The following is a 69,477-nucleotide window of genomic DNA, read 5'->3' as shown; positions in this document are numbered from 1 at the left end:
GACTACTTAAAAGGCCCAATATTGATAGCACGGTTTTAAAGACCAATCAGTTCAGTTCGTACTATCCGGTATTTATCAGTCTGACTGGGAATTGGCACTTGAACTAGGCAATTTCACCCAATCAAGTTCGAAACTGGGTTGAGATCCTTTTCTTTTTAACTTGACAACAATAGCTGTCTTTTTTTGTTATTTTCATCGCCTGAATCCTTGTTTGAGAGAGAATACTACTATAGAACCTACTCTTTATATATGAAGAAATAGCAGCGCTTGGAAACTATTCATTGCATAGGTTCACTAGTTCTTCTGAACTTTCTTCTCATACTTCTGCTTGGTAAAAGAGACTTCCAAGGTGACTTAGAGTCCTTGGAGCTCTCATGAGAATACCACTTTAATTTTTAAATAAACCAATATAAGTTACAGTCAACAGTTTTACACTCTACTGGATGCATTCTAGTAGATACAAATATAAAACTACAAGAATTTACAAATTATAAAGACTTACTAGACCAAGAAGTATTGCGCTAATCATTGAGAAAGACCGCCGATTTCGATCTACATATTCTGCCACACCTGAAAAACAAAATACCATGACATTTTTAAGTTTTGATAAACATTCCAGTCACCCATCTTAGGTGCAGAACATAGAAACAAATAGCTTCCACGAAGCTTAAATGATTAACTACTAGCTAATGTTTATCTACCTTAATGTTCAACATTCCTTTTCAAATATTTACTAAAGCAAAATCTTATGAAGCATAGATTTAAGCAAAACACCTTCCAGGTGGGCTCACATGACAAATGGATGCGATCAGAGTCATATTGCTGTTATTAGAAATAATGAACTTAGCATTGTTGGTTTTTTTCTTTACTATGCCCAAAATGTGATCATTCAAAAAGGGATATCTGATTTGCTGAGAAGATGAAAATCTTGATGATGCCAAACCTGTGCAAAGAGAATATTGCTGTGTAAGGGCAATTGTTCCAGATCTTTGTTTTTCATATTTTCTCTGTAGTTCTTGGTCTAAGTTAAAATGACTAAATGTTGAACGTGATTCAGAGTTAGTGGGGTTCTTTGTTTATTTTTGGTTTCCCCTTCCAAAGTTACTATATGTTTCTACATTTAATCTTCTGAGTTGGACTGATTCTTTTGTTTATTCTTATGTACATTAATAAATTAGTGTTTCTGCATATTATATTAAATAAAAAATATTATCAACAAAAAGCACACTCAAACAGAGCCATTAAGGATCAGTCAAGTTGATTTAATATTATATTAACTCAGTTAAAGAAAAAAATTATTAACTTAGTCAAGTTTGAAATGGTATATGATTTAAAGGAAAACCAACTCAAGTGGGTTTCCATGAGTCCCTTTGACTAGTCAAGTTTGCCAAATGGTTCTTCAAAGTTGATATTTTCTATATATTTCAATTAATTCGAGAACGATAAGATATTGAAAGGTTTTTAAGAGGGGAACTTTAAACAACAAATCAAAACTGGTGCAAGGAACACAGCCATAAATGTTGTACTCACTTTTTGATGAATCACGAATGACCTGCAAATATTGGAGTATATAAGTTTCTTTTTTTTCTTATCCACAACATTATAAGTAATCAAGCATCTAAAATTAACAAGCAACTGATCAAGTAAAAAAGTCCAGAAGAACAAATTCACAAAAGACAGAAGCTGTATAAGGTGATTATGCCATTTGGTGATATGATGTGAATGGGGCAATAGCTAGTTATCTTCACATGATATATGATAGACATATGTGGCATTTCTAATGGTACAGCACCAATAACAACAACAATAAGTCAATAACAACAAGCCTTTGTATTATAAATTGGCTGTCTTGATCATTTATGATCATCGATCTCTGATGAGGTTTCACTATATAATCGAGGGCTTCTTAGTTAAAATGGCTACTTCAAAATAAAATGTGTTACATGCTGCTGTAATGCAGATTGCTCTCCGGTGTGATAGGATTGGATATACATCTGCAGATGCTGGTGCAGAGATCACTCTGAAGCAATTTTATTTTAGCAGAGTAGCAGGCTCAAGATACATTCACAGACAGATTTCAATAAATTGGACAGTGAGCTTTTTAAATCAGACTGTGAACACCAGTCTATGAAGAACTGATAATTATTACGCATGACATTTTACCAAAAAGATGTTATTTTTTAAAAGGAAATAAGTTGCTGAACCCCAAATAATTCATATCTTCAGTTCCATGATGTCAAGCAACTTGTATATAGATGCCTCTTGCAGAAAGTCTTTTGAGTACGAAAGTAAGTTTTACTTGGTCTAAGTTTAGACGACAAGTTGTCATTTACAAGAGTAATACAAAGGACAAAAAGCAATTTTTCCTTCGAGATACTTTCACGATAAATATCAATATGAATTAAATCTAATCACTATTTTCCATTCATGATATATCATTTTACATACCTTCCCTATAACAAGAGGAACTAAGAGCATCATAATAAGGCTTTTAAATAATTGTGCAGTAGGCACAGATATCCCAGCTCCTGCTCCTATCAATTTTGAAAGTGAAAATGGAACCTAGGATGTTAATAAGTTGAAAGTCAGTCCATGAATATTTAGCTTCAAGGAAGCAGTTTATGAGCATATAACTCAAAGAAGATGCTAAAACAACAATAGTAAACTAAGTTCCATCTAAGGTTTATCTCATATTGACTAGTAAAAGATGCATAATGCACTCTAAAGGTCCCATTTCTCCATCTGCATGGATGAAGTAAAAGTTCATGAACTTTCTTCTCTCATCAATAATCAGTAAAAATGGGATCTATTACAATGCATAAAATATATGTTTGTGTGTGTATGTTATCTGTCTTAAGTTTGTGTAATCTTTGTGCAAAATGTATTTTCCTGTCATATATTGAATATGTTCATTGTTCTAATTTGCATCATGAGGTCTTTATAGAGGCAAATAATGTACATGCAATCAAACCATTTCCAGGTTATTGGAAAGTGAACTTACTGCCTCCCTTTCATTTTATTTGTTTTACAACAGGGTTAACCCCTCGCATATCTTGACATAAAAACATTAAGTATGTCGATTTAACCCACTCTGTTGTCTCTATGTCTAAAAAGTCAAAAACAATTATGCTTCTCCTTATTCATTGACGTAGATACCCAGTTATGTTTTTGAGGAATGATCAACCAAAACCAGCAGTTAGAAGTTAGTGTTCTGTAACCTGAATACCTCAGAAGTTCAACTCAGTTATGTATGGTAAGAAGATACTGGCTGAAGTGCCTGCTTTCATGTAAAAGGCTATCCTAGGCATGAGTATAAATTAGCATGGCCCCAAACTATATCATGATATGTAAAAAAGAGGAGCACTACTCACAATAAGAATGCCTAGCAAGTTAGAGAGCACTGTCATTGCAAGAGCAAGAGCAGAATTACCACCAACAAGCTGCATTAGGTACCATATTGTGACGCCATATCAAGACCTTTGTGATAATGGTCGAACAAAATTACTGCAGAGTTAAATTAGGGGAACTGACTTGTGTTAATGCAACTCCACTTGACAAGGTTGTTGGCATGCAGCAAAAGGCAGCCAATCCTGTAACATAACATATTAACTTAAGAAACCAGTACAAGAACTTAAGTAAAAAGTCAATGACCAGGAAGAGAATCTGACAACCGATATAAGGTTAACAAAAACTATAGTAGTAAACTCACATACCAGTGATTAGTTCATGAGGTGTGAGCTGAATTTGTAGAACAAGCCTTGAGAAAAAAGGAGTTATCAGCAAAATTGAACCCTACAACAACAAACCAGAAATGGAACAAAAGTTGCCAGTTAATAGCTGCAGACTAACAACTAGAAGCAAAAAGTAAGTGATAAATCATTCCAAAGATAAAAGTTTCCCATCAGAATCCTAAAGTAATTATTCACAATTTTAGTTTATTTGAATTATGGAGAAAAGAAAATAAAGACTATGTCGTCATGACTACAGAGTTGTGATGGTTCCTTTTTCGTCTTAAATTGGATGCAAGAAACAGTTTATCAGAATTATGGAAAAAAGAAAATAAAGATTATATAGGCATGACTACAGAGTTGTGATGGTTCCTTTTTTGTCTTAAATTGGATGCAAGAATCAGTTCATCAATTGAATAATTAACCCCGGAACTTCTGTGCTACTACTATGTTCATTTTACATGCAAGCCAATAAAAAAGAACTTACAGGAGGTAAAATGACGAAAAAAAAAACAGTCCACTAGACAAGAATATCAATCAGAAAAAGAAGTAACAAATCAAAGATGACCCTTTGAGCCAGACACCAGACTCAATAAACAATAGCATATTCATAGAGCAAAGATTGGTCACTCTGGATAAGTAATCTGTCATTTTATATGTGTATGTTTCTCCCACTGTAGAAATTAGTAATATATATCTCTTGTTTGAGAAGTTTGTTGCCTATCTATACAACATAAACAATAAATTTGCTTAACAAGGCAAATATTACTAACCATATGTCCATAGGCAATAACCAACATACAATATTTGTGCCAATGCCAAATGATCAATAGCTGATAATAAGACCCGGTTTAAAAGAAAGACCTTAGCTGAGGACTAGCATAAAGAGTATATCAGTGCAGACACAATAGGTAAGAACATTATGGAGCTTCATTGTAGCATACTCAGAAAAAAGAGATCATAGCTCCTAGAGTTTATGAAGAAATTCCTGGGATGAAACTCATCTTATTTGAGATATTCCTATCTTTGTATGTTGGTGATAATTAACTAAAAGGACAAACTTATAAGTTTTCACATCTTTAACTGTGCCTTGATTTGGGACTCTAAAAACCAATCACCTCTACTCTTTCATGTGGAAAGGTAATGTTAATATTTTCTGGTAGCACTGTCAGCACAAACCTTGATAATTGGATATTGGTTCAAAACCCTGCTGCCTAAGTCACGACATTATAGGTTAGGTCTATCGAGCAAGACATATGGGTAATACAAAGACAAGACAAACTAAATGACAACACAATATGTTATTCTAATTCGTCTTGAAAGATGGCAGAGATCCAAAAAATTACTGAAGTACCCTTGAGATTCAACTCATCTTATTTCAGATATTTCTATCTTTAAAAGTTGCTCCAAACCAGAAACACAAACTTTGCCTATATATATATATATATATATATATATATATATATATATATATATATATATATATATATATATATATATATATATATATATATATATATATATATATAGTGTTAGTTAGTTAGTTAGTAATGGTGGTTGATTAATTCTGTAGCACCACAAGCATAACAAAACCTCAATAATTGGATAGTGGTTCAAAATCCTGCTCCCTAAGAAACTATGCTGTCTAATGAAGGGTATCAAGCTAGATGCAGACCAGGTGAGTGCAGGGTTTAAATATCCAATGATATGATGATGATCATCATCATGATTATAGAAAGGGGCATTTTTCATATTTTTTAATGACTATTGTCTTGTCACATTTCTCATTCACATATTAAACATAAGTATCATCTGTTCCACTGAGATCATAAGGTGCAGATTTTGCTAGTAGTTGAAAATCAAAAGTCAAACTAAAATCAAGAAGTTTAATCCTTGGCAAGATGTAAAAGAAAATTGAGATCATACAAGCCCAAAAAGACCTGCAGGCCAAGCTTCTACAGCTGCACCAAGCTCTCTACTGTGCAACATGATCCCTATATTAGAACAAGACAATCAAGAAGCACAGTGCCTATATAGTTTAAAAAGAAAAGAACAAGGGTGGTCATTAAACTCACCTGAGATAAAGAATATCCCACAGGTACTAAATCTTGACAAAGAGAGTTTGTGGGCGAGACAACCAGGAGTTGGATTTACAAGTCCTAGAGCTATCCCAGAAAGAAGAGCTGACAGAAAGGAAAAAAGAAGAAAGAAATTAGAATGATCACTTTTGATAAAGATAGCAGATACAATTCAAAACGACACCTAATACCAACTTAAAAAGCCAAATCAACACAAGACACATAAAAAATGATACAAAGACCAAAAGTAGAATGATACTTATCTCGGACAGTCCAATAATTCTTTGATCCTTTGAATAAGTGCAATATGAGTCAAATTTTCTGTCCGTACTTTATGTAGATTAGTTCAAAGCAGAAAAAAATACTACTATTTCAAAATGAGAATTATCCTGATTTTCATTTGAATGCTCCCATTTGTTGAACCGCTGTCTTAATTTACAATGCTTTGAAGTAATAAACAAGTGGGCAAACTAATTCTACAGAAAATAAATCAGGGCCTTTATATTTCAAAGATAAAGAAAGGAAGTCCAACTGTAGCAATCGAGGAGCAGTATATCAACAACCAAGCATAGCTGGTAAAAGGATCTACCTAGAGGAAGGAAATTGGTTGCCACAAAGTCCAACAACGGCTCAGCCCAGGTAGATGCCTTCTGAGAAACTGAATCCTCGGAGCTTTGGTTTCCACTACCGCCTACCTGAAACGTGACTATTCCTTGTTTACTAAGATAGCGCAAGATATGCACATTTCAGACTTCTATTCCATTATTCAAGCGCATTCATATGCACATAAGATAAGACCTAAGCCCTAAAAAGAACACACATATCTCCACCGGATCACATAGAAACAGGAAATTTTAAGACTACCGATCGATGGGTTTTCATCCGAAATTAAATGTAAGTGGACTACCGCACTTAGAATCATCAATAGGAGAGTAGTAAACCTGATCGAATCCTCCGACGGCCTTCGCAAGCCGGAGAACAGGGCGGGGCTCGGCGAAAAGCGGCGGATAAACGATCGGAACGATAAAATTGGCGGAGAATCTGATGGTATTAGCAGAAAACGGGGAGGTCCGAGGACGAGGAGCGGCGGTCGATGCTACCGCCGAAGGCCAGCGAGCGAGGTTCCGTTGAGCAACTGCAACTGCCACTGCCATGTGCGGATAACTTCGGACCAGACGAGGACGAAGCGGCGAGCGAAGTCCAAAGGAATTGCCTCTGTCTTAGGCTCCGTCACTTATCTTTGTATTAAGACCATTCGGGCCCAGCACTCGATGTTATCTGTATTTAAAATTTTACCTTATCATAATAATTAAACAAATAATTATTTATGCAATATTAATGCAAATTACGTATATTTCTAAAAGTATATTTTTGAAATATTATAAGTTGTTAAAATAAGGCTTTAAATAGTGCAAAAAAGCGTTGTCAATATAAATATTCAATTATTTTTATTTTTTTATGCTATATATTAAAAGATTGAAATCATTTGAAGGGAATAAAAATAAAGAAAGAAAACATACAAAAGCGGAGGCTGCTTTTCCGCCTCCGTGTGGGAAGCTAGCGATGCCGTCCTCATTCCCATCCACGGCCATGGCTTCCTCCTCCTCCTCCACATCGGAAAATCCCCGGATCTCCGATCATTTAGCGCTGGCGACGGCTCCGATCTCGGGGAGGGTGGCGGTGACCGCGTGTGCGGCCATGGCATTCTTCTACGTCGCGATACTCTACTCTCCTACCCTAATCCTTCGCCTTCCTCCACCGGCCTCGCTCGAAAGCTTCATGATCCGGCGGTTCGCCTGCGCTGTCGTCTCCTCTGCAGTCTCTGTAATCTCCTGCCTCTTCCTCCTCGGAGTAAGCCGCCTATCTTTCCATCTCCTCCTCCCACCTCGTTTCAATAAACGCGAATCTGACTCCAATTCTTTTAGTAGCTTGGGAGACTCGACGATTTTCCAACTATTCTGGGTGTTCTTGGGATCAGGCGCGACCACTTGGTAAGTTATCGAGCTGCGGCGCTTGTAGGGTTTCTATGCGGATGAAATTTCCTAATGATGGGAGCGGATTGTGCAGTGGCAAGCTGCGGTCTTTCCTATCCTACTGACATCTTTGATATATGCCGGGTCATTCGTTTCAAAGTCATGGAAGCTTGTCAGTAGATGGAAAGATGAAGGTAGAGAAAATTCTTTCTGCAGTGTTGGAATTTATGGGCGTAGATGTAAAGATTGGGTCTGTGCATACGCGCGGAATGTTATGGCTTGGCGTAACTATGTGGTGGTAAGGGCTTTACTTCTGGATTTTAATGCTTCCTAGCATGTATCCATTGTTGCACCAGGGTTTTAGTTGACTGTCTCCACCTTTCTCTCGGTCTAAAATAGAAAATATGTGTTCTGGCTTTTACTTATGTGTGTGTATATATGTATATATAAAGTAAATGAACGAATATTCTTGTGATGCAAGCCGGGTCATGTTCGGTATAGTTTGAGATTTGAGTCTAGTTAAGTTAGAATGGTTCTTTGTTTTTTTTATTAAGTTTTGTTGTATTGATATATTTAGTTTTAGAGGCAACTCAGAATTGATTTAGGGGTTAAAAAAAGTCAGTGGATAGTGTCCTATTTTGTACTTTTCTCTTCTTGGAGCCCTTGATTATCAAGGAAAGGAGTTCCAACATGACTAAAATTTATTCAAAAGGAGAACAAGTAGAAATAGCGTTTGACTTTCAATGTGTATAGCATAAGATGGTGAGCTGTTAAACCCATTATATGCCAACTTCGTTCAGTGAGGAATTAATTGCTTGATTGCAGCAGGCCTTATCTAGTTTTGTTTACTGGAGGATAAAAGGCAGCTTCCCGTCATTTATCCTACGTATCTCTCCTATTTTCCATACCATATTAAATTATTCTACATCATATGATGTCAAAAGTAGATCTATCAAACAATCGTCGTTGTCCTTTGAGTCGTGCATTTGAAGTATGAAGGTCAACAAGGGAAGAGGACCTCTATGCAAATATGAACTTGAAGAATTAAAGACATATAAATCCTGCAAGGATCAATCGATCAATGATCTGGACATATGCATAAACATCAAATTTGTTTTGAAATTTCTGTTTTATAGTTTACTAGTCACATGCATACATTTTATTTCTTCCTTTGCCTTTGTTTAAAAGTGTGGTATTATTTTTTCACTTGGGATAAACTGATAATTAACTTCTATGGGCAGGCACCAATCACTGAAGAGCTTGTTTTCAGGGCCTGTATGATACCATTGCTTCTTTGTGGAGGATTTGGAACTTATAGTATTGTATTTCTCAGTCCAATTTTCTTTAGTTTAGGTAGATGCTAATCTCTTTAGTGTTGCTACTTTCCATGTTTCTGTCCTTTCTTTTGTGTTGAATATGATAATAGCAAGTGGTCATTCAGGAAATTTTGTTATGCATACAGCTCTAAATTTATGTACTGTTTTATTTTGTGCATGATTCTTAGGATAAACGAACTCTTAAAAGTTCTAGACATGGTATTTCTATGATTGTCCATTCCAACTTCCATGTAATAAAAGCATTTCTTCTTTCAATGATCTTGAAATCTCATTTTGCCTCTTTTCTCCTTTCTGTTTCAGCTCATTTAAATCATTTTTTGGAGCTCTACTACCAGCAAAAATATAGCTTTATGAAGGCTTTCCTGATTGTAGGTACTTCTTTTATTCCTGGTGTTGATTTGTCTTCCACTAGTTCTTCTAAGTCATGGTTAAAATTTAAAAGTACTGTTTGACATGGTTCTACTTTAAGGCTTTATCTGACGTCTTTTGTTATTATAATTTTTAATTGCTACATCATTGTTGTTAGGACTCCAGCTTGGTTATACCGTGATATTTGGATGGTACACATCTTTTCTCTTCATTCGAACAGGTTTGTGCATTTTGAATATGCTCCTGTGTAAGATATGATGCCACTTCTTTTTTTTACTGTAGTTTTAATGGGCATGAGTTGACTAGAAGCTTCTTTTACATGGCCTTCTGTTTCAACAGTTTCTGCTTAACCTTTGAAAATAATGGTCACAGTAACTTTAGGGTTCTGGTGACATAGTGGTTGCTATGTGGTCAATGAAAGACCATGCTTGGCTGGTGGTAGCTATTATAAAAAAGAATTTTTATGTACTCCAATAACAATGGCGCAAACAAACACCAGTTCTGGGTCTCTGAAGTGTCATCACATGGGCTGTGGCCTTATTTGATGTTATTGAATATTAATTTTGTTTTAATTAAAATAATTAATCATGACCTTACAGTATATATTTTCTTTAGTTGTTTATTGCTTAGTAGTATGAGTCTAGGGATGGCATACACTTTTTTTGTATTTTGCAGATGTAAATACATATGCTGACATGAATTAATCTATTTGTGCCATATACAGGGAGCCTAATATCTCCCATTGTAGCGCATATATTCTGTAATGTGATGGGTCTGCCCGTGTTGTCATCTCCAAGGACGAAAGGTTTGTCTACTTGTATGATAAAAATGATTTAGATGTGGGATTTATTGTCTGGTTGAACATAATTTTATTTCTGCACTATGTATTATGGTGCTTCATACTACATATTACCTAAACTTCTGCTTCAATAAGCTTATGTTTGCATCTGATTCGTGCCTATTCATCTTATTTATATTTATTTTAAGTCTCCTCTATACTAGAGTCGCCTCTTATCAAAGTTCTAAAAACCACTCATACCTCCTGGTATGTTTGATTGTTACAGGTCTGATGAGGCACTGGAACATGGACTAGGCAATTTTGGTCAGTCCAATTTGAAATTAAGTGAACTATTGGTCCATTACTGGATGTACCACCCTGTATCATGGTAACATCACCCCTGGCCACCTAATCCTATAATAGATCCATTAAGAGTTTTTTGAGGCCCTTTTAGAGCTTCTTGTAATTCATTATTAGGTCATTAACTAATTTTAGAAGTCAATATCAAATCCCATGTTTTCTTTATATATAGTTGTAATTCATATCTATAACATATCTCAATTCATTAAGTACTCATTATAGTCAAAACTTATATATATTTACTGATTGTTTACTTTTATTAGGTCAAATTTATTAAGAAATCCTAAACCAGTTTCTTTTTTTCGGTCGAATTGGACTGACCATACCCATGCCGACTGATATGGGCCAGGACTAGTACTGGTCTCAGACCAAGATTTAATACTTTGTTTCTTGTATCATGTTGCATGAATGAATTGACCAAAATTTTTTGTGTATCTAAGATTCTAAGTATCCTTGATGCAATTCGATTTTGCTATTGCAGTGGTGTATCCTTTTTACTTGATAGTTCCTGATAAGTTAAATAACTCCCTTCCAAGGAACAGTACTGTGAAGGATGAACTTGATCTAGGAATCTGAGGCATTTGCTCCTACTATGATTGTGTTATCTAGACTGTGTCCAATCCAGAAAATTTGTTACTTTCCAAAGAACAGCTTGGAGAAGGATGAACTTGATCTAGGAATATCTTTTTTGTTTCTTTATATTCTTTGTTCATCAAATATCCTAGTGTTCCATGATTCTTGAACTCCATTGACCTAAGGCTTCTGCTCCTATTATGACTGTGTTATCTGGATTGTATCCAACTAAGACAATCTGTCCAGTACTCAACTAGCCAAATTTATACATAGATATCATACATTTTGTCATATCAAGTTCTTGACTTAAGGATTGGTGAAGAGTCAAATTGCTTGATAGTTAGTGTATCCTATAATTCAAATGTTATGTGTTGGCTTTTTTATTCTCCTGAACAAACAAGAAACAGATTTTCTTAAACTTTTTTTGTTTCATTTTATAGTGTCATTTGTTGGCCTTTTGTATTCTCTAGAAAACAAAGCCACTGTACTTGTTTACGAGAAATGAAGCATCTTAAATTTTTTCTTCAATATCTTTAGTCGTAAACTTGAGAAATATTCCATTACCCAACTGTAGCATCATGGATTTCTCAAACTTTCTGTCTTGAGGCTTATGTTCTTGTTGCCACTATTTGTTGCCTTAGCCCAAAAATGCACTTTAGAGAACGAGTACCATTAAATCAAATGTGTTCAGGTTTTGTACACTTAGGTGTATCAAATTTTATTATTTCAGATGCTGGTGGAGAGTGCTTTATCAGTAGGTGAACATGTCATATAAACTCTATGATTTGTTTTTCATTTTTCTTGTAGAATAAACAAATTGCTTCATTGATTACTTACAAGAAATTAATCACTTTAAAAATTTACCTTAAAATACTGTCTTCTATACCATTTGGCAAAATACAATGATACTCCTCGTGTATCAGAATCTTTTGCATGTGCACATCTATTTTAATTTTAGCAATCATTGTGAACATGTGATGGTTCTCATCTTTATCCATTAAAATCGTGAGTATTACCTGTTACTTCTCATGTTTTCAGTGTTAATTCATCCAGATTTCTTTGTTTGTTCATTAAATTGAGATTTTTTGTATTTTTTTAAAGATAAGATAAATAACCCATACATTTACTTACAGGGACTGCAACTATAGCTGCTGCAGCTGGTCTGGTTGGTTTCTTGTATCTTTTGTTTCCAGCCACAAATCCAGATATGTACAATCAACTGAGAGATGGCTGCCGCTGTTGGCACCGTTATTGTGGTTGGAGTTGATATCGAAGTTGGTTTGTAGGAATGATGGGGCCTTTACAAGTCATCTAATAGAATTTAAGAGCCCCTGCGACATCTGATCAGACAACAAGAACGGTGTGTCCTTTATGACTCTTAAAACAGTTTACATCCTCACATTTTTTATCTCTGTGATAATACTTTACACTGTGTTACCGCAAATTTTATAATGTTATCCTTGTTTGTTTTATTTTGATCCTAAATCTTTCTTTTCCTGAATTCGGTGTCCAATTCTCGTTGGATTTCATGATGCTATATATTATGGCTGAGTCAATAGTGATATTGTCAAAGCACCTTTGATTAAATCCCATTTTTTCAAAGTACTTCTGTTAGAACCCTTGCAGATTCTAAACTTGAGGTTGATCTCTTTAGGGGATCGACCTCCTTGGAACTCTATAGAGGTTCCTCCCTCCAAGTTGCTGCTCAAAGGCTGCAGAAAAGATTCATCTATTGCCTATGAAAAGAGAAGGAATACATGGCTATTTATAGGGCTTCTAAATCCTAACTCCTAATAGGACTCCTACTTAAGACTCTTACTTCTAACCAACTCCTAATAGGACTCCTACTCAAGACTCCTATTCCCTTACAACTCCTAATTCTTCTCTAAGAAAAGACCTCCTACATGAATGTCCCTCACAATTAGGACTCTCCTAGCTAGAGTCCTAACAGAATGTCCCTCTCAATTAGGACTCTCCTAGCTAGAGTCCTAACATTTTTACATGAATGTCCCTCTCAATTAGGACTCTCCAAGCTAGAGTCCTAACAGACCCGCCCTCTTCAAATCAGCCTTGTCCTCGAGGCTGATGATTCATGAATTCTGAGAATTTGATCTTCAAGTCGTCATAGTTCTCCCAAGTGGCATCTTCTTTTGGTAGGTTCGCCCACTGTATTAGCACTTCATTAGTGGGTCGTCGTCGTTGAGTCACGATCCGTCGATCAATAATGGCACTTGGCTGGGTCTGGAGTTCTCTTTAGGTAGTCATATTTGGTGGGTGGCTTTGGGCTGTCTCCAAGCACTTGTTTAAAACTTCCGGTTGGCTGTTGGTTTGTGGGTGATATGTCGTACTCCTTTTCAATTTAGTACCCTGCATATAGAATAACTTTGTCCAAAATCTGCTATTGAAGATGCAAGTAGAATTTGTCACAAGCACAATGCGTCCCTTATAGTGTAATTCTTTTGAGTCCCAATTGTAATGAGCCATGGGGCTTGGTGCTTCCTCCAATTTTTTTATAATCTTACTAGTATCTGAATCTTCCTGCCATTTCATCTTAATATCCTCAAGGAAGTCGCTGGTCGGAAGTGAAACGGTCGAAACTTTAACTTGCTCGGGTAGCTGTGAAAGCGCATCTGCAAGAACATTCTTTTTCTCCTTTTTGTAAGTTATTTCAAAATCAAATCCAAGAAGTTTTGTTACCCATTTTTGCTGCTCGGGGGAAGATATCTTCTGCTCCAAGAGATATTTTAGGCTTTTATGGTCGGTCTTGATTTGAAAGTATCGCCTGATCAAGTACAATCTCCACCTCGTTGCTGCGCGCACAATGGCGAGCATCTCCTTATCATATGTTGACATATTTTGATCGGAGGGAGATAATGCCTTGCTAGTGTATGCGAGTGGTCGACCATCTTGCATGAGAATGGCTCCAATTCTGACTCCAGATGTGTCGGCCTCAATAATGAAGGGTCGGTTGAAATCTGGTAGTGTTAGCACCGGCGTCGTCGTCATGGCTGCCTTAAGTTTGTCGAAGGCAGCGGAGGCTCTGTCCAACCATTGGAAGACATCTTTTTCTAGTAAGGAAGTAAGTGGTGCACTGATCTTTCCATAGTTTTTCACGAACTTGCGATAGTAGCCTGTTAAACCTAGAAAGACATGTAGCAATTTTATGTTTCTCGAGGTCGGCCAGTTTTGCATTGCTCCAATTTTGAAGGGGTCCACTGCCACACCTTCCTCTGATATGATATGCCCAAGATATTCCACCTTTTGTTGAAGAAAGCAAAAATCCGTGGTTGTTGTGTGTTCAAAAGGTGGTTTTCCGTATGTCTTCTTCGCATGCTCGTATTTGATGATACCCGGATCAAAGGTCCAGCTTTGTAAAGATTTGTGCTCCCTTTCATCTAGCAATTCATCTACTATTGGAATAAAGTATTTGTCCTTGATGATTATGCCATTGAGAGCTCGGTAATCAACACATATTCGCCTTGTTCCGTCCTTCTTGCGTACAAGTAGCACCGGCGAAGAGTAGAGATTGCAACTTGGCCGAATAACTCCTGTTTCGAGCATCTCTTTTATAATCCTTTCTATTTCATCCTTCTGAAGATGTGGATACTGATATGGCTGAGCATTTGCTGAAGATTTGCCTGGAAGAATCATTATACAATGATCATTCCGACAGGTAAGAGGTAGGTTGCGCGGTTCGTCAAATATATTTGAAAATTCAGCAAGCAAAGGAAGTAGATTTGGATCTTCAAATTCTGTTGGCTCTCCCTTAGTTTGCTGCTCAAGTTGTACCAAAAAGCCGCTGCATGCTTTATGCAAAACATTCTCCATTTGTTGTGTGCAAATCGTTGTTATGTCGCCCCCACGTTTCCCGTGCAATGTCACATGTTTCTCCTTACTGTAAAATTTCATAATTAGTTTCATAAAATTCCAAGAAATATCACCTAATGTCGTCAACCATTTAATTCTGAGCATGGCCTCATGATTGTTAAGAGGGAGAAGGAAGAAATCTGCAATTATCTCTTGGTCCTGCAGCAACAGTTTCTCCTGCAAGCGCCTATGATCACAATTCAAAATTCGTCCGTCGGTGACCTTAACATCAAACCTGCAGCAATTCTCGATAGGTAATGATATCCGAACAGCAAGCTTACTATTTAGGAAGTTAGTACTACTGCCCGTGTCGATGAGAATAGTGATTGGTTGTTGTTTGAGAAGGCCTCCAATTTTCATCGTTTGCGGGTTTGAGTAGCTAGCTAGTGTATGTACCGTAACTTCGGTCGGTTGTGGCTCCTCTTCTACAAATTCTTCTTCATGTTCAAGGCTCTCTTTTGGATGTTCAATGACCTCTTCTTCTATCGGTTCAATCATAAGAAGTCCCCCTTTACTACAGCGATGCTCACGGCTCCACGGCTCGTCACAATGCCAACATAACCCCTTCGCATATCGCTCCCGAAGCTCTTCTCTTGTTAACCTCTTTGGTGCAGGGACTTGGTCGATAGTAGGGGGGCTGAGGGCTTCAATATTACTGGTTGAGGAGCGACCCTAGTCCTCCGAGCTTCATGGTTCAATTGCTCCTCTTGATGTCGTGCGAAAGAGATGGCTGCCATAAGCGTGTACGGTTGTCGCGCTTTAACTTCTCCTCGGATCTCCGGCTTCAAGCCCTCAATGAAGGTCCTCAATAGCTGTTTTTGAGACCAATCATGATTTTGATTAGATAACCTTTCAAACCTGGTTTGGTACTCCTGAATGGTGGAGGTTTGTCGGATCTTTGCTAGTTGTTCGTCAATATTCTCGTAATCGATTGGTCTGAAGCGGATCAGCAGTCCTTCTTTGAATTGTTGCCATGAAATGACTCCATAAGTATGTTCAAATTGTTTAAACCACTGTATAGCATCCCCTTCAAGATGTATAGCTGCAATTTTCACCATAGATGCATCTGCGATTTTGTGGTACCGAAAATATCGCTCCGCGCGTGAGATCCAACCAATCGGGTCTCCTTCTTCCCATCTAGGGAAGTCCACTCTCATGCATGGATAGTTGGGGTCGGTCATAGAGCCTCTCCTCCCTCGGAAGTCATCTCTTCGGGCTTGGTGTGATTGGGCAAAGCTCTCTCCTTGATATGATTTCTTCGGGCTTAGTGGTCGGCCCAATCTGAGTTCGGTAAAGAGCGTCCGAATCTTATCCTCCATTCGCGCCTCCAAGGCTTCGAATTTAACATTGATTGCCTCCTTAGATGCCATAGTATATGGCCCCAAATCAATGATGTTAAGATCTCTCTTTTGCTGTTGGGTTAAAGGCATGTATAGGTTGAGAGAAGTGATGGTCGAAAGTGTTGGTGGATTGGTGGATGTAGGCTGCGGTTTAGGTTTGTTTTGTGGCTGTTTTGGGTGCAGTTTGAGGGTGTGGTTTTGTAGAGTTTTAGGGCTGTGGATGAAAGTTTTGGATCTGTGGTAGATGGTAGCAAAGGTTTGACAGAAATCCGTGGAAGTTGCAGCAAGTATGTGCTGTCTTGTAAGAGTAGAATTGTCGTCGAAGAAACAACGGTTTCTCGACGTAATTTCCACCAAAAACTTGGGAGAATTGAGGAGGGAATTGATAGCAAAATCACAGTTTATATGACAGCAAGGATATCTAATTTAATCAAGAAAATTTCGGCAGTATAACAGCAAGGAAACTGGTGCAAGTTGCAATTGCAGAATTATCGTCAAAAAATTTCAGCGGGTTACGATGAAAATTTGCAGCAACATAAAATCGTTTTTAGAGATGAATTTCTTAATAGATCAATCTTAGATGGAAGCCAAGATGATCTATGAAGTGTATAAGAAATTTCATTCAAAAAAGATTGCAAATAGATGGGTTAAGGCAACGATATGCAGCTGAAATTTTCTGCAGCATAGATTTTTCAAGTGCAGCAGATTGGACATAAAAGATCAGTAGTTTATATTGAGAATTTTTCGATGAAACCAAAGGTAAATCTACTGTTAGGAAGTGTCAAAGATGTCATAAAAATTTCGTAGAAATTTGGATAGAAAAAGCACAGTAGCAAGATCAAACAGATGGTGCTATGCAGCTTGAATTCTGCAATTCAAGTGCAGCAGATTGGACATAAAAGATCAGTAGTTTATATTGAGAATTTTTTGATGAAACCAAAGGGAAATCCACTGTTAAGAAGTGTCAAAGATGTCATAAAAATTTCGTAGAAATTTGGATAGAAAAAGCACAGTAGCAAGATCAAACAGATGGTGCTATGCGGTTGGAATTCTGCAATGTATCTTTCGTCGTAGAGATGAAAACTTTGTGACAAAAAGTTTATGCAGCAATATAGGAACGATTTTTTTTTTTTTTGGATTTTCGAATAAGGATAACTAAATTGCAGCAGCAGTAAGGTAGGAAACCAGAACCTGTTACAATTCACGGGGAGATCAAAGGATGATCCGTGGTGGTGGAGATGATGACGGAATTCGGTGACGATCTTTTAAGCAATTGTGGGAATTGCTTTGGATGGTTGTAGAGGGTTGATGGATGGCTGTGGAAGGGCAGCGAGACGCCAAGAACGCTGCTCTGATACCAGATGTTAGAACCCTTGCAGATTCTAAACTTGGGGTTGATCTCTTTAGGGGATCGGCCTCCTTGGAACTCTATAGGGGTTCCTCCTTCCAAGTTGCTGCTCAAAGGCTGCATAAAAGATTCATCTATTGCCTATGAAAAGAGAAGGAATACATGGCTATTTATAGGGCTTCTAAACCCTAACTCCTAATAGGACTCCTACTTAAGACTCTTACTTCTAACCAACTCCTAATAGGACTCCTACTCAAGACTCCTATTCCCTTACAACTCCTAATTCTTCTCTAAGAAAAGACCTCCTACATGAATGCCCCTCACAATTAGGACTCTCCTAGCTAGAGTCCTAACAGAATGTCCCTCTCAATTAGGACTCTCCTAGCTAGAGTCCTAACATTTTTACATGAATGTCCCTCTCAATTAGAACTCTCCAAGCTAGAGTCCTAACAACTTCCTTCAAATCACTTGTTTGAGCAATATGTTGCTGATAATTATTGGGATAAAGTGTATAGCAAAAATAAAGTGTTAAATGAAAATGATTAAATGTGTAAATCAGAATAGCTATCCTCCTGCTGCTGTCAGGTCTATGTTATTATCATTACTACTGCTTACTGTTATTGTCATGGTAAGTTTACATGGTAACTACTATCCAAAGCCATAGACAACCTGACATTTGCCATAATAGACAAGGAAAAGAACAAAATGTACTTTACCCAGTTGGATGGAAAGGTACCTCCTTTTGTTCATGGTTAAGGTATACAAATAATCCCTAGGAATTGCTGCCAAGCTGAGAAAAACACCCAGGAATGGACATCAAATAGATGGTAGTAGATAGGACTATGCTCTTAAAATTTCTGTCCCAAATATAACTTGCAATGGGACTATAGGATGCAGAGGCTGCAGAAAATTTCAAGTGGAAGATCCAAATGGTACTAAACATGCTCAACTTCTAGAGAATTGGCCTCCTATGGTTGGCATGACGTGCTTATTTATACATTATTGCAAGAATGGTTTCCATTTCGCCCATTTGTCAAGATCAAATTTATGATATTGGCGTGATCATGTGTGCCAAAGTTGATATCATTCATCAGCTATCATTTCTATTGTTGAAACAGAGATGTCATTTACTATTCTGCGCAATTTTCAGTTTTATTAGTTCTTATATTAATTGTCATGTGGAATCAAATTCAATGTACTAAGCAGGTGCATCAACCATTTTCCAGGTCAAAACACTATTTGATTCCTTGGCTCATAACCAGAGGTTGGTTTCTAGCAGCAGGTAATTCTTTTTTCTCTTTTTCTAGATATTTGTTGAAAACTCCATGCTTATTATATGCATATTGGAGAAGGGATATTCATGGTAAACAACAGATGCCTTTTAAAAAGATATCAGAAGTGTTGCTCTTCTCTTCGTGACATATTATTGTCAGGAGTAGACAGTTTTTTTTAGCACATTCCAACTTCATTAGCGAACCATTTATCCAATCCCAAGATAAGGTTGATTGATCTAAGATTCACATAAATCGTGCATCCAGCAGGTTTGGCTCATGCTCATGTACAGGTAGTGTTCATGGAGCCTCACGGCTCTTCCTTTCTTGTTTGTTTTGACATGATGATTGCTTTCATGTGGGCCCAAGTAGGACATCCTGATGGGACTTCGAACTCGAGATCATATGACGTGTTGCGGGCGATGGTCAACCTCATCCGGAGAAACCAAATGTCATAGACTCCCATTGGATGCAATCTTGCGCTGGTGCGCCGCCTTCTTCGCTTACTCTTTTAGTCTTTTTGTTCTCCAAATCCGAGTGACATGTATCCATCCTCGACCAATCATCCAAGCCTCGCATCATCTTAAATTAAAGACATTATTTCAGTGAAAAGACTTACCCCCTCCTGCGATCCAATCATAAAAGCCATTGATAATAATAGCACACGGATATCAAGTAGTTCTTTGCTAGTGTTCTGAGCTCCCACCAATCTAATTGGGTTGTCACTTGTTCTTCTGGATTTGCATAGTTTCCTATGGTTGCACATGTAGGATTCAGACTTGTTGGTTTATACATCCTTGCTCGTTACTAATCACATGCTGCACCTTTCGTCCATTCACAAAGGTGTAGCTCATTGATGTTATCTGATGACCAGGGTCTGAAGAAACTCTTTGTTCCACTTGCACCTTGGTATGCCATGCGGCAGCCTAGAGTTTTTTCTTCTTCTTTTTTTAGATCTTATTATGCATACACACATACATAAAGGCATAAGTTCGAATTAAAAAATTGAATCAATTTTAATTTCAAAAATAATAAGTTCGATCAAGTTTATTATCTTAAGCTCCTAATTGGTTCAAACCAATCCAAAAGCCGCACAATATAAATGTATATTTTTATTTATATTAATCTTTTTTTTCTCACTTTAATTTTTATTAATATGATATGAAGATTATGCATTCGATTGAGTTGTATAGATGAGCTCTATCTTAGCATGTTTAGGATAGCAATTATGTGGAAACTTTTTTAGAATGTCCATCAATTGAATTAAAATTTTGATTCATTGATTGGATTCATTCAATTAAACTGACTCAAAATTGCTATCCTAATTGCTATATATATATATATTAGAAATTAATTAATCAAATCAAATTAATTGATCTTGAACCTATTCGATTAGATGTAAACTGGTTTCGATTTGAGCCATATTGTCCATTGATTTTTCGATTCGGTTAGACCGGGTTCGGTTCTAAGAGCATAAATAAACAAAGAGGCGACTTGGTATCTTAACATATCTTGTACTGCATTGTATAAAGCACAGGAATCGAGGCGGGAGCCTTGGTATGAGTGCATCAAATGGAACGTTTGTTTTGGGAACTTCAGATCTTTAGAGGAAATAATGCATAAAACTGCCCTACTGCAGCTTGTTGGGCAAACTGATCCAGCTGCATGTATAGGATCCACAATCCATCAAACCCAAAATAAAAAGTTCCGAGGAAGAGACGTGTCTTTCTATCATCAGGGATGCTGGCTTCCACTGGGGCCCATGGTGGGTGTTGGGGGAGTAGTGTTGAGGTCAGGGATGCTGGGAATGGGGTTGGAGGTGGCACTGGACTTGGCCAGCTTCTGCTTCTGTTTCAGCTCAGACAAGAGAGCCTGGTTTTCCTGGTTGAGAAGCTGTGCTTTCTTTCTCAGCCTCTCGTTCTCCTTCAGAATGTAGTAGTTCCGCAAGTACAGCTTGGTGTTGACCCTTTCCATGTCTTTGCCTGAAACAACAGGCAAAGTGTATCTAAGGGGAAAGTGCAAGCAGCAGCAGAGTAGATCACGTCAGACTGGGTGTGGTAGTGAGTCCAGGATATGCTACAGGGAATGAAAAGCTAGATTAGAAACCTTCGGAACCAACAAATCAAAACATGCATAGCTGAATCTTCTATAGAGAGAGAGAGAGAGAGAGACCGGGAAAATAAGCAGGCAGAGAGAAACAGGAGGATGCAAAGGCAAAGGCTAACGTACTACTCAAAGTAACAACAAGGAAACAAGTATCAGCGGACGCCAACTCCTTGAGGAGAGATCGTATCCCAACGAAGGAGAAAGCTAACAAGACGAAGTCTGCATGAGTTTGCCCTTCAAATGTGCTCACCTTTCGGATCACAGGCCTTTACTAAGAAGTGAATCGAATGAGAGGGATTTGGGTGGGATAGTGAGATGTCGGGGGGTGCGGTATGGGCTGATTTATAGGATACAAGATGGCCATCTCTGTCTCCACCAGGAGACAGAGAGAGAGAGAGAGAGAGAGAGAGAGAGAGAGACAAACACTCAACACATGGTGGCCGGCAAAGGAATCATGCATTTGGGGATTCGAGCGAACGAGGAGGGAGGAGAGAGTGAGAGGGTGGCTCGCCGAAGGGGGCATTACGGGGAAATCGCATGGGGTGGCCACCGCATCATGATGTTGCTGGAGGTGGTCGGCCCAAAGATCCGCAATGATGGCCGCCTCCGGGATAGGAGCCACCCCCGTCGATGCTCTTTTCTTGCGATAAAATGACAACTTTCTCCCTATCTGTTGCACAAACAAGTCTCCTATTATTAGTTCTTAGTTTCCTACTTTTAACGGACATACCTTTAGGTCGGGAGGAAGGTCAATATGGTCATTTCACGAAGATACTCACAGCATTAGACTGTGTTCTTCAGACTTAGGACGACGAAAAAGTAGACGATGATTCCATTGGCCAAGAAGCTACTTACAAGGGTGCAAAAAGCCATTGTTGTTTCCTGTCGTTCAATGTTTTCTACACTATAGTGTTTTCTTACTTTCCATGCTGAAATGTTAATCGTATTTATAAGTAGTTCTGCCCAGGTTAGCTTATTTAGGATAGGAATTATTGCGCTGTGTCCTCAACCTCAGATTTGGTGCAAAGGATTTCCCTCGAATACTTTTGAGCTTCGTGATGAGCACCTGCAATCACAGATCCAGTTCAACGAGCACACACCTTGGGGACTTTGAAACTGCATGGTCTATGGTGAAAGATGTGTCTTTAGGTTACAGTGGAAACAATCTGCGGCTCCTCTTCCCCACAATGGTGGATGGCTGTGTTCGAGAACCATTACTATACTACTTGGAGCGGGGGGTGCTGTTAGGGGAATCTGTCATTGGTGGCTTTCTTGATTCCTCCTACAGGTTTCTGCATGGCTCCAGGAACAAATGATGAGCACTCGATAGCCAGTCAAACTCATCGTTCCATGGCAGCCTCCAGGAGGAGCATTGTGGTACCTTACACCATCACGGTAGACCAAAAGATCTTAATGAGGATGAAGGAAGCAGAGCTTCCTGTATGTATATTTGCCAGGACATCTTGGAACTCTATCTGCCTGCCATTCACCTGCATCCCCAATTGAGGAGGCTTTGGAGACAGGAGAGAAGGTTGGATTGCATGGCCGTGAACGCCGCTCATCATGAGCAACGCAGCTGCTAGAACTGCTTCATCGACTGGTTGGTCTATTGGAGTCAGAACTTGACTGGTGCATCTTGGAGCAATTAGAATCCCAGGCCTTATAAATGCTAAGCTTTAATTGCCCTGGATCCAGATTTTACTCGGCTGGACGCGTAGTGTGCCTGTAGAACCAATTAATGTTGGCAGTAGCTTGAGAGATCTATACATTAAGGTAGCAGAATTCAAAAGGAAGACGACAGATTTGATCTTAATGACACTTAACCTAAGTAAGCACTGTATCGCAGTGAAGTTTGAAGCAGTAAACGCTTCAGAAGGTACTGAAAGAGGACCATGACGAGTGCGATTCCGTGAAAGACACACATACAAGACAAACATACAACATGAGCTTCGAAAGAGAAGGCATATTAGGTTGACTTTGGTTAGTGACAAGCCGGGTTGGAGGCGAGGCTGGTGAGCCAGACTTGGTCCGCTACCACTGCCTCGTCATCGTCGTTCCGGTTCCAAGTCCAGAGAGCGTGAGTCGCGTTGGCCACCTCCAGCCGACCGTGCCCGAAGCTTGCCTCCCTGAACACCGAGATCTTCGGCTTGTCCAGGTACTCCGACGCCAGCCCTTCCCTGTTGCCGCCGTCTCCTATGATGATGTGCACCGGCCCGCACGGGTCGGACCGGTTGTCGTACACGCGCGTGAATCGCTCGTACGCGTGCACGTGTCCGGCGAAGACCACGTCGACGCGGGCGCCGTACAGCTGCGCCTCCATGGCCTGCCGCATCTCCTCCCCCTCCCCCTGGTGCGCGGCGTTCGAGTTGTACCACGGCGCGTGGATCAGCGCCACCACCCACGGCGTCCTATTCCGGTCCAGACGCGCGAGGTCGAACGACAGCCACGTGTGCTGGGAGGAGCCGGGGCCGAAGTCGGCGTAGGATCCGAGCATAATCACGTGGACGGCACCGCCGGCGACGTCGAAGGAGTAGTAGAGGTTGGAGGCGGAGGGGGCGGCGGGGTCGGCGTCGTAGGGCATTCGCCACCGGGAGTTGTACGCGACGAACGGTTGAGGGTGGATGACGGGGATCTTCTCGATCTCGTGGTTGCCCTGCGTCACCATCCACGGCCGGGAGCTCGCCAGCGGCTCCACCAGCCGGCCGAAGGAGTCCCACAGCGATTGCCGGCAGTCCGCGTACGAGAGGTCGCCGGGGAGCAGCAGCACGTCGTAGTCCTGCGCGGCCACGTGCTGGAGCGTCGAGTTGGTCCACCCAGTCTGCCCCAAATCCCCTGCATCACATGCACGATCACCATCGATCCTTGTTCTCGTGCGAACGAGAAGAAGATTGCTAGTCGGATGAACGTACCGGCGACTGCGAACCTGAAGGGCAAGGAGGACGGTGGCGTCTTGAACGAGAACTTGCGCGTTGGGTTCGAGCCGCAGCGATAATAGTAGGCCGTGCTGGGACTGAGAGGGCCGATGACGACGTCATGGATTTGGCCGGAGCGATAGAGGATGTAAGAGTAGGAGGAGGAGGAGCCGGTGGCCAACTTGGATCCACGTTGCGGAAAAGTAGAGGAGGTGCTGTACTCCACGGTGGAAGGACTGTCGTCGTCGGTGATCCAAGTAATCCTCATCCCGTCGGATCCCACGAGGGATATATGTACCTGAACACGAGGAATCCCGAATCACAAGCATATATCGCTCGGCGAGGCAAGGAAACCAGAAACGATCGAGTTGAGTCTATCCACTACGGTGCTACGAATCCGTGGGCTGTTCAAGCACAGGGCAGGTGGGGATTGGTGAGAGAGCAGAGGTATCGCCTCCTTGGGATCTACGCCCACATGCGTACAACGATGAGGTGACAGATACAGCAATTACGAGGCGGCGGAGGACGGGAACCTCTCCATGTGAGGCCAAAGCCGCAGCTAAGGAGGATGGCGATGAAGCAGGACGACGATCATGGAAGAGAGAAGCAGTGGAAGAAGAACAGGAGGCAATACCTGTTGGGGGGTGAGGCCGTCGGCGTCGTCGGCGAGGGGGACAGAGAGCGTCTCCCTGGGCGGGGGGCGCTGGTAGGCGGCGGCGCAGGCGAGGAAGCACGCCATGGCAAAGAAGGCAGCGGAAGCAAGATGAGGTGCCGACATGGTGCTGTCGCGGAGGCCTTTTCGGGTGGGTGGGGGTGGGCGAACGATTTATAGGAAGGATGGAGAACTAAGCATATCTCTTGCCGGCCATTAAAACCATAGGAATGCATTCATGAATGCCGGTGAAATAGTTCATTTCCCTTCCAAATAGAAGGGCAGAACCTCTTCTTACCATATGATAGATTGTCGTGGAAACGAACGAACTCTCTTTTTAGAATATATTTTCCTCCTCGAGACATTAGTTGGATTATGTGTTGTGTGCATTCCCCTCACCATAGATTAGTTCCCTCTTTTATCATGTCTCCTTTAAGATCTTGAGGAATATAAGGAAATATCCCCTTAAGATTCAAAGGATCAAAGTGTCTATTGATCGTCGATGCACTGATTTTTATTAGGAGAAGTGAGAAATATTGTAGAAATGTGGTTAGGGCTTAAGCGTTTTTTGGAATCTCATCAACTATAATTATAATCCTACCATTAAGCCCATTGTTGGAGATGAATGAAGGGGAGTAACCAACCCATGAAATATTTAGGAGTCTATTTAACACCAAATAGACTTCTAGATAGATTTACTCAATTCATCTTAAAAAAAATTATCAATAAAATTCAAGATTGATTTATACCCTAAGAATTTCTTTTGGAACTTATATACTTGTAATTTAAAAAATATATCTTATTAATTTGGATAGGATGAATAATCATAATTTGAAAGGTGTAAGAGGAGACATAAAAGATATTCTAATCAAGGGAAAATGTTATATAACTATATGATTGAATGTGATATTTCTTTGAGTACAAGTTTGAAATAACAGGTTCAATTTATAATAGTTAAAAATTAGCATTGCTTCTCAAATGATGCTAGATAAATTGAATGCAAAATCATCATTCAAAAAATCTAACATCTTTATACAATTTTATATCAAGAAAAATATAATGTGTACGAAGAATACTAAAACAATCTTATGATAACATAATTATAGGGATATCAAGTGGGATATTAATGTTGCCCATTTTATCCACCTACATTGGAAAAAAGCTTTCTTGCTCATGGATTAATAGTTGGTTTGAAGCTTAATCTTCCTATTACGAATGGGTAGACTTTATTTGGTGAGAAAATCTTTTTTTGTTATCTTAAGACAATATATTACTTAGTCCCATATATATAAAAAACCTCTCAAAGATAATTATATCAATTAAAGCATATAAAAATAGTTTTTATCTAAATTTTAGTATATAATAATATATATGGTACTTCTACTCGAGAAGGATAATAGGCTTGAAGTTCCTACTTCCTTTTGCTTTTTTATTAACATGGGATTGATTGTTCTAAAATATTGAAGTAATAAATATCTATTTTTGAAAAAAAAAATTATTACCAACTTTAACGGGCTCACTAAAAAAAATTAGTTTCTCTATATTGTAGTCCTCTCGTCCTTTTTCCTCCCTTAATTATTGGATCATATCATCATATTAATTCAATAATATTCATTTATTTTTTCATCATCAGTTATCTTTTCTTATCAATATATATATTTTTTGGCATGTTTTTATCTTTGCACGTTCAAGAAATGACCTTAACACTCAAAACAAGAGACCGAACATTATTTCCTACAATAATCTACCTTTTTCTTATTTGCTTCCATTTTGGCCACCCTAATCGGACCCTAAGATTAATTGCTTCTTGCCATAGAAAATTCAATTTTGAAGCTCTAAGTTAGCTTCCATTTTAGGCAACACAAGTCATTAAACGTAATCTTACTGTGGCATGAATTTAATGGTGATGAATTTTGGTGTCTTTGGCAGCTGCAATAAAAGTACAGAAGGTATAATAGTCCCACATTGGATAAAATTAAAATTGACTTATAAAAATAATATATTACTATCAATTTTAGCTTAAATATTATGATCAGTGATTTAAACCGAATAAAGTTGATAAGCTAATTAGCCCATCAGGCCGACATCATCACGTCAAATGCATACATTATTTTTGTTCTGTTCTACATGATGATGGACAAAAAATAAAAGAAAAAAGATAGGGTGAAAAATCCAAAAGAAATCAAATTAGTAGTATCACTTCCTTTTAGATGACCTTTTAGTCTTGAATGGATCATCCGTGATGTATGCAAAGCTTTTAGGTCAAATGGCATTGACTTGATGAAAGGTGATAAAGCGTGTGTCGAGTTTCCATTAAAATCATATTTATGATAAATGTAATAATAGGATAATTGAATAAATAAAGATCTAATAATTAATAATCATTTATTTATATTTTCCACACTTCATTTTTTTACCACCGGCAGTTAAAAGAAAAAGAAAATAATGATGATGGAGAAAGCAAAGCGAATGGAGTGGCGGCGCGCCCTCTGGAGACGAGATCGGAAGCGGAGGGCGGAGATCCTTCAGATCTTGTGGAGCTTGACGGCCCTGACGACGGGGTTGGCGCGGGCGATGGCAGCGCGGCCGGCCGCCTTGAAGTCGAAGGTGCAGCCGTGCTGCTCCGCGTGCCGGTGGGTCCCGCAGTAGGTGGCGCCGCACCGGCACCGGAACCCCGCCGTCAGCCCCACCCTCTTCCGGCACTCCGCGCACCGGTTCGGCCCCTTTTTCTCCGTCTCCGTCGCCGCGACGGCCGTCGCCGAGGCGACCAGGACCGAAGGTTCCCCCGCCTCAGCACCCACAAAGGAGGCTGGCGAGGAGGCGGAGGAGGAGGAGGCGCAGAGGGATTCCTCGACGACCACCTCGGCTGCGGTCGCGGACGACGACGACGCTTGCTGCGGCTGCTGCTTTTCCTCCTCCTTGAGGCGGTGGTCGCGGTAGCATTTGGAGCAGAGGTTGAGCGTCGCGGGGCTCCCGAAGAATCCGCAGTTGTTCGCGCACGGGCGGTGCCCCTCTTGGCATCGCTGCTCTTCCGCCATTCTCCTCCCTCCTCCTCTTCCCTCCCCGATCGATCTCACAAACTGCGCAATTAAAAGATGTGCATTAACAATAATGATAACAAAAAAGCAAATCTTTAGCGTCACGAATCCATAAAATCCATTGCTTCCCGTTCAAGAAACCAAACCCACAAAAAACCGAGATCACATCCCATCAACGAACATCATCTTTAATCGTCTCAACAATTTCCATAACCATAAAAGTGACATCTTTAGGAGGAGGACAATACCGCAATTGAACCGCTGGTTAGAACTGCAAGACAAGGAGACCAAAAAACCCCAATTTTGATGAGGTTTATAAGAGAGAGAGGGAGGGTGGGAGGCGTGTGGCTATGGGATTTGGAATGGAAAGAGGAGGTTCTCCAGGCTGGACTGGTTATATAGGGAAAGAGTGTGTTGGAGAGATACCGGGGAGAGAGAATATATACATGTATTTATGGCGCAGTGGGTATCATTTCAGGTGCTGGAGTTCTCTGGTGGGCCCCACGATGGGTAGACCAACAGTGGGCCCCGCCGCAACTTCCAATGGGGATTTTCACGAGCGTGTCCGCTGTCCGACTCCGAGCAGCATCCGAGGTTACGGCGTGGGTATGAGTCCGGAAGGGCTGATACAATATTTCATTTCCTAACTGAACTCTGCATTCGATACCCACTTGTGCACCAACTTTTGCACTATTTATATATAGTCGCCGTATGTCCGATGTTTGTTTGGCTTGGCGTGCTATCGGTAGCGCCAAATAGCGGGCCCCACGCGCCGACCATGAGACTTCTGCTCCCGTACCAAACGACCACGGGATTCTCGAGTCGACAACACAGGATTTACTTTTTGTTGTTGGGGGAAGAATACCTTATTATCAAAATAGAAACTCAGGGATTAACAATTTAAAATAAAGTAAAAAAGAACGATGTAAAATATAGTTTAATATAAATCTTAAAAATTTCATTTTATCTTTTCTCTCATGTGATGTTAACGTAGATCATGATTATTCGAACCGAAAAATATATTCGAATCCAATAAAGATCTTTCCAATATTCGATTGAGTTAACCTAACTTAAACATAAATCTCATACACTTTCTAATATAAAATCTAAAATAATTTAACATTGTCTTTTTCTCTCCTTCATATACTTTTTTTACATTAACTTTGAACAATTCCTCCTTTTTTTTTCCACCCTCTTTAAATTTTTTGTCCATAAGAATTAAAAAAAATCAATCCCAATAATCTTACTTTTGTTAGTATTTTCTTCACTCTGTGCATTGAAAGTACACTTTACATCCAGGTCTTTCCAATCCTAATTATTCATCATCTTATGTCTATTTGCGCATTCCTTAACTATTTTTATCCTTATTATTCATCTTATTATGATTAAATTTATTTTGTCATCGGGCGAAATTATTTTTTTCAAACTTATCTATTGTAAAACATGCAAAAATAATCATCAATATTTTTATTAAATATTTGATCACCTTTAAGTGTTTTTAACCATAATATCAATTTATCGGGGTAAGAAGGAAAAACAAAAATATAAGGATCAATGATTAAATATAAATTTAAAAAATAATATATGATTTAATGGTTCAATAATTTCTATAAATTGATCTCCCGTGATAATAACCTCGCAGTCAAGATCTCTCCGACTACATGATAAGATATCATAAAGCTATTAAGGAAAATCCTCTGAGAAAAATTCTCTCTTCTAAACATGTATAAATATGAAGTATTGTGTATTGTTTTAATCAATACAATTTTTTTTCTTTCTATTTCATTTCTATCATGGGCCCTCGCCGTGAAGGTCACTTCTAAATATCTCGAAGTAGACCCTATTGTCTCGTGGACCGCGACTCCATCTCAAAGTAGTGCAGCGTTTTCCACGGATATCCTCTAGGATCATTGCGTCGGCCTCCTTCGAAGTTGAACAAGGGATTCTTTATTGTCACCCTTCATCTGTCTCTTCCTACAGAAGCAGAGCCGACACAGCCTCGTAATTGCAGAACTGCTACACAGAGACTACAGAACTACTACATAGAGACTACAGCGACTACAACACTGTTGCACTGAGACTACAGCACTACTGCACAAAGATCTACAGCTTTACACAATATTGATCATTGTCAATATTGATCAACAACCTACAACCCATTTGCCACCAACTTTTTGGACTGCAGCATTTCAAGCTACTGTCTACTTCATTAATCGTATGCTCACTCCTATCCTTGAGTACAGTCACCATTTGAAAAATTATTTTACAAATCCCCAAACCTTCAAAAACTCAAACTGTTTCGATGTTTATGTTATCCATGGCTCCGTCCCTATGCCTCACATAAGTTAACATCAAAATCTAAACCTTATGTTTTCATTGGATACTCCCTTGACCATAATGCTTTTCGATGCTATGAATCCCAATCTCGAAAAGTCTTACGTCTCGTCATGTTATTTTTATAGAGACTATCTTTCTGTTTCATAACCCTGAGTCTCCTGCTGTGCAACCTACACCATCACATATATATCACTTATGATCCACTCTCTCATTCTCCATACTGGCATAAAGCCATGTGCGAAGAATATGATGCACTCCTCCATAATTTTACATGGACCCTTGTACCCTCTCATCCCATACAAAACATCATCGAGTGTAAGTGGGTCTTTCGAATTAAGCGGAACCTAGATGGATCCGTATCCAAATATAAAGTGCGTCTAGTGGCCAAAGGATTTCATCAACGACTTGGTGTTGACTTCACAGAGACATTCAACCCTGTTGTTAAACCCATAACAATCCGACTTATTCTGAGTTTAGCCATCTCAAAATGCTGACATTTACATCAACTCGATGTTAATAATGCCTTTCTACAGGGGACCCTAACTGACGATGTCTTTATGCAGTAGCCTCTTGGTTTCATCCACCCTCAATATTCAAAGCATGCTTGTAAACTACAAAAAGCTATTTATGAATTTCGTTAGGCTCCAAGAGCTTGGTACACCGAAATTGGTTCGTTTTTGGCATCAATTGGCTTTATCAACTCTAAGTCTGATACATCCTTATTTTTTGTCACCAAAGTGGCAATATATTATATTTTCTGGTATATGTGGATGATATTATTGTCACAGGTAACAATCCTGTGGAAGCTATTTTTTGGGAGTGGAAGCAACATACACATATTCTGGCTCTTCCTATCACAACGAAATTATATTCAAGATCTATTATTTAAAACAAACATGCAAGATGCAAAGGTAGTTACAACACCTTTGTCTAATGGCGAGTCGCTCAAACTATGTGATGGGAGCTCTACTACAGACCCAACTCAATACTGTCAAGTCTTTGGCCCCTTATAGTACTTATCTCTCACCCGTCCAGATATCTCATTTGCGGTCAATAAATTATCCCAATTCATGCATCGACCATCTACTGTGTATTGGTCTACAGTCAAACGAATATTATGATATTTTTACGGGACTATCAATCATGACCTCTTTTTCGTAAATACTTCCCCCTTTATCTCCATGCCTTTACTGATACTGATTGGGCAGGAAATTTTGATGATAGAACATTCACATCGGGGTATATTCTCTTCCTTGGACCTAATTCAATCAGTTGGAGTTCCAAGAAGCAAAAGACAGTTACACATTCTACAATTGAAGTTGAATACTGTGCCATTTCCACCGCTGTTGCAGAACTCAATTGGGTCATGAATCTCTTCAAGGAACTTGGCATCAACATCAACTCTACTCTTACAATATATTGTAACAATGTTGGAGCCACTTATCTATGCGTCAATCCGGTATTTCACTTCTATATGAAACACATCACCATCGACTTTCACTTTGCGTAAAAACAAATTGTCAGATATCAACTATGTGTTTCTCACATACATACGACGAACGACTGATATGGACTCCCTCATGAAGCCTCTCACCCGCAAATCGCTTTTATCAGTCCAAGATCGACATCCTTAACATAAGTATCGTCTTGCGAGAGCACGATAACAGTCAAGATCTCCTGTGATAACAACCTCAACAACAACCAATATCTCTTCGACTACATGATAAGATATCATAAAGCTGTTAAGGAAAATCATCCTCTGTTTAGAAAAATTCTCCCTTCTAAATATGTATAAATATAGAGTATTATGTATTGTTTCGGTCCATACAATCTTTTTCTTTTTATTTCATTTTTATCAAATTGATCAATCTTTTCATTAAACTTGTATGCAATGGAACTAAATTCTTTATCATAGTTGATCAAATTATAATCATCTCGTATAAAATTCAATTCAAACATAATTCCACTTATATACTTCAAAGGAAAAAAATCACCCTTTATGAATCAAAGAAACTCGATAACTCAATACCTCTCCTCACATTCTTCTCCAAATCAAAATGTATAGATGTGTACGACATATAAACAATTAAATATATTTTTAACAAAAAAAAATCTAGATTCCTTACGATCCGAACACTTCTCGCTGGCAAAATCACGTAAACTCTGTACAAGGTATTTAAATGGATAACATCTCATAATTCTATACCCTGGACGTGTTTCATTGTGCACCTCACATCATGCAGTTCTGTCTCGTCGTTGTTCACCTAATCCCTGTTAAATAAATGAATCTGCATTAACCCATGTTTGCAGGTGATATGTGTGTGTATTTGACATTATGGTAACAATATATTTGTAGATTCCAGCATTAACAATTCAGAAATTAGGAATCGTATCTTAGTTTTGAGAAAATTACCTAAAATACCTGAATGGTATTATGATATTAATCCCCAAATATTAACGATGCAGAAGGGACCGTAGGATCGCACGATCCTACGGTCCGGATGAATCTTGGCGAGCCGGCTTGGAGATGAATCGGGTTAAAGCTTGGTTCCGGTGGACTCGTGTCGAACTCATCGTGGCTGCTTAAGCAGGCTGGTTTTTAAGGCCCGCGATAAGAAGCCATCGTTTTTACCGATCGAAGGGGGAACCCTAGCGAAGAAGACCTCGCTGCCACCGGCGAATTCCAGAGAGCCAACTATCGCCCGCGCGGCGCACTCCGGTATTGCTTCGCCTTTGTACTTCTTTTCTCCCCTCGGTCTCCTTTTTTGTTATCCTCCTCTGTCTCCTTCCTATTCTGTCAAGATGTTGGCGGACGATTCTGGGTTTTGGGACCATCCTCGACCCAGTGGTTTTGATCGTCGATGGCTTTCGAGTGTCTCTTTGATTTGTATTGAGTAAGGAGGCAGCGAGGAAGTGATTGGATGTTTCCCCATACAAGAGGATGGCGGTGGTTGTTTCCTGTTCTAATTAAAGTTGGAGTTTATTTTTAGTTCTCCGTCATTTAATGGTAGAAGAGAGAGTAAATTCCCAAGTGCAGATTGCAGCACTTCGAAAGGCGGTGATCGACCACCAAAAGGTTGGCTGTTCCGAGAGTTCATGACATTGCGAAAGTTGCTTTATAGTTGGATCGGCGAGTCGGGCCGGTCCTCGAAACGAGAATATAGTCGTCTCGTCCTGACTTGCGGGATGACGCGAGACCCGAGCGCCCGATAAGTGGGCCGGGCTGGCGAGGCAGTTCGAATCTCTGGTTCGATTGAACCGGTTAGGAGCAGTCTCTCTCTCTCTCTCTCCGCTCCGGGGCATCCGTGCCCTAATTTCCTCGGCGAACGGCGGCTGTCTTCCTCTCCATCGGCGAACGACGGCTGTCTTCCTCCGGCGAGCTTCTTGTAGCTGCGGCGACGGCGTATAGCACTTCCTCGGTATCTCTCTCTCTCTCTCTCTTCTCCACCCCCCTCTTTTTTTCCCGATCCCTACCTCTTCCCCTCTTCGTCGTATCTCCCCCTTCCCCCTTCCCCCGACACCAACCTCCCCCTCCCTTCTCCTCCCTCCTCCTCCTTCTCCCCTTCGCCTCAGCTCCTCCTCCTTCCCCCGACACCATCCTCCCCCTCCCGTCGACCCACAGACCCCCTAGCTTCTTGTTTCCCCCGAGCGAGCACCCAGGGTCCTCAGGCATTTTGGAACCTTGGCGCTTTTTAAAGCCTAGGGCATTTGACAACACTGCTTGTACAAGTGGACAATGGCAAATGATATGCCTACTTTATGGAAAGGAATTGATTACTAATATATAATATATATTGGGTTTCCTTATACTTGAAATGTGTGGCTAACTTTGTAGATAACTAGATATTTGTCATTTGGATCTTCTCTTTGTGACTAACTTAACTCTCTTGTATAATATAAATTGGAAAGCTATTTTGTATGAATGACCCAATTTGAGTTCACATCGGTCTTGCTATTGCCCCCGTCTCCGCTGTTTACCACTGCATGCTGACTTCGAACTATTTATGCCATTAAATTGATTGTTTGATTAGTATGATTTTTTTTTTGTTCTTGGTTGCAATTAAATAGGCATAGGTTTCTTTTTCTTTGTACGCATTTTTACATTAGTATATTAATGCCTAATAGGATGTTGCAAGATCTTGTACATTATTGATAAATTCAACGAATAGGGGTATGAAGAAAATATATCATTTTTTTTCAAAAAAATTATATCCTTGTTGTTATTTTATTTTCTTCTAGTTTTTCATCAAGATCCTTTTGATTTTGATTTGTGCTTCATTTGTATAACATCCTCGCGATCTCAAACTTACATCAATCTTGTGATTTCATTTTGGTCTTTATGCATTATTCTAACTTCCAAAATAAGAATTTTCTTTGTACTCTGTAATTTATTTGAGTAATTGACATTTTATTTCATTATTTATTTGGGCACCTAGGGACACCAAATTTGATCTAGGAAACTTCGGCTCGTAACAAACAATGGCTCAGTCTGATGACCCATCTAACCATGCCATTAGATTTTGTTGGGGCAAAAAAAGAGGAATTGGTGGTGCTAAAAGAAATATTCAATTCTATGAGTCATTCATGATTGACGATGTCAACTACTCATTGTTTGATTGTGTATACCTCCATGAGACGGATGCATTGGAGCCTTATATCGGAAAGATAGTGAAGATATGGGAGCAACCAGATCGCAAAAAGAAATTAAAAATTCTATGGTTTTTTCGCCCAAATGAACTCCAAAACTATTTGGGAGATCATACTCTGTTGGAGAAGGAGATTTTTTTAGCTACAGGAGAAGGTGTTGGTCTTTTCAACATCAATCCATTGGTAAGTTCTATTTAACACTATCTTTTTATTCTTTTAACTAGTTTAGCTTCATGTGCTTGTCATTTGTTTATTGTCAATTTCATATGATGAAGGGGTTTTTGGTTGCTTGTAGGTGGTTGAAGTCAATAGGTAACTTTATAGAAGTGATGCTTTTAAAATGGATTTGCCAGATGTGTTGTTTGGTTTACTATGAAAATGATCAACAAGAGCTTATATTTTAATCTCATGTTTATTTTTTCTATAATAGTTATTTGATTTATCGGCTGTTATTGGTGGATAAATGAATTGTTAATTTGTTGATTACAAGTTTGCTAATGTCTAGATCAAGCCGCCCAAAGTGTTATGTTGTGCCCAATCTCATAACCTGCCCTAACTTGTCCCTGGGCTTAGGCCTCATCGCCCATAAGTTGAATTAGCATGTCTCTTATATTGAGTTTGTCTAACACCGACACGTGGTTGGCTCTACTTGATCTTCCTCCCCATTCAGCCTAGATTGTCCCTCTCTGCATCTCACCTCCCTTGCCACCTCCTCTCCTACCTCTTCATTGATGTCTTGTCCCATCTAGTCCTCTACTCCAAAATTTGGTGGTGTGGGAGGTTGAGATGATTGGAATCACACTAGAGGTAGAGTTGTTGCAATGAAGCAGAAATCGTCTTCAAGGGATTGGACAAATGAGAAGAGGGATTGTGAGCCTTGTGGCAAAGGAACACAGTTTCCTTTTTGGTAAGTTATGTTGATTGTGGAGAGTGCTAACAAGGATTTTTTATGTTTAAAACATCACAAAATATTCACTAATCATGGATATGAAAAACTTGGGTTGGTACATAGGTCAATTTGACATGGCACAAGCTCACATACCAATGGATAAGGATTGAACTATGTGACTTGTTTGACCTCCCAAGCACATCATGACATATTTCTTATAGTAGTGGGTCATTGTGGGCCTATATCATGTTAGCTTTGCATGACCCAAATTACTCATCTAGATATTTTCTAATTGTTTGGCTATCTAATGATTATTGGTTAGTTAATGGAAGTTCTCAATAATAGTCAATGATAGTTGGCAACTAATGGTAGGTTGTTATTCAGTTGATATCGCTCGAAACTTGATGAGTCAAGGCGAGATGCTTGTGAGGATACTAATGGGTTGATAATGGTCTGCTGAATGCTAAGGGTCTATGATCCATATCGATTGATTGATGATGATTGATAGTTGTGTATTGGTTGGGGAACATCAATTGATGCTCGCTGTGGCAGGGTTGGTCAATCGGCGGATTTCAACGAGTTGATGATTGGTTGATTGTCATTTATCAATTATTAATGGTCTATGTTTATCGATCATTGAATGAATGATGGTCAACCAATTTAATCACTAGTTTGACTACATGTTTCCATGGAGGATCAATAGTTCAATGTTAACAACTTCAACAAGCAAAAATTGTTGACAATGCGTAAGTCACATGAATGCTCCTGAGGCTTCCGCCAATGCTAGGTAAGGAAAGAGTCAGATGTATGCCACTTTACCCTGAAAATTGGAAAGGTTGTTTTCATGACTCAAACCTTGATGAACTCATGATTGCCTGAGTTGCAAAAAAAGAAAAAGTCACATACCTAAATGAAGGCATGGTTTAGTTGGAAAAATTTACTATGACAACTGTAAACTCATGGGTAAGATGAAAAAATCAAATATAAATTGAGAAGAAACTCTGTGACATTAGTTCTTCACAGAAGCAATAAGCTGTGACCTGTCAAGCAAGTTTACACTGCTGCTGCAACCAAAGAAGCATAAAAAAACAATGCAGCTGCAAGTAGGCAAGCAGCAGAAGAAATATGCTTATTTTTTTGTTTTTTCGTGATTAGCATCTAGATTTGTAAATTTTTGTTGTCTAGATGCTGTATTTTCTCATGATGTTATTGGTGCCACAACTTAGATCTTATTGCCCATTATACCTTTTCTTGAAAAACACTCTAGTATTAAGTAAATTTTTTGGACTAACACTTTAAATTAAACCAGGAAGCTATAGCTGGCAAATGTTCTGTGATCTGCACATCAAAGGATGAGATAATTTTCTCATGCTGTTATTGGTGCCACAATGTAGATATATTCCTTTCAGTACTTTGGGCACTTAGATCTTATTGCCCAATATACCTTTTCTGAAAAACACTCTAGCATTAAGTAAATCTTTTGGACTAACACTTCAATTAAACCAGGAAGCTATAGCTGGCAAATGTTCTGTGATCTGCACATCAAAAGATGAGAGAAATCGACAACCATCAAACAGAGAATTGGAGATGGCTGACTATATCTTCTACCGCACATTTGATGTCCAAACCTATACAATATCTGAGAAGATTAATGATAAAATAGCTGGTGTTGAAGGTGTGTGCTTTCTCATAGTTAGTTTCCAGTTATTCCTTTTTCATTATTTTTTTCTGATTTATGGCTTAATGTGTTTCAGCAAAGTATCTTTTAAATCAAAAAGATATTCAGCCAACTTCTGTTTTCATGTTTGAGGAAAAAGGTGGCAGTGGAAAAGCAGAAAATATTTCCATTTCCTCTCTCATGTCCAGGTTAGATGACAAGATCGAGTCCGCTGCAACTTCAACAAAAAGGGATGATGTCATTGCAGGCGAACTTTTAGAAGGACAATGTCCTTTAGGTGAAGATAAGGAAGATGTTCTAGTTTCAGCAAATCATGTTGAAGATAATCTTAACTATGGTAAAAGCAAATCTAATGTGGGCCTAAATGACAATAAACCTTCCGAGAAGATGAGATTAATTGATACCACTATAGAAGCTCCAAATGGTACTAGTTTAAGGAAAGAAAACTTTGAATCTAATGATAGTGGTTCCCAAAAGAAATCTACTAATGCTTTTATAGAAGCATCAAGCGATTCTAGTCCAGTGAAGCGAAAATTTGAGCTCGACAGGGTTGGTTCTTCGAAAGAGATTGTTCATGTGGGCAAAGAATCTTCTGAGAAGAATTATGCTTTGGATGGTATAAGATTTTCCAAGAACATGAAACCTACTGATGCTCCTGAATTCTTGAATGATGCTAGCTCAAGAAAGCAAAACGTTGAGTCAAATGGACCTAGTTATTTTAGGGAGACTATTCATTTGACCAATAGTGCTCCTGAGAAAAGGAGTCTTATTGAGAAGAAAACCAAACCTTTGGATGAATCATCGCAAGAGACATCTTCAATATCCATTGGAAATAAGGAAAAAACTAATTATGGAGTTCTGGAAGTGACTAAAAGACCAGACGCGGTAAGATTTACTTTTTGTCTGTATCTCATGTTGGTAATTAGGAAGCTTTTTAGATTAATAGAACTTTAACTTTTAGTAGTATCTTTTAAGTGGCATTTTTTACATTAAATATAGTGTTTTATTATTTTGTTATTTTCCTTGCCAAATGTTTAACTTGATCATCTATGGTATAAAAAATAAAAAAATGTAACTTTTTTTGAATGCTCCTTTGCTATCTCCTATTGCTTTATTACTAGATTATGAAGATTTGGTGGATTTTGATTTTTGTCGATTGTAGTTCTCTTAACAAGATGTACAATTTCGGTCAGTACCGGTGTATCGACCAATGGTCGATATGGTACGTATCGAGGTGTACTGACGATATACCCAAAAAAAATCTTAAATAGCTCCTAGAATACTTAAAAGTTGGGTTAGGGTTTTTAAGTTGGAAATAAATATAAATTTAGTATAATTTTAGCAAAAATAATCTAAATTGAGAAAGAATAGTGATTGGGCAGGTTGAGGCATTGTCGTCCACGTTGCTGCCATGTCTCTAGATTGAGTGGGTTAATGAATGCGATTGAGGTGTTTCGTTGCCCGACTTGAGTCTTTCCATTGGTGCGACTAATGCTACTACCTTCCCCTTTGCCTTTTCCTTTGCCTTTGCATACTGGGCGGACGATTGTGATGGTTGGGTGTCTCTAGTTCCTCGAACAGTCTGACTCGATGTTATCTGGCTCTTCCTGCCACGTTTTGATCGTGAGGATCTTCCTCTTAACCTTCCGAAATTTGATCCAATCCATAAATCATAGCTTTGTTGAGTTTAGGAGAGTGAAAATGTGAAAATGAGAGAGATATGAGTGAGAATGAGTTTGAGAGAGTTGAAGAGATTGAGAGAGTGATATGAGTTGAAAGAGGGGGGAGAAAGGGTAAACCGTTTCCTATGTTTAAACAGTCAATTTGAGTGTTTAAATTAGGGTGATCTCAGTCCTTGATCAGTAACGGTCGAAATCCAACCATTACTGACTGGTACAGGTCGGAGTTTGGATTTCGATCATTACCGTATGGTACAGAACCCGTATTGCCCGATTCGGTGGTTAGGTAATGGTGCCATCCAGTAAAGGGCGGTCCGCGTACTGGTCCCTTGTCGGATCAGTACGTACCACCCATATCAAGCGTCACGGGTTGGTACAACAAACCCTACTTCTCTAGTCAATCACGAAGATGAGATGATATGTTTGAGAGGAATATATTGGTATTTATCATATTGTTTTTTCAAGAGGCAACAAATGGATAGAAGCCTTTGTTGGATGATCGTCAATATCAATTCTATGACACTTGTACTAATCATTGACAGGTTGTTTAGATGCTCTAATTAACAAGAATTAGACATAATTATTAAATTTATGAGGCAAGGGAAGGCAAATGAAGGGTTTTGGAATTGGAGGCTAGCTAAGTGTAGGGGAAGACAAGGGAGGAGGGCTCAGAACAGGAGGTTGGGTGGGCGGTCGAGAGGGAGGGTAGGTAGTTGGGCCGATAATAGATAAGGGTAGGGGCTAACAACTAGTGAAGTTAATAGGCACTTGGACGCTCAACTAGGCACCCAGGTGAGGTGAGGTGCGACTCGAGCGCTTGATAAGTGGGCTAGGTGGGTGCCTTCAATTAGGAGCTGTTCAAGTGTGCGCCTAGGCCCAGGCATTGGGTGACTCGCTTGATTCAAATCGAGTAGGAGTGAGCCATATCACTGGATTTCGACCTAACCCAATTCATTGAATTTGGTTCGATCAAACCAATTCAACGAAGCTTCACACATGCACCCCTCTTGATGCATGCTCGCGTCGAGACAACTTGTGGAAGCCTAATCGGCGAATGACCCTTCCTCTCTTCCTCTGCATGGATGTTTAGTAACTGTAGTAGTGTCTTCCTCTGGTGGGTTCATCGTCGGTATCTCTCTCTTACTTCGTCATCTCCCACTTCATCACAATTGCCAACATCTTCCCCTCGCTCTTTCCCCTTCGTCGTAGTGCTCTTCTCCTCCCCAATCGTTGGCATATCCTATCCCTCTTCCACCAACCTTCACCATATGGCTAAGAACTGAAGGGCTACGAACAGGAGGCTAAGTGGGTGGTTGAGAGGATGGGAAGGCTGTAGAGTTGATGACAGTAAGGGGTAGGGGCTAACAATAAGTTAAGTTTACAGGCACTCGCCTAGGCTAGGCTAGGCGCGACTTGAGCGCTCGATAAGTGAGCTAGGTTGGCGCCTTCACTTGGGTGCAATCTAGGTGTGTGCTTGGGCCCAGGCGTTGAGTGGCTCGCTTGATTCAAATTGGGCAAGAGCAAGCTAGATCATTGGATCTGGGACCAACCTAGTTCACTGGATTTGGTCTGATCGAACTAGATCAATGAATCTTCACACACACATGCCTCGACACATGCACGCCACGAGACACTCATGGAAAGTTAGTTGGCGAACAATGACTGTTCCTCTGTTTGTTTGTTTGGCGAATGGAGGATGTAGCAATGTCTTCCTCCAATAGGCTTGTTGTCGGTATCTCTTTCCTTTGTTATTGCTCGGTCTGCTCTCGTCGCTAGTGCCTTCTCCTTGCCCTTTCCCCCTTCACCATAGTGCTCTTCTCCCCCTCGGTTAGTGTCTTCCTCTGTCTCTTTCTTTCTCCGCCGCCAATGTCCCCTCTTTGCCTCATTGCAACCGCCTTCCCCCTTCCTTTGTGCGTTGACAACCTCCTCCTCCTTGTGCCGGCGTCTTCCCTTCTCCTTCCTACGTTGATGGCTTCCTCTTTATCATCCTTTCATCCTACGATTAGTGTCTTCTACCCCTTCGCTTCGTTGTAGCCGCCCCTAACACCCGCGACATCGTCCTCGATAGCTCCCCTCCCTCCCTCTTCCCCTCCCAATTGACAACAACCCACAGTCATCCAACTGACAGTGACCCAATCGACAATAATTAGACAACCACCCCAGCTGATAGCAATTTTCTCCCATACCTCCTCCCTCTCCTTGATTCTTCATCCTAACTCCCCTCCTAATTGACTCGATAACACCCTCTTTATCCTCCTACGTTAATTGTTTTATTAATATATAATTAAATAATGTAATTTGGTACTTTAAATAAATCCAATTTGTTGTTTCATTTTTTGTTTAAGTGGTTATGTTTATTAATCATTATATGTATATTAATTTTAGTATTCGGGGGGTGCTTCACTTTGCTTGGGTGAGCTCCAAGTGCCTCAGGTGTTTTGACACGTTGGTGCCCTTAGTGCCTCTCGCCTCTAAATAGATTGCTAACAACAACAGTTGGGTAGGGGGCTGCATGAGAAAAGAGAGAAGGGGTCCTTGAGGTGTAGAAGAGGGAGGTGCTAAAGATGAAGAGAGGGAGGGGAAGAAGGAAAAAGGGGGAGGGGGTGGCGATGGAAAGGTTGTGACAAAAAAGAGGGATTAGGGGGTGTTGGGTTAGGGCCTAAGAGACAAGGTCCTAGAAGACGAATTGGAGGGTATGGTGTTGGTGTTTGAGACAGGTACGTGGTGACGTCGGTAGGAGGGGTTGTACCATCAGAAGAAACATAGAAGAGGGGAGGAGGAAGAAAGAGAAGGGGGCTTACTATCAAAAGAGATACAGAAGAGGTGGTACTGCTCTATCATGACTAGTAGGTAGACAAATGTGGGGTTGTATCACCCAATTGAGAGAAAGTGATCGAGGAAGGGTTGAGGGAGAGAGAGCTAAGAGAGTGAGAGGTACCTACGGAGGAAGGAGGGAGGTACTGTTGCATTTTGTGCGATGGAAAGGTTAAGGCAAAAAAGAGGGATTAGGGGGTGTTGGGCTAGGGCCTAAGAGACGAGGTCCTAGAAGATGAATTAGAGGGTATGGTGTTGGTGTTTAAGACAGGTACGTGGTGACGTCGGTAGGAGGGGTTGTGCCATCAGAAGAAACATAGAAGAGGGGAGGAAAAAGAGAAGGGGGCTTACTATCAAAAGAGATAAGAGAAGTGGCAGCGCTTTATGTCTAGGCGCCTTGCTTCAAAGATGCGTCGCTACGCGCTCGCCCGAGCCCAGGCGTCGGGCGCTTCGGGCGAGCGCCCGGGTTAAACTAGGCGACTGAACTAGTGCTTTACATTTGGTTTGGTCTTCGATGCTTCAGTTGGTTCGATTGAACCAACTAAAGCACCGATATCAGCCTCCCAACATCCCTCTCGTGACTTCCCCAACCCTAACCTTGCTTGTCGCTGCTGCTGCCACTGTCGTCGCTCCCGCTCCCACTGCTACTACTACTGTTGCAGCTGCTATCGTTGCCACTATCGTCGCTCTCGCTCCTGTTGTTGTTGTTGCTGCTCGCCGCTATTGTTGTCGTTGCCACTATCACCGCTCGTCGCTCTCGCTGCTCGTTGCTACCGCTGTCGTTGCCACTGTCGTTGCGTGCCGCTCCCGCTGCTACCGCTGCCATTGTTGTCGCTCGCCTCTCCTGCTCCCGCTGTTCGCTGCTACCTCTTCTTACATCGACTCAATAGTATATTGTTAACAGTATATTGTTAATTGTATACTAGTAAGTAGTAACAATATATTTTTTTATTTATTAGATTAATAATATATTATTTTGATTTTACTACTATTAATTTTTTTTATTTGAAATTATTGTTATTGTTTTGAATTTTGAGATTTTTTTGTTAATGTGATATTGTAAGATTTTTAAAATTTAATATCATATTTTTATTTAAATAATTATATTTATTAATTATGTTATATATTTTTATATTTTAGCGTTTCGCTTCGCTCGAGCAAGCGCCTAGCGCCTCGGGCGTTTTTGGACCTTGGCGCCTAACGCTTTTTAAATCATTGAGAGGTGATATTGCACTATCATGACTAGTAGGTAGACGAATGCAGGGTTGTATCACCCAATTGAGAGAAAGTGATCGAGGAAGGGTTGAGGGAGAGAGCTAAGAGAGTGAGAGGTACCTACGAAGGAAGGAGGGAGGTGTTGTTGCATGTTGTCGATTGCAAGAGGGGAGGCATAGCCATGTTGGTTGTTGATCATCGTTTTGGTTATCCATTGTTGTCAACATTGTCATGTGTTGTTGATCACCAAAGGATAACAATTGCAAGATGACTAGGGTTGCTAATAGCGGTGTTGTGCGGGCTCTAGGGCAGAGGTGATGTGGTTTCAAGCACATGCCATGTATGCGCCTAGGTGCATGTCAAAGTGACACTTGTGCAAAATCTCTCGCCTAGGATGAATTAAAGGCGCTTGAGCCTTGCGGCTTAGGGTAGGACACAAGCATCAAGTGTTAATGTTATAATTGGTTTTAGATCATTTCAATACTTTTCTCACATGGTCCAAAGTTGAAGCCTCCAACTTATTATACGATAGGAGCTAGTTTAGACCAATGATTTAAAAAGGCGCTCGGGCACTCGCCTGAGCCCACGCACCAGGCGCTTCGAGCGAGTGCCTGGTATAAACCAGGGGATCGACCGTAGCAACGGCAGTGAAGAGAGACAGCGAGCTCCCGATTAGTTGGTTCGATTGAACCAACTAACACACGCATATCAGCCTCCCACTCCTCGCAACTTCCCCTAACCCTACACCCGATTTCGTTGCCTCTCTCTACTGCCGCTGTCGTTGCCTCTCTCTGCTACCGCTACTGTTGTCGCTCTTCATTGCCGCTGCCATTGCTCTTCACTATCGCTGCCACTACAGCTACCTCTCTCCGTTGCCGTTGCCATTGTTGCTGCTCTCCGTTGTCGTTGTCGGTATTCTTCGCTATTGCCTGCTGTCGTTGCTGTTACTCTTTGCTATCGCTCGCTGTCGTTGCTCTCAGACAATAGCTTCCTGTCTCCGACTCAGTTCTCACCGTGACTCGGCTTCTTACCTCGGTCTCCTTCTCACACTCTACTCTTCTCTACTACCGTTAACGGTAGAGAATATTTTAAAATATTAAAATATATTTTAATATTTTAGAGCGTCTTGCTTCGTTTGGGCGAGCGTCTAGCGCCTCGGACATTTTGGGTCCTTGACGTCTTTTGGTGCCTAGTGCTTTTTAAATCATTGGTTTGGACAAAAGAGAAAAATTAGAAACAAACTAGCTTATGATAAGTATGACTTTAAAGAGAGAGAGAGGAGGACAACGGAAAGAGAAGATGAAAGGGAGAACAAAAAATTCAAATAATGATTAGTCCATGTTTTGTCCCTCTTTTGAAGGGTCTACTATGTCAGCTACTTGGAACTGAATAAAATCCATAAATAGGAAAATATTTGCCACTAAGATAAGCCATAATTTATTCTTAATTTACTATAAACATGATGATACTGCAATAGAGACATTTGGATCTTTAAAGCAAATCCTATGCTCCTTCAGCCTCTTCTAGTAGATCATTAGCTGCACCCTCTGACAAATAAAGGACACCAAATGAAATATGTTTAAGCAAAAATCAAAGTTTTGAGGGTGCGCATGCTGGCCAATGGGTACACAAGCACATAAGGCTAGTAGGCCCATCATACTTGAGCGCTTGTGTTGGTCGACAACCCAATTGAGGTGCTAGCCTTGGTGGTGTCTTGTTAAGTTGCCTCACTCTGGATAGTTGCAATGGATTCCATGATGTTGGTGATGATAATGGCAGTCCAAGGCTCTGAGCAATGAGCTTGCTCCTATGTGCCATGTCTTGGTGCTGTTTTTGTCAATATTAAAAACTATAGTATACATTCAATATATTATAGTGGAATTTGGTTGAATACACAAGAAACTAGCGAAGATTCAACTCTCCAAGCTTGATTTGATAAAAGGCGAACAAGTGGGTGAATTAATGGAGAGATAGAGAGTGAAGTGTGGGTCATTGTGAGAGTAGAAATAGGATAGAGAAGGGGGTTCTTTTATCGGAAAAGAAGTGGGATGGGTTGTGAATTGAGCAATAAGTGTACTATCAGCTTCGACTAACTTACTACTCCAAAGTCGGGTGGTACCTTGGTTGGCTATTGTAGTAAAGTGATATGTCCTTTACAATTAAGGTGTGTTTGCATGTTGGTTTGGCCTGAGACTGTTTACAGCTAGTTTGTTCCGGCATGTACGAATGGTTTTTGAAACCATCAAATTGACTATTCGGTAATTATATTGATGTTATAAAAGATTATGATGATTACTCATTTATCATGTACAAGATAGGCTTCCATAGTCTATGTTCTTTGCTAATATGGTTTTGGTCGATGAGAGTTTATTTGTGATTAGTGACGGAGATATGTTATAAATTGTTGATTATCAATTAAGTAGGATTAACATTAAATATAAAAAAATTTGATTTTAGAGGAACTGAAAGTGTCATTAAGATGGGTGAACAAGTTTCTTTCAAAAGAAATTTTAGATATTTTGGATCTTTTAATCAATAGGAAATGAAGACATTATTCATATAGTAAAAGCACATTGGTTGAAGTGAAGGGTTGTTTAGTTGATGCAACTTGATCTAAGGAAGGATAGAAAATATATGGGAGCGAAGAGATAATGAGAAGTTTATGTACCTTAAACAGATGGAATGTTCCCTTCTTTATAAGAAAGAGCTCCTCCTGCATATGGTGTGTCCAACAAAAGGGTAGCTAATTAATGTCTTGCGACACGTTTCAGGCTATCCTTTGTGATTGTAGGGGGTGGCATCAAGACCTTGCATGATTAGAGACGTGCTTGCGGAAAATGATAATTGTCCTTATGTGGCTAAGTATGTTCAAGTACTTGGTCATTCATCTTCAATTATCGATTCCTTGGTTCTCGGATGTGCCATGTTAGAGGTTTTGTTCTCTTGGTTGGTGTCATGGCTATGATGTTGGGCCATCCACAACAAATTCCGTCTTGTCAATCATAAAGAAGGCATGTGCTTGCCTCATGCCTAGGTCCAATAGACCTTTGCACCTCAAATATACATTACGCTTACAGGCCATCCACAAGAAATTGCGTTGTGTAATACATAAATAAGGTGTGTGTTTGCCTCGTGCATAGGCCCAATAGGCCTTTGCACCTCAATATGCATTAAGCTTTCATAACTTTGTTTTGAATTGAAGGTGTGCCTTGGTACAACAGAAATGTTGCTCCTTTGTGACTTGGTGATCAAGATTCAAGTCATGAAAACAATGTCTCTACTCGTGGAGAATAAAACTATGAGAGTGACTCTCCTTGAATCCACATTGGTGGGAATCTCAATCACTAGATTCTGTATATTTAACTTCGCTTTGAACAATCATTGTTTTGTGGATGGGAGTCTGGTACTTGGGTTTTTTAGATTTATATTTTTATGAAGTTGATTTAATCGCATTAGAAATTGTCACGCTGATTATAATTATTTCTTATTATAGTCTCAGATTTTTTTGCTGATACTATTTCTTGTTGTATCTTTCTCAGGATAGAAGCAAATGGTTCAAGGGACTTGTGAGTAGCCTTTGGCTTCCACTGTCACTCTCTTTTTACTTGACCACTTCATAAGTTGTTCTTGTTTTTTATTTTTATATTTTGAAGTGAGATTGTCCACTCATTCATTTTTTTTTGTTTGTACATTGAATGTGATACATACTGCCTTGGTCGTTGTTTTTTCATTGTGTATATGGTTCCAAAATATCAATGATATTGTGCCTTCTAATTTGAGTTGACTTACATGCTTCCTGCATCAAGCATTATAGTTTTGGTATCAGAAGTGGAACTTTCAGGAGAGTATACTAATTTAAAGTCCATATATAGTGGCAGTTCTTATACATAACCCATGCTATGCTACTATGATCATTTTTTAAAATAATTTAGATGTCTAAATTCAATCCTCATTCACATGAAACATTGCCCACAATCTCACTTCGATAGTGCACAATGCAATGTCCATATGTGACTTTCTCAAAGTACTGAGATATTTGGAGATAATTAGTGCAATTCTATCGAAGGTTTGTCATCTCGTACCAACCAGGTGTCTCGGTCCATGGCCGGACTGGTATGTACCATTACCTGTGTGTACCAGTACATTGGTATATATTGAAGAGTCTAAGAAGAGGAAGGAACAAGTGACAGTGGAGGAAGAGGCGGAAGGAGGAAGGAAGAAGAGGAGGCAGTGGAGGAAGAGAAAAGAAGAAGAGGTGGTGCTGCAGCAGTGGAAGAGGAGGTGCTGTCGCAGTTGAGGAAGAGGGGGAAGAGGAAGGAAGAAGAGGAGGAGGTGGTGGAGGAAAAGGAAGGTGAGGAAGAAAGAATAGGAAGAGAAAGAGGAGGAAACAGACCCGAAATTGATGGTGGGCAATGGGCCGTTGCAGCGGCTCGCAGCTGCATGTACGAGGAAGAGCTTACGAATGTGAGCGGTTGTGAGATATAAATTTTTTATTGGTCGTATTGGACCATCCAAAATGAGGCGGTCCACGTACTGGTTCACCCCTGGACTGGTACTTTTGGTCAGTTCGTGTATTGGTATCCGCATGGACTGATACATATGCATCGTATCAGTCCGCATGAAACTGCAATCCATGCTTGTACCACAAATGAAAATAATTGTATTGGTAATCTCATTTTCTACTAATTAGAATCAATCTTCTTCTTTACCTTTTCTTTATGATACTTGATTCTACTTCAAGGAATGCGCATGCTTCGTGGTGTGTTGCACATTTCAGATGCAATGTAAACTGTCCCAATTTGAAACATGTTAAACAAGAAAAAATTGAAATGATCGAATAACAATACTGTGTGATATGATTCATGCATCTGATTGTGCTATATGTCGTGCATTGGATAATGTAGAAAAGGCTATTACGGTGCCTCGCCACACTATTATATACCAGTCTGATGGGATGCAGTTGACCTGTTTCAATTTGACAAAACTATTTGTTCTATGCCTGCATGTGCTTTGCACAGATACTATAACACTTTACATCTTGTCATTTTGTTATGTTTATTAAATAACTTAATTGTTTTTTATTTAAAAATCTTTCAGCCTTGGGAGGAAAGAATGCAAAAAGCTGATGAGCAAGGAACTCTTGTCTTTATTGAGAATTTGGACCCATTGTTTACATCATCAGAAGTAGAGGTATTTGTGATGCTTTGTTTATCTTTGTCTTCATTAATCTTGTGATGAAATTTTGCCGAGTTGCCTTTTTGCTATTTGAGTTGTCATCGTCAGGTCTTCCATAAAACAACATGCACAATAGCTCCAATGGTGAACCAATTTGATATAGGATTGGCCTCCGTGAATTAGTTTCAATTTGCATTTGTCAAAATGTGTAGAAAAGATAATGCAGCCATTAACAACATTTCCATCGTTGTATGGACAGTCTCAGGATTAGGTAAAAGTTTAGTTAGGGCTTTGAAATCAATTACAGGAATATACTGTCCCATGTCATGAGCTGATTTGAGACTTTGAGGCAAGCAGCCACATCTGTGAGGAATTGGTATGCTATCGTCAAACGTATTATTGCTGAAGCCTTTCTACATGTTGTAAGAAACATAAGATTGAGTTTAAAAAGTTGATTGGATGTGTGGAAGAAATTGTCAAGATCTTAAACAAAAGATACAACTAATGACTAAGTTGCTAATGATGTGAAGGGCTATCACTCTATAAAGCAAATGCTAATTGGGAAATAGTGAATGTGACATTCTAATTTACACGTATCATATATATGGCTTGTATTTGTTGTAAAAGGCTGATGCAGGAAACGGAGGCGCCTTCATATGTGAGGGCGAATTTATTCTTGAAGAGTTACAGATACTAGCTTGATGTTCTACTATGAAATTTTTTTGTGGATTGTAGGAGAGAAAATTTTGAGTTATAAGTTAAGGATTATTATTTGTTTAGAGTAGGTAGAGCTGATTATGTATAATTTGGTTTCTGCCCATTAACATTGGTGAGACTTCATTTAGTGGGCAGAGCACAGGCAGAATGCACCAGGAGAAAGACATAAAAAGTTTCATTGAATCCTAGAAAAAAGAGAATCTATATAGTTCACCTATTGTCACTCATATTGTCCTTCATCTGAAGGGAATCAGATGGTGAGGTTCTCAATTTTGATAGCCTGGTGGAGAGACTGGGACTTCCTTTATTTGCTTCATTTGAGGGCCTGTGGCCTTCAAAAGCTGGATGGAGCAGACTGTCTTTAACTGTCTTAATTAGGATCAGTTCAATTAAAATTTTTAATTTCCTTGTTTAACTTCCAGAATCTCTTGTTCGAGGTATCACAACCGTCGAAGCACTTCCATGCATGGTCACTTGCATGTGTTACTTTGTACTGTGGACCATTGTGGCATTCTAAGATTCTATGTTAAAAGTGAAAAATTGGTGTTTAACTGGTCTACAGATAATTATTATAATTTTCTATAAGGTGTCTAGACATCAAATATGACTAAGCTACAAGACTACTAGAAGGCATTTCAAACTGCATTTGGTTATCAAATTTTGAACTAGATCATCTGATACATTGAATGTTACCAGATGGGTTCGCTTCCAATAGAACTGTTGATCATGTTGGTACACAGTGCAATGTGCATGTACATTAATATTTGAGTTTTGGTGACAGTTGAATCAGGTGGATGCTGATAGTACTTACATATTTTACTATTATTTTGTTTTGTGTATAGGATATTATTTACCACACATTGAAGCAAAGTTGCACCGCAAGGGTTATACAGCAAACTATGTTTCAAAATCCCAATTATGGTATGTGATCCTTTGATGTGCAAAATTATATGATCCTGTGAAAAAGAAAAGGAAACTCTTTTTATATCCTATAGACAGCACTAAGCTTCTTATCAATGTCTGATTGTTGATACTAGGTCAAGCTTATGTTATATTTAAAACAAGAGATGCAGCAGACTCTGCAGTTTCGAAGATTAATAAAGGGTGCATTCAGCTACCTAATGGAAGGTATTGCTTTTCATTTTCTAATTTATGATGATCAGGAAGCATGGTTTTATGTTGTCAGTTAGTTTTGTTGCTGCATTTACTTGCATACTTTTTAATATCTAAGATACCCTACCTTATTTCAACTACTAATTACACTTGTTCTTGATGTGTGTTTTTCTTCAAAATCTTGTTACTTCATGTCAAATTTTTTGCACTAGTTCAGATTCTTATTTAGTCTGTATCTTAGTCAGGGTGATGGGTCTTTGATAAAAAATAGCTTATATACATTGAATTACTTTATGTTCTTCTATGTGTTGCAATTATAAGAATGCCAAACAATTATAGTTATATCTAGAGTAGTTATTTAACTAAAGATGGGAAGCATAAGGATCCCACCTATGCAAACTCTAGGGAAAATCAATTCATGCAGCCTTACCCTAGCAAACAGAGATACTAACTTTGCAGTTCAAATCTTGGTGACCTAGATGACAAACCAAGACTAACCCTCTTGTGACAATTTTACTGCAAATAATTATCGATAGCGTATCTTGAGGGAGTGGATATATGTAGTAAAATATTTTGCCTTCGTATTCTATATTTAGCGGATCTTGGGATAAAAGAAACTTGATATAATAATGCAAGTAATTATCAGTGATTTAAATAGGTGCTCGGGCGAGGCAAGGCCTGAGCAGCTCATGTGTGGATTAGGCGGTGTGCTTCAATGAGGCGGCGCTTGGGTGCTCGCCCAAACCCATGCGCTGGGCACTTCGGGCAAGTGCTCGTTTTAATTAAGCGAATCGAACCAGACTTTTAAATCTGGTTTGGTTCAATAACGTAGTTTCTTACCTCAAAAGCCAGCTTTTACGCCCACGCGACCTCGAGGAAGCCTAGCGCTGCTTTTGCCACCGTCGTCAACGCTGCTGCAGACATAGTGGACCGAGCCTTCTATCGTCGATGGACGAGTTCGATGGCCCTAGTAGCTTCCTTCTGCTATCGTTTCGTGTGTAGTTCCTTTCGCTGTCAAGGGAGTGGACCGCAGGTTCCTTTGCCACCGACAGACCCCCTCTGGATCTTCCGTCGTTGCCGCCGTTGTTATCCGTAGCTTTCGCTGATGCTGTCCGCAGCTTCTGCTGTTGCGGTTGTTGCTATTCATAGCTTTCGCCGCTATCATTACTACTGTCCGCAGCTTCTGTTGCTACCGCTATTGTTGTTTGTAGCGCTGTCACAACAATCTTAAACTAATCCTTTGTTACTGTTAACATTTTTTCTCCCCTTTAACTACTGTTAACAGTAAGTAATATACTGTTAACAATGTATTTTTGATTTAATATCTTATTTTATTTAAATAATTATTTTATTTTATTATATTATATATTATATTATACTTTAATATTTCAAAGTGTCTCGTTTCGCTCGGGCAAGCACCTATTACCTCGGGTGTTTTGAGACCTTGATGCCTAACGTTTTTTAAATAATTGATAATTATCATGACGTAATCATCCTTCAACATGTTTATATGTGATGCTCTGATTTGAGAGGTAGCCTTTGTACATAATTTCTCAAATAAAAGTTGCTAATGACTTAACAAACTCATTTTTTTTCTATAATTTAAGACAGGAGAATACAACTACTATTATCTACTTGTGTATGAATTGACTGGATATTGAAGTGATTATTTTGGAATGCAAATTTTTTTTGCGACAATCTATCATCTTCATTGTTGTAAGTTTATTTTCCAGTAAACAAGGGCGTTTGAACCTATTGATATTCGATTGGATATAGTTGGTTGACTCGACTGCATAAGCAAAAGTACTTTAACCACAATGGTTAGCATATTATGACTTTTGTAGGGTTTTACATTTTGCCTTCCTAGAATCCCTTGGTCTTCTGAATATGTTTTGTCTTCTTGCATTTTGTATGTTGGGTGTCATCCACTTGTGGTTTTTATTAATTGTTAATTTTGAAATAGTTAGAATTGGATGTATTTAGTGATTTAAAAAGCACTAGGCGCCAAGGTCCAAAAACGCCCCAGGCGCTCACCCGAGCAAAGCGAGGCACTAAAATAAAAAAATATATAATATAATTAATAAATATAATTATTTAAATAAAAATATAATATTAAATTAAAAAACTTACAATATCACAATATCACATTAACAAAAAAAATCCTCGAAATTCAAAACAATAATAATAATTTTAAATAAATAAAAATTAGCAGTATTAAAATCAAAATAATATATTATTAATCTAATAAATAAATAAAATATTGTTACTAGTATACAGTTAACAGTATACTGTTAATATACTGTTAACAGTATACTATTGAGTCGATGTGAGATGAGGTAGCAGTGAGCAGCGGGAGCGGGAGTGGGAGAGGCGAGCGGCGATAGTGGCAGCGGCAACGGGAGCGAGAGCGGCGCGCAACGACAGTGGCAGCGGTAGCAGCGAGCAGCAGCATCGGCAGCGGCGAGCGGCGACAGTGGTAGCGGCAGCGACAAGCAGGGTTAGGGTTGGGGAAGTCACGAGAGGGATGTTGGGAGGTTGATATCGGTGCTTTAGTTGGTTCAATCGAACCAATTGAAGCACCGGAGATCGAACCAAACGTAAAACACTGGTTCGGACGCCTGGTTTAACCCGGGTTCTCGTCCGAAGTGCCCGACGGTTGGGCTTGGGTGAGCGCTTAGGCGGTGCATCTTTGAAGCGAGGTGCCTGGACATGAAGCGAGGCACTCGGGCCTCGCCTCGCCTCGCCCGAGCGCCTATTGAAATCGTTGGATGTATATGTTTTGTTATGAGTGCCACTTGGTATAGGAATACGTGGGGATAAAAAAAAAGAGAAAACCATAGAAAGTTGAAGGTAAAATACTAAAATGCTTAGAAAAGTTTTGACTATTGTACCGTACCGACGTTTCGACGTTCGCTCAGTTCGATACGAAACGGTATACCGAGCGATATATCGCTCGGTATATATATATATATATATATATATATATATATATATATATATATATATATATATATATATATATATATATATATATATATATAATATCCGAAATAGGCGCCTCGGTGATATCGTCGAACGTCGTCTTTTTCTAAAATATTTATATATAAATATATATATATATATTATTTTATTATTATTTTTTTTTGTCCGGTAGCGGGCGGTCCATGTACCGGTAAGCTGTCGGACCGGTACGTATCGCTCGTACCGGGCGGTATCATTCAGTATTGCCTACCTTAGTTTTGATCTCCTTTGGATGTTGATGTGGTTATGTTCTCAGAGCTGACCGTTTTGGTCTCTTGTAGTCCCCTTATCTGCAGCAAAGGAATGTTGAAGGTGCCTAAATCATCTATGTTTGGTCATTTGTCAGTTGATAAAAATAAGCTTCAAATGCGAGAGATGGTAATTATACTGCACTTTCTAGTTTGATTTATTTATTTTTCTCTTAAAAAATTAACTTCAATTGACTTCACTCTTTTTGTTTCAGAGAAGGGCCGTGTCAACATCACATTGTTCTCAACCTAACACAATTGAGTACGAGATGGCTATGGATTGGCTTGTCATACAAGAAAGATCAGTTAGGTGCTTAAATGCGTTGCACAAGGTATTGTCATCCGAGAGTTCTTTTTTAGAACTGAAATGACTCAACTGCTTTATGCTCCATTTTATCTAGATTAGTTTCCATCACTTGCAGGGGCAAGCTGATGAGTTGAAGGCAATCAAGAAGCGATTGAGAACAAAGTGAACCAGCTATTGGATCTTTGATCATCCTCATCATCTATGCTGATTTGCCTTTCAGCCAGGTTTGATTATTATATTGACATTATATTTTATTGTGTTGCCTAAATAAATCATAGATATCTTACATCATTGATCTCAATAGTGATATTCTTCTAAATTTTGAAGGGAAGCAAAGGCTTTGGCAATTTATGTTTGACACTCGAGACTTTTTTATTCAGGAGTAGAGCCTGACACAATTTGCCGAGTCATTGCTTTCTCATCAACTCGTTGGAGGATGGGCTTGGCAAGATTCTTAACCTGAGATTAACATCCTGTATATTGCCGAGATTGGCCGTGTAGTATACAGCCTTTTAATTTTCCCATGTATATTTAAATGTTTTCCAACTCTGTCCATAATTGCTAACAGTTGGCATCATTATTAGATTGCATAAGCTAACTACGGTGGAAGCATTCATGAAATTGCATAAATCAACAAATTTACTCATAACATAAAGCCTTTTATAATTAGCATTATTGTCAAATTATCTTTGTTTCCTGCTACTTTACGAGTGCACTATCAAATTGTATATGCATTTACTGCAAATCACTTGGAGATCACTCGCTTGCCAGTAAATGATTACCTTCCATGGAACCTAATGCATAAAGTTGTTCAATGATGTTCTGTATCGTATGACTTGAGACGCCCCAAAAGGAGAATCTTGTTCGGCGAACAATAATAGTTAGGTCAAAGCTTGAGGTAGATCCTTTAGTCATAGTGTTACTAAATGGTGCAAAATTCCTACATCTGCTTGCGTTATGGATACTAATCCCCAACTTTTCTTCCAGTAATTTGTGAGTGGTCGGTCGGATGAGATAGGATAAGAATATTCCTTGCAACCCAACATTGGTGCGCGAAGTATTTTTAGATTAAGATGGTGGGATCAGGTGGATGTCAACCTAACGCTTGGTCAATAATGGGTGGGATGTGGTCCGTCTCTCGTCATTCCAATATCTCGTGGTTGGAATTGGCATCATCACCAAATAGGTGTACCACAACAATCGGCCACTTTGTACTGCAATAGCAGCAACAACAAATCCTGTACTCCATGAACTCGTCCCACTTCTCTCATCTTGACCGTCCCCTCGACCATGATCACCATCCACCGTCCATCTACCGTGTACGCAAATCTTGAAGCTCCTTCGCAAAGTCGTCGGAAAAGGGAGCCACGCATAAAAAATGTTGGTACACTCAACCGCGTACTACGGTCCTTTGGTTTACTTTCGGAATTGCCATGGACATTGATAGATATTTACCAGATTACACTCATCCTCACCCAAATTGCTCTTTCCGTTCACCCCCCCTTTTTCTTCTCCTCTATATACTCGGATGGGCTGCTGTCTTCTCCGGCCAGAGTTGTAGACTTGCCTCGCTGCAATCTTGACTTGTCCTCTGCGTCCATGGCCGAGGTATGGTATTTGATCTTTCTTTCCTTTCTGGGTTCTGAATCGGTTGATTCAATTTCTTCCCTATGTTCTGGGTAGTAATTCTTGTCCCCGAGTTCGATCTGTTGCGAACCAGAACATACGCTTCAAAGTGTTAGTTTGTGAGATGATAAGGTCGATCGTCACGATTCTTTTAGGTTATATTGTTTTCCCCTTTTCCAACTTATGCAATCCTCGATGCTGTAAGAGATCAACTTATTGTTATTATTATCCGTCCGATTTGACTAATCATCTTACTATTCCCTGTCAGAAAAACACGAAGATTATATTTGGTTTCAAAATTAAAATTAATCACCAGTGCTACGAACTCCTGTGTTTGATCGAAGAAGGAGACTTCGGTTAACATGTAACATGAATAAAGTGCGGAAAGTGGGGACATTGCGCTACTTGCATACGAGGGAAATTTTGAAGACATTTAGATACATGTTCCCTGTTACTTGAGATTTCCCCCATAGCTGCTAATATGTTTTCTGAAGTAATACAAGTTGGCTTTGATGGGTGATGATTGATTCCCATAGAAAGGTAGGTAAAATTTGTTAGTCATTCATGTGTACCATTCATCGATTATTCAGACTAGGGTTGCTTGTTATCTCAAGGACCTGTGTAGTTTTCCTTTTATGCACTTAGCTTTAAAATTAAGATGAGTAGCAACAAAGATTAGGTAGAGTTTTGTGGGTTGAATAATTCATGGAATATATACTACCTCATAAAATTTCAGAGCTCATAGGATGAAACTGGTTCTAAATGTAAAAAATGCTTTAGCATATGCATATACTGAAAACACACAACAGATGGTTATACTTGTGCTTAGCTATAGGTATTACAAATCTTATATGTTAGGACAATACTCCCAGTCAATTAAGCACTTGGTGCTACTTGATTAATTTAGGAGTCCTATTAGCTATATTGGTGAAGACTCTATATCATATTCTTCATGGCCTAAGTTTTTAATCAGCTTGGCCTTTGCTTCCAAAGAGGACCATTTAAAATAATAGTTTGGAAAACTGAGTTGAGACCTTCGTATTTGACCTCAAAATGAGAAATGGAAACCCGACTGGTCTGGTTTTGTCGTTGGATCATATTAGCAGTTTACCTGGATAGGACCAGCAGACCCAACTGATTTTTTTTTCTCATCGGTCTAGACCATACAAATGCATAGTGACCGAATGACCCTAGTCTTGACCATGTCAGTCACTAGTTCGATTATGATAATTGTGTTTAGAAGTTTCAATCTAAGGTTTGGTAGTGTATCACTGTACCAGATGTTGGACTATTTCTAATTTCACAAATATTTGTCAATGCAAGACCTGAAACTCCAAAATTTTGAAAATTTGAATTTGTTGTGTGCAGTTTTTAACTTTAGCCATGATAACCCGTTTCTTAGGAAATTATTCTGGCAAATACAAAATTTTATGCAACATTTTACACACTTTTTACTTGCTTTTCAGTACCATTTGAATTTGAATCAGATTTTTCCATAAAATCTAGATTCCCAATTTCTAAGGCACAAAACTCTTGTGAATGTATGATGCTATGTTGGCAAGCTATTATTTTAATTCAGATTAATCCTTGTAATTTGGTCTGTGATGTCCAATACTGAGAAATTCTTGTGGTTTTCTGTTTTCACAGACTGTTGTCCTCAAGGTTGGTATGTCATGTCAAGGTTGCGTTGGAGCTGTTAAGAGGGTTCTCACCAAAATGGAAGGTTGCTTAATGTTTTTTTGCTCTCTTTTATCCTGGTGCTATTTCTTGATCTTTGAATCTCTTCGTGCTCATGATTTTTCTTTATGGTAAACTTTAATGCATGATGTTCAACACCATATAGCAAGTTTTCTGGCAACTAGTGCTGCCATGATTTAGATTATTATAATTCACAAAGGTTAAATTTCCTGTTGGCAAGATCTTCATTTTTCTTCAACAAATATCTATACATACTAATGTCTGAATCACCCATTTTTGATATGAGCAACCAGAAATAATACTTTGACCAGCTTGACATGTGCATCTTTTGTTTGTATTTTCAGGTGTCGAGTCCTTCGATGTGGATCTGAAAGAACAGAAAGTGACGGTTAAAGGCAATGTAAAACCCGAAGATGTTTTTCAAACTGTTTCAAAAACAGGCAAGAAGACTTCCTTTTGGGAGGCTGAACCTGAAACCAAGGAAGCTGCTCCAGCTGCTCCTACCGAGGAAGATGCTCCATCTGCTCCTGATGCTGCCGCCGATGTCACTACTGCAGCATGATGCCTCAATCTATAAATCTTGTCGGACGCATTTGATGAATAAGTCGGATCTCATGTCATTTGATCTGAAAGTATATTATGTTGCTGATCTTGCTTCCTGATACTGGTTCTGTCCATGTGATAGTATCTCATCTGATAGATAAATTGTGATTTATCCTTTCCAATGGACTCATCTTAAACTCTGGGATTAGATGATTAAAGACAATTTTATGAATCTAATGTGTAGTTTGTGTTGGTGTTTGTTAATTTCGTTATTTGATGGCTTCGATTCTGCACGGTTTGATTAAACTAGTTATTTATTGAACGACCTGCGTTTGCAACTTGAAGGGACACTGGAATTTGATTCTTGCGGCAATCCTATTCTTGAGCTCGAGTTGAATCAATTCTCATTCGCACTGGAATTTGATTCTCGAGGCAATCCTATTCTTGAGCTCGAGTTGAATCTATCTCTGCACGGGTTAAGAATACGGTTCCAATGTGGTTCAAATCCAAATGATGCTCTCCAGTCGAATCAATTCTATGCGGGTTGGAGCGGCCAATCCGGACCCGGTCAGATTCGACCCGTTCTCCGGATCAGTCTGTGCCAACCGCAAGATCAACCTCCCGACAGGCAACCGACGGTCCTGATGGCATCTCACGCGACTGCAGGGTGCTTTCCACGGGTCAATATAAACCCCGTCTCCAGCCTCTCATCCCACACCGTCGCGAAACCAACCCTACAAGTCGCGCCATTTCCTCGTCTCAGCGGCGGATCTCGCGGCCTTCCCAAGTAATGACTCTCCCAGTTCTTTGATCTCAGTTTCTCTTGCTCTCTGCCTTTTTCTTCGTTGGTTTTCCATGCTTTACAGCTCGCCCGTTCTTTTCTCTATTTCATGATGTTGTTGCTACTGGTGTTTTTGTGTGCACGATAATAACTATGTTCATGTCCCGAGTGTTGCAATCTGTGCAAAACGCGGAATGCTAAGCTTCAATTGGTGCCATTTGGTTTTGGGGTAGTTTTGGCATCCGGGTGGTGGATCATGGGATATGACGAATACCTAAACTAGATGCTACAGCGTGTGCTGTTCGATTGATACAAGATTAATTTGGAACTCACGGGTTGTTACCGACGTAAACGCTCCTTCTGACAGTGACGGAAGTTCTGTTTGAGGTCATTATGATTGCTTTTCTATTACCGGTCGTAGATATCTGGCATTCTTTGTTTAGCGCATACTGTCCTTTGCGCAGAAGAAATGTGGGAGTTTGGGGGGAAAATGGTGTGTGGGAGGCCATCTGGAACATCACTAGCTACTTCTACAGTCCGTATGTCAGTGGTTCGCAAAAATGTCTTGAGAAGACAAAGGCTTTAGGAAAACATGGTGTAAGAGTTGTTTTCTCGATAGCAATTAGAATTAGGGTTGGTTAATCAAAATATGTAACGAAAATTACTTCAGCCAGGAATTAAATCAGCGACCATTTTTGTTATTGTAATGTTGCTTGTGCTATAAGAAAAATGTTAGTGCAACTATTAGTTAACGAGTGAAAATAATGTAAGAATGTGTGAGCACATCCAAAGAAGTCATATAGATGTTGATGTTGGATGAGTTGAATTGATTAGGATTAGTGATATTAGATTGGGTAGAAGAAGATCTAAGAAATAGTTTAATAGAAACAATAGAAAGATGGTTGAATGCTATTTGAATAGACGTAAGATATTGCATTATTCCGAGCTTTAATGGTTGGGACAATGTAGCTTGACCCAAATAGTTATAGATAATGGCTATTATAGATAATGACGATGGATAAGTCATTAACAAAGCAGACTTATAGATAATGACCATTTTGTGTTCATGTGCATTATGGGATTCGATCGAATCATAATTGACCAGGAGTCTAAAAGTACATAGATGTAGCATCGTTTTGCCAACCAGCAAAATAACTGATATCATCTTCTTTTCAAGAATAGCAGAGGATGGGATGATGGATAAATCATTGCAAAATTTAGTGAGCAACAAAATTTTTACCAAGATCTTGAGTTGGATGGGTGATAAAGGTAAAAATTTGTAGCAGAATATGGTTGTTGTCCACAAACCATGTAGTTTTGATTCTAGTACCAATGCACCAAAATTCCAGACAGTTACTGTTTAATTGTTAATCATTTACATGCTTCTTTTGTCAAGCATTCTAATATACTTTTAAGAGATTAATCAACCTTGGTGACTAATATACACTAGTTCTTTGTGATATTGTTGATTTTTGCGACGTTGTCCTTTCCTTAGATATGTTTTGAGTCTAATGTTTCCAATTTGTCATTTTACTCAGGATGAAGGACATTGCTGCCTATTTACTTGCAGTTCTCGGTGGAAACCTTTGTCCAACAACTGATGACCTGAAGGGTATTCTGGAATCAGGTTTAATTGATTTCCTTCTCCTTTCTTTATGCATTTTCGGGCCTGCTGTTCTTATACATAAAGAGTTAAGTTCCATAACATTTTTGTGGTCATGTGTTACATAATCTGCTAGTTATTCAGTTCTTGCTTTGTAATGTAAAAATATTACCATGATCAAAGTAGATAATAATAATTTATGTTTTGTACATATTGTTCTGAACAGTGTATTCATTAGCGTGTCAAGGCAATCATTATTCGAATTAATTGAAGGTGTGATACCTACATTTCTTCTTTTGTAATGAGTTACACTAAATTTTAATAACTATTTTCGATTTGATTGTGTTTGTATCAAGGTTCATTGTATCGTGGCATACCGCCCGTTTTGGGTGATACGTATCAATTTGACAGGGGACCGGCTTGTAGGTACACCCCACTGAACCGTGTGTTTGTACATCGGTATGATTCGATATGGTACCGTACCGATAGTTGATTGGTACATTGGTATGGATCGGTAAGACGAATCATGATTTGTATTTCAATAAAAATATCTAAATATTACATTTGGCAATATGTTGGATGCACATAGTCCTGGATCAAAATTTTAAAGAAAGTTGAAATGTGAAATTTTTTTTGGTTCTTTGAAGATAATTGGGTTATATTACCATCTGAACATGCATCCTTGGTTTCAATAGTTGTACAACTAATTTTAAAAGAGGTTTCCTATTTCACCACTTGCATTATGTACTTGATGGTTATTTTCTAGAAAATGTGTTATGCTCCGAGTAAAAGTAGACTGTCAATCTCCAACCTTTTTGGTGATTATATTTTTTCGTTTTATGCAAATTGATCAACTTCATAGAAATTGTATTAAATCTCATTGGTTTATGCTCTGTTGTGTCTGAGGCAGTGAGTGTTGCCCCAAATGTGGTATTGAGAAGTAACACAGGGTGTATATATTGTCCAGTTGTAGATGTCATTAGGTTCCCTGCAATTATACCAATCATGAGCATGCAGGGATGAATAATGGTAGCACTTTCTTATTCTGATTTACTTTTCTCTCGAATCTTGTAAACTAGTTTGATTTGTTTTAATGCTATCTGATAGTTATTTTTTCCCTATTATCTTTCACTAATATGATCTTTTTCTTCCTCTAACCTCAATTATATTCCTACAGAGATTTGACATCAAAGCTTGTCCTACAACACCAATTGCATTCCGGATATAAGGTACTCAAGATTCCCAAATATCTCAACTCTACCTTACTATCCAAGGCTTATTCAAGGAGTTTTGCCACTATAATAATAATAATAATAATAATAATCACATCAGCTTACCATCTATCCACGGGCTGGGCGTCATTCCAGGGGAATCTACTTTTAGCTACTTGCAGGCTGGGATATATTCTAATGCCCTCCTATCTAATAAGAAGCTAATCGATACTGTCAGTCAACCTCTGTTGTGATGACTGAGCCATCACCCATTGATGCATGTGATCTTGTCATCAGCTCCCTGTAGTTGACCTTGACATCAGTTTGAAGGAAACTATGCATCCACAAGAATTCTCTGAAAAGGATGTTGAATCGAGTAATATATTACGAAATAGATTTAATTTTATTCGTTAAGAAGATGAGTATTTATATTGGTTTTGAGGAATAATTTTTTTTTGTCATGCACTAAAATCAAATCATCTATTCAAATTTATGATATATCCTTAAATATTAGATTTTTATATATCTTTCTATCATGATCTTCTATCATGCTCATGCAAGATTAAGTTTTTAACAAGAAAGTCAATCGATCTTAAATAGAAGTTCTTGACAATGGATTGGTACCGTGAAAGATGACAGTCGGATGTTGTGATTTGGTTGAAGTCCATCGGCTTGATTTCTAGAGCATTGTGAGTAGCGGGAGGATCGTCGCAATTGGCGATATTGTAAACCTCCAAGGACGAGAGGGTCGAGAGGAGGCAACGGTTGCTCGGCCTTGATGATCGAGTTCTGGCAGAGATCGTCCCATGACTGGAGCATGAGAGGATGGTTGTAGTAGTAGCAGTTGGTCGGCCCAACGAGTAGGCCCCCACATGAGTAGCACCAATGGGAGGCTGGCGGCGTGTCGCAACGATTCACCGGTAAGAACAAAGAGGGCTTCATCGGTGAGGAAGAACAACTTTGCCGGCAAAGAGTGCTTGGGGCAGAGAGCGCTCGGTGAAGAAAATATGTTGGATGACAGAGTGCGCTCTGCAACCAGGTTAGGCGAGGCAGAGCTCCACAAGATCTAGGGGTAGGGAATGCCACCGGAGGAGGAGCAAGAGATGGAGTGCTTGGCCTACTGCTGTATAACCGTTGAGAGGAGGCGGTGGGCTCAGCGAGCCTCCGGCTATCTGAAAGCTAGCGGGCGACTGCGAGCAACGATGGGAGCCGGGCAGTGAAACCCACGTGAGCGGATGGCGGCTAGCATGCCCTGTGGTGATTTGGAAGGGGGAGCACTCCCTGCTGTGAGGTGGAAGGGGGAGTGCTCCTTGGCCGGAGCAATGGGCTCCTCGGTTGGAGCAACGATGGATGCCAAGGGTGAGATGAGCGCTTGGTACAAAGACGAGTGCTTGGTAATAGAGCGCTCGAGGTAGAGCGCTTCGGTACAGAGATGAGCGCTCGTTAACAGAGCGCTCGGGGTAGAGATGAAATTAGTAATGACAGAGAAATCTTGCTGTCGTCGATCGATCATCAGTAGATGAGAGATTCTTGTCGCTAGACAGCGAAGAAAAAAAAAAAGGTTTTGCTAATGTCAGCAGATCAGTGAGAGAAGAGGCGAATGCTCAGCTCGCTTGAAGAAGCAGGCGGCGAGGTTCCATGTAGTGGGAGAGGAGGGATTGTTGTCATTGGACAACAAGGTTGAGGATCGACGAAGATTGCATGGCAAAGGAGGAAATCAACAGTGGTCGAAGTTTGACACTAAGAACAGTTATGATGGAGAGGCAAAACGAAAGCAAGATAGGCGGGGGATAACCGTGGCACGAGAGGAGGGAGGAAGGTCAGAATGGCGACGACCACGGAGAGGGTCGAGGAAGTGGTAGTAGATCAGCAGATGCTGTCATCGGCATATCAGTGTCGGACAACGAAGATAAGGAATTCTTACTCGAGGTAAAAGGGCTCTGATGTCATATTGAATTGATGAATATACGACTAGACTTAATTTTATTCATTGAGAAGACGAATATTTATACAGGGTTTTGAATAAGAGATTTTTCTCAATCATGCATTTAATCAAATCAGCTACTCAAATATATAATTTATCCTTAAATATTATATTTTATATCTCTCTATCAACCTTTGATAAGGTGACATGCGCTGGAATCCAATTCCCTAACGGCGGTGCAAAACGAGAGTTCTTTTCTTCTCGACGAGGAACACAGCATCTGGCTCTTGGAATGATCACACGTCGAGGAGATGAAATATTATGATTGCAGGAGGCCATTAGGAGAGAGCAGAAAAGGCCACTGTGGGGAGCAGCAAGAGACGAGCACGCCGACGCTGATGACGTGGGACCCGTTCGACCGTGTTCGACGCAGATCGACGCACAAGGCCCCACGGCGGGCCGTCGTGTCGGATGCCGATCCTTCCATCTCCATCACCACACTGAGACAGCACTCCGCTCAGACCCCAGAAATAAAGCTCGCCACCATAGTAGCTATCAAATTTATAACAGAAAATTCGGGATCAATAATTAGATTCATAAAATAATTATTTTTTGGATTAAGAAAAAGGCGAGCCGATCTAATTCCGTGTCTTCATGATACATGCAATAACTCGCATGTACAATACGATGAATTGTATATGCTAATTGCTGTTTAGCTAATAAATATCTAGATGATGAAGTTTCTTGGATCCTGGTGATGCATTACAAAGTAAAAAAAATAGTGAACGAGAGAACGTATAGATAAACTATCATTGTCGTCATATCAAAAATATAGATTTTGATCCTATACAAAAATGTAGGGTTAAGATTCATTTTAGTCCTTGTAATTTTGGTTATAGATTTTTTAAGTTTTTATGGTTTATTTGTGTATAAAATAATTTTTATATTTTTAAAAATACAAGCTCCTTCTGTCAAGTTTGAGTTAACAGATATTAGAGTTTGCTTACGTGATATGTTGACTCATAATAAATCATTAATATAATGATACATATAATTTAGATTAAGATCTATTTTATCCCTCATGGTTTTAGCTATGGACTTCTTAAGTCTTTATGGTTTACTCGTATTTAAAATAATCTTTATGTTTTTAAAAGCATAGTATATAAGTCTCTTCCGTCAAGCCACAGTTAACAAATATTAGAATCTATTTATGTGACATGTTGACTCATAATAAATTATTAATATAATAATATGTATAATTTAAATTTTTTATAAAATCGAGACATTCATCGATGATGAGAGGAGGCGTTGTTGTGGAAACAACCAGCAACAATAGCATCGAGCCGTTATTGCCTAGTAAGGCATTATATGCACGTAGCCTTTCTCGTGCTAACGATGTGCTTAGGAGCTTTCGGTCCTACAGTAGGTGGATGTGCGTCGATTAGTCTAAAGTTAGGCATGCAGTGGTTTCCTAGTCCCTCTTCCTCCTCTTGGACGTTTTCATCCCCGTCGCCTTTGACTTTGTCCTCTCCTATTCCCCCACTTACCACGTCTACGACGTGGTGGTCTAGCTCTTTCTCACCTTCGCCTCTAACCTCTCATATCTTTGCCTCTCCGCCTTCGTTCGCCACTACGACCTCTGCTGCTTTCTCTTCCTCGAAAAGCCGATCGAGGAGAACGAGCAGGTGCGGGAGGGCTACATGGTCTAGCTCAACCGCTCCTTTTGTTTGCTTTTCGTCTTCGTGATGTCGTGATTCGTGAGGGAGGTGGCTTACAAGGTATTGTGGTACTCGTCGGGATCGGAGCGGGTGTCGTTCACGGTGGTAGGCAGCGCCATTGTGGCATGCGCCCTGGAGTTGTCGAATGACATCCGGAAGCTCCTAAGCTTATCGTTAACGTGAGAGAGGCTACGTGTGTACAACACCTTACTAGGTAGCAATGGCCTGGTGTTGTTGTTGGTGGTCGCTTCGACGATGATGCCTCATCCCGCCATTGATGAGATGTCTTAGTTTTTTTTAAAAAAAATTAAATTACACATGTCGTTATATTAATAGATTATTGTGGGTCAACGTCACATTAGTAGATTCTAACATATTTTAATTCAAATTTGATAGGAGAGGTTTATATATTATATTTTTTTAAAATATAAGAATTATTTTAAACATAAGTTAATCATAAGAGCTTAAAAGATTAACTAAAATAAATTTTAATTATAAATTATACATATTATTATATTAATAATTTATTATAAATTAACATGGCACGAAAGCAACACAATTATTACTCCTCCACCGATACTCTTCTGGTTAGGAGGACGCGAGGCCGGAGAGATCTGATGGAGAGTTCTCCGGTTGGTGAGCTTTCATGGCTGATCCTGATGTGAACCCCATTTGTAGTTTGCTGAAAAGGGGAATCTCTTTTTGTGTTTGCTGGAGAACTTGATTGGATATGTACAGAAATCTTATAATAATTATACTAATTATGATAAATGCTTATTGTGACTGAAAAGATGTCTCACTGCCTCAAAAGTGTTTGTTGCAGTGACATATGAAAGGCATCGAGGGAATTGACAAGAGGAAGAATATAGTGATTGACACGAAGAGAAGTAGATGTATTAATATAAAACACTTAAAGGTTTTAGCATCTAGAAACATTTGAAAAAACGAACTTGATAAGGAAATATAATATATGGATATTCGTATGTCATAATATTATTATCAGCTTGCTTGACTCTTTATAACTCCAAAGCTCTGTCAACCTCCTCCTATATCACTCAATCACATCACTTGTTTGTTATAGCACATGATAATATTAATTATAATGTTTGTTTGATAGTTTGATCAACTTTTTATGGAGTAACCTTCAATAATTCTACGCAATCATTCGTATGAATTATTCTCAATTATTTCCAACAGTTATCAAAGCCAACTATACAAAAAAAAGAACCTCAAGCAATGTTACTTTATCTAAATCCTACTTATCTTTCTATTACTTAGCCTAAGTATTTGAGGAATCTTTATGAGACACACTTAGGATTCCAACCGAACCAATTATTTTACGGAACCAACCTTATGTCAAATTAGGAAAAGGATTAGGATTGACTCCCAAGTTCTAACAACCTCCGAGTTAGCAGTGTCGAGAAGCGCCACGTGACATGTTATTACAACCTCCGAGTCACGTGACATGCATTGTTTAGGAACAGAGAGAGAGAGAGAGAGAGAGAGAGAGAGAGAGAGAGAAACTACTAATCTATATTTCTTATTTATATATTTATATATCTATATATATAATCTAAAAGCTTAAAGAGTGGATCAACAAAACCGGCCTCCCCCCTTCCCTACCCCCCAAACAATGCACGTCGGTGGCCACCACCCAGCAAAAAGACCCTCGACTGGTCGAAACCCGACCCGGAACACCGACGCGTGTCGGTGGCCGGTTCCTTTGCCCTTTGACCGCTTTGACTACCACGCATCCACGTGAACACCCCAAGCCTCTGACCTACCCCTAGCGTTGACCAAAACTTTTATAGGATGGGGTTTCATCTCAGTAGTACTCCACCGGCGTGCCCGGACAACTGTCGTCGGAGGCGTCCCGGCTCAGACCCACGAGGCTGAACGGCGGCGGCACGTACGGCGGTTGTGCGCACCGTAGCAGCGCCCAGTTCACGCCGTTGAAGAAGGGGTGGCGCTTGATCGAGGCCGCGCCCATCGTGGAGCCGAGCCGCCGCTCCGGGTCCTTCACCAGCAGTCCCGCGATGAGGTCCCTCGCCGACGCCGACACCGCCGGCTCCTTGGGGAACTCGAGCGCCCGGGCCACGATGTTGGCCAGCGTCAGCTCGTTGTCGGGGCCCTTGAAGGGCGTCACGCCGTAGAGGAGCTCGAAGACGAAGACGCCGAGGGTCCACCAGTCCACCGCGCTGCCGTGCCCCTCCCCGGAGACGATTTCCGGTGCGAGGTACTCGTGCGTCCCCACGAAGGACATGGACCGGAGGTCCACCGGCTCGGCCACGAACTCGAGGCACGGTCCGCGGCGGCCGGGCTTCTTCTTGCGCTTGCGCCTGGGCTGGTGGAAGCAGGAGACCGCAGGCACGATGCAGCTCGGGAGGATGCAGGAGGCGGCGGAGAACTCGCCTCCGCCTGCGCCGGCGGCGGATGACTGGGGCGGGAGGGGGAGCGGGTTCTGGTCGGAGACGATCTGCGCTGCGGTGGGAGTGGCGGAGTCGCACTTGAGGGAGAGGTCGAAGTCGGTGAGCATGATGTGGCCGTCGGCGCGCACGAGGACGTTCTCGGGCTTCAGGTCCCTGTACACGATGCCCATCATGTGGACGTACTCCAACGCCACCACCACCTCCGACGCGTAGAACCTGCAGAAGCCGACGCCACAACTCAACACAATCCAACACATCCTAAAACCACCACAAATCATGCATCGAGTCACCTAAACTGAGATGCAGGTTGCGCATGCATGCATGCATGCATAAATGACGCAAACAAGCTACAAAAAGCCTGTTGCTTTCTTCACGAGGGATTCCACGTGAAGCTGTTTCCGTTGCCACGACTCGGCTTACTTCATAGTAGACGTGGGCAAGCGATCCCATTAACATGAAAACCATGGCCCAACAAACATGGTCAGTGGGGACTGTGCGCCTACACAGCCAAGTCCACAGGACGAGATGAAGGCTGGCATTTGGGAGGAGAGCGGTGAGGACGAGCATGTGAAGTGCTTGTTGGAGTCCGAGAGCTTTCACATGTCGCTCAGCCCACTCCGACGTCGTAGTATCCGGGAGACTCTGCACCATAGTTTAAGACAGACAGTACACAGCGTGTAATAAAGTGTGAGCGTATCAAAAGAAATGGGTGGAATCACGTCAGGAGGAGTAGGAAGCTAAGATCTCGAAGCAGATGGTGTCACACGGGCCACAGACACCGTCCCCATCCGACAGCTAATGTCGAACACATGGCTCCAAAACGAGCCCCCAACAAGCACGACTTAATTCCCACTGTTCTCTGTAGATGACAGACACACTGGCCATGCCCCCACAGGTCATGTCCCGGTGGCGGATGTAATTGATAGAACTGGCCATGGGCTGCACGACATGGAAGGAGGAGAAAGAACAGCGGCAACATGGGCTGCACGACATGGAAGGAGAAAGAACAGCGGCGACGAGGAGGGGGGGAGGGGAGATGAGCTGGGTTGTGCCCTTGTTTCGGGTCGGGAATGAAGAACCGAAACCACGTACCAATTGCCTCTCATCGAAACAATTGGTTCATCGTCTTCCTCAATCGACGCTCTCGAAGAAGGTTACTTCCCGAATCCCTGGGTACAGCTTGCTTTTCTTTAAAGCTAAATCTCGAATCCCAAGATAAATTCGAATGAGAAAAAGACGAAAGTAGATAAAGGAAATTAAAAATGATAATGATAATAATAATGATTATAGCTATTATAAAAACAATATTGCTTGCGTAAATTTAGGATTTGAAATTAAAATAATAAAAAAGGAAAGGAAGGTGGGTGGGTGCCGCTAATGTGCGCATGGGACGCATACCGGACGGCGGCGTCGTCGAAGCGCTTGCCGGGCTGGCGCTGGCGGAGGACGTGGAGGTCGCCGCCGGGGCAGAACTCGGTGAGGAGGCAGGACCAGCGGTCGTTCTCGGCGCAGGCGTAGAGGCGGGGGAGGAAGGGGTGGTCGATGGACTCCAGGATCTCCCGCTCCGTCCGGGCCCGACCTTCCTTGCTCCGACCCTCGAGCTCCTTCTTGTCCATCACCTTGGCCGCGAGCAGCAGCCCCTCGGCCCCCGCGCACTTGAGCTCCGCCAGGTACACGCTCCCGATGTCCCCGCTGCCCAGCCGCCGCACGAACCTCAGATCGGACATCGAGAGGAGGTCGCCCCCGCCGGCGGGTGGCGCCGACGAGGACTTCAGCCGGCGGATCGCGTCGAGAACGGGGTCACCGGTGGGGCGGGACTTGTGGATGGTGCCGGACAAGGAGGAGGAGGAGGAGAGGGAGCCGGAGAGGGTGGAGAGGGCGGAGGAGCCGGAGCGGTCCGACGAGCCGAAGCTCATGCTCTCGAGGTCATCGGCGAGGTCGTCCGGCATGGCGACCGCGAGCAGCAGACGAAGAAGGTGTTCGGCGAAATTACGAGGGTGGGGGTAGCAATCGAGAGGACGCCCCACAAAATTCGTAGAAGGCGAGGGACAGAGTGAGAGAGAAGACAAAAAGGGAGGGGTTTTGTGCACGACGCGGCTACGTGGGCCGGTCGGTGATGGTTGGGCCTCATGGTGGGTCTCCATGATGGGACCTGTGGGGCCTACGGGAAGCGGGCATTCCGCGTCCTGTGCGGACTCGGTCGAGTGCGGTGGTGTCTCGACATTGGCGAGACGCAGGTAATGGCATCAAATCGTCCGATGCTGGACGGCCCTGATCGATTCCCCGCCGCTAATCTCGTGGCACGCAATTAAGTCAAGTGTGGGGGAGAAAATGATATTTCAAAGCTAAATTTATATGGCAACGACTTATTAAT

The 69,477-nt window shown here is 40.3% G+C and overlaps 7 protein-coding genes and 1 long non-coding RNA gene across 16 annotated transcripts in view; 3 read left to right on the top strand and 5 right to left on the bottom strand.

The window, feature by feature from the left end:
• Window positions 1–7,040, bottom strand: part of LOC135615005 (probable sodium/metabolite cotransporter BASS4, chloroplastic) — an 11,073-nt gene extending 4,033 nt beyond the window's left edge. The window contains exons 1-10 of the mRNA XM_065112949.1: window positions 6,748–7,040; window positions 6,396–6,501; window positions 5,804–5,911; window positions 5,655–5,722; window positions 3,714–3,792; window positions 3,532–3,590; window positions 3,372–3,440; window positions 2,449–2,562; window positions 1,531–1,552; window positions 503–570 (exon numbers count right to left, since the gene is read on the bottom strand). Coding sequence (XP_064969021.1) covers window positions 503–570; window positions 1,531–1,552; window positions 2,449–2,562; window positions 3,372–3,440; window positions 3,532–3,590; window positions 3,714–3,792; window positions 5,655–5,722; window positions 5,804–5,911; window positions 6,396–6,501; window positions 6,748–6,960 — 906 coding nt within the window. The 5' untranslated portion in view covers window positions 6,961–7,040. The remainder of the gene's footprint in view (window positions 1–502; window positions 571–1,530; window positions 1,553–2,448; window positions 2,563–3,371; window positions 3,441–3,531; window positions 3,591–3,713; window positions 3,793–5,654; window positions 5,723–5,803; window positions 5,912–6,395; window positions 6,502–6,747) is intronic.
• Window positions 7,041–7,321: 281 nt separating this feature from the next.
• LOC135584105 (CAAX prenyl protease 2-like) lies at window positions 7,322–19,743 on the top strand. 7 transcript variants are annotated; one of them, XM_065112939.1, is made up of 10 exons: window positions 7,322–7,657; window positions 7,735–7,797; window positions 7,874–8,077; window positions 9,021–9,132; window positions 9,417–9,488; window positions 9,643–9,705; window positions 10,210–10,290; window positions 12,330–12,556; window positions 18,978–19,033; window positions 19,395–19,743. In XM_065112939.1, the coding sequence occupies exons 1-8, from the start codon at window positions 7,370–7,372 to the stop codon at window positions 12,461–12,463; spliced, it is 1,017 nt and encodes a 338-aa protein (XP_064969011.1). In that variant the 5' UTR covers window positions 7,322–7,369; the 3' UTR covers window positions 12,464–12,556; window positions 18,978–19,033; window positions 19,395–19,743. The 7 variants fall into 7 exon arrangements, with proteins under 7 accessions (XP_064969011.1, XP_064969012.1, XP_064969013.1 ...); XM_065112940.1 differs by having other exon boundaries at window positions 19,392–19,743; XM_065112941.1 differs by lacking the exon at window positions 19,395–19,743 and having other exon boundaries at window positions 9,417–9,484; window positions 9,651–9,705; window positions 18,978–19,202.
• Window positions 19,744–20,516: 773 nt separating this feature from the next.
• LOC135613513 (uncharacterized) lies at window positions 20,517–21,846 on the bottom strand. The gene is made up of 2 exons (XR_010487324.1): window positions 21,252–21,846; window positions 20,517–21,098 (listed from the first exon to the last, which is right to left on the bottom strand). It is a non-coding gene; the product is annotated as an uncharacterized LOC135613513 (long non-coding RNA).
• Window positions 21,847–22,848: 1,002 nt separating this feature from the next.
• On the bottom strand, window positions 22,849–24,866 carry LOC135615001 (probable purple acid phosphatase 20). The gene is made up of 3 exons (XM_065112937.1): window positions 24,675–24,866; window positions 24,038–24,338; window positions 22,849–23,960 (listed from the first exon to the last, which is right to left on the bottom strand). The coding sequence occupies exons 1-3, from the start codon at window positions 24,816–24,818 to the stop codon at window positions 23,110–23,112; spliced, it is 1,296 nt and encodes a 431-aa protein (XP_064969009.1). The 5' UTR covers window positions 24,819–24,866; the 3' UTR covers window positions 22,849–23,109.
• A 2,177-nt stretch (window positions 24,867–27,043) lies between these two features.
• On the bottom strand, window positions 27,044–28,133 carry LOC135613511 (zinc finger A20 and AN1 domain-containing stress-associated protein 5-like). Its single transcript, XM_065110546.1, has 2 exons — window positions 27,979–28,133; window positions 27,044–27,772 (listed from the first exon to the last, which is right to left on the bottom strand). Exon 2 carries the CDS (start codon window positions 27,728–27,730, stop codon window positions 27,218–27,220), a length of 513 nt encoding a protein of 170 aa, XP_064966618.1. The 5' UTR covers window positions 27,731–27,772; window positions 27,979–28,133; the 3' UTR covers window positions 27,044–27,217.
• Window positions 28,134–32,631: 4,498 nt separating this feature from the next.
• LOC135584097 (protein ANTI-SILENCING 1-like) lies at window positions 32,632–54,147 on the top strand. Of its 3 annotated transcripts, none has more exons than XM_065112936.1 (13): window positions 32,720–32,786; window positions 33,105–33,486; window positions 34,504–34,897; window positions 37,110–37,278; window positions 37,358–38,166; window positions 46,529–46,555; window positions 48,087–48,179; window positions 49,724–49,802; window positions 49,919–50,009; window positions 53,297–53,393; window positions 53,479–53,595; window positions 53,686–53,794; window positions 53,951–54,147. In XM_065112936.1, the coding sequence occupies exons 3-12, from the start codon at window positions 34,547–34,549 to the stop codon at window positions 53,734–53,736; spliced, it is 1,884 nt and encodes a 627-aa protein (XP_064969008.1). In that variant the 5' UTR covers window positions 32,720–32,786; window positions 33,105–33,486; window positions 34,504–34,546; the 3' UTR covers window positions 53,737–53,794; window positions 53,951–54,147. The 3 variants fall into 3 exon arrangements, with proteins under 3 accessions (XP_064969007.1, XP_064969008.1, XP_064969006.1); XM_065112934.1 differs by having other exon boundaries at window positions 53,898–54,147; XM_065112935.1 differs by lacking the exon at window positions 33,105–33,486 and having other exon boundaries at window positions 32,632–32,786; window positions 53,898–54,147.
• An 879-nt stretch (window positions 54,148–55,026) lies between these two features.
• LOC103988043 (copper transport protein ATX1) lies at window positions 55,027–57,669 on the top strand. The gene is made up of 3 exons (XM_009406544.3): window positions 55,027–55,178; window positions 56,844–56,919; window positions 57,239–57,669. The coding sequence occupies exons 1-3, from the start codon at window positions 55,170–55,172 to the stop codon at window positions 57,454–57,456; spliced, it is 303 nt and encodes a 100-aa protein (XP_009404819.2). The 5' UTR covers window positions 55,027–55,169; the 3' UTR covers window positions 57,457–57,669.
• An 8,618-nt stretch (window positions 57,670–66,287) lies between these two features.
• LOC135615000 (serine/threonine-protein kinase D6PKL2-like) lies at window positions 66,288–69,172 on the bottom strand. The gene is made up of 2 exons (XM_065112933.1): window positions 68,502–69,172; window positions 66,288–67,319 (listed from the first exon to the last, which is right to left on the bottom strand). Exons 1-2 carry the CDS (start codon window positions 69,050–69,052, stop codon window positions 66,500–66,502), a joined length of 1,371 nt encoding a protein of 456 aa, XP_064969005.1. The 5' UTR covers window positions 69,053–69,172; the 3' UTR covers window positions 66,288–66,499.
• Between the last annotated feature and the right edge of the window lie 305 nt (window positions 69,173–69,477).

The sequence above is a fragment of the Musa acuminata genome, chromosome BXJ2-6 (assembly GCF_036884655.1).
Source record: "Musa acuminata AAA Group cultivar baxijiao chromosome BXJ2-6, Cavendish_Baxijiao_AAA, whole genome shotgun sequence".
In the NCBI taxonomy this organism is placed as follows: Eukaryota; Viridiplantae; Streptophyta; class Magnoliopsida; order Zingiberales; family Musaceae; genus Musa; species Musa acuminata.
The sequence above is the reverse complement of the archived record's forward strand: the minus strand, read 5'-3'. Positions and strand labels throughout refer to the sequence as shown.

Bases quoted from the DNA above. Each gene is read 5' to 3' on its own strand.
- LOC135584105 (XM_065112939.1), top strand. From the start codon at position 7,370: ATGCCGTCCTCATTCCCATCCACGGCCATGGCTTCCTCCTCCTCCTCC. The intron at 7,798-7,873 runs GTAAGTTATCGA...CGGATTGTGCAG, and splicing joins GGATCAGGCGCGACCACTTG to TGGCAAGCTGCGGTCTTTCC. The intron at 9,133-9,416 runs GTAGATGCTAAT...TTTCTGTTTCAG, and splicing joins TCCAATTTTCTTTAGTTTAG to CTCATTTAAATCATTTTTTG.
- LOC135615001 (XM_065112937.1), bottom strand. From the start codon at position 24,818: ATGTCGGCACCTCATCTTGCTTCCGCTGCCTTCTTTGCCATGGCGTGC. The intron at 24,339-24,674 runs GTATTGCCTCCT...CCTCGTGTTCAG, and splicing joins ACGGCCTCACCCCCCAACAG to GTACATATATCCCTCGTGGG. The intron at 23,961-24,037 runs GTACGTTCATCC...CATGTGATGCAG, and splicing joins CTTCAGGTTCGCAGTCGCCG to GGGATTTGGGGCAGACTGGG.
- LOC135613511 (XM_065110546.1), bottom strand. From the start codon at position 27,730: ATGGCGGAAGAGCAGCGATGCCAAGAGGGGCACCGCCCGTGCGCGAAC.
- LOC135584097 (XM_065112935.1), top strand. From the start codon at position 34,547: ATGGCTCAGTCTGATGACCCATCTAACCATGCCATTAGATTTTGTTGG. The intron at 50,010-53,296 runs GTATTGCTTTTC...GGTCTCTTGTAG, and splicing joins ATTCAGCTACCTAATGGAAG to TCCCCTTATCTGCAGCAAAG. The intron at 53,596-53,685 runs GTATTGTCATCC...CATCACTTGCAG, and splicing joins GCTTAAATGCGTTGCACAAG to GGGCAAGCTGATGAGTTGAA.
- LOC103988043 (XM_009406544.3), top strand. The intron at 56,920-57,238 runs GTTGCTTAATGT...TTGTATTTTCAG, and splicing joins GGTTCTCACCAAAATGGAAG to GTGTCGAGTCCTTCGATGTG.
- LOC135615000 (XM_065112933.1), bottom strand. From the start codon at position 69,052: ATGCCGGACGACCTCGCCGATGACCTCGAGAGCATGAGCTTCGGCTCG. The intron at 67,320-68,501 runs GTATGCGTCCCA...CGGCTTCTGCAG, and splicing joins TTCGACGACGCCGCCGTCCG to GTTCTACGCGTCGGAGGTGG.